This window comes from Danio aesculapii, chromosome 19, assembly GCF_903798145.1.
Source record: "Danio aesculapii chromosome 19, fDanAes4.1, whole genome shotgun sequence".
NCBI lineage: Eukaryota > Metazoa > Chordata > Actinopteri > Cypriniformes > Danionidae > Danio > Danio aesculapii.
The window spans coordinates 24,312,445-24,375,238 of NC_079453.1; the positions used below are offsets into that span (position 1 = coordinate 24,312,445).

The following is a 62,794-nucleotide window of genomic DNA, read 5'->3' on the forward strand; positions in this document are numbered from 1 at the left end:
TTGTCCAGCCTGTCTGGCATCAACAACCATACCATATTTTCAAAGTCACTTAAATCACCTTTCTTCCCCATTCTGATGCTCGGTTTGAAGTGCAGCAGATCGTGACCGTGACCAGAGATTGACCATGTCTACATGCCTAAATGCTTTGAGTTGCATATGTTATTTTGTCTTGTAGCTTGTTTTGTGTGCAGCTTCATGTGTTGCTATTTTGACCGGGTCTCCCTGGAGGAAGAGACTGTGATGTCTGATTAAGACTGATGTTGTCTCACCATTAAAAAATTGTTCACCAAATTACTAGGAACCACATTTTAGACATTTTACGAATCAATCCCAGTTTTAAAATTGTTTGTTTTTATTAAGAGTGCCTAATGCTTTAAAAAAAACTCTTAGTGCACATGTACTATAACCTCAGGCCCAAGCAGTTTTTTACATGCAGTTTTTTATTTCTTTTTGCTATTTGGGCTTATTGGAACCTAATTAAAATAAAATCTAAGCATCATCTTTTGATATGATGTACTTTTAGAGAAAAATTATGTCCATATATGTGGACTGGTGGTCCGAATTTACATAAAACACTTTTTCCTGAATTTTTTTAATGCATATATAACATAGATTTTTTTTTTTTACTTGCTTTGACTATCAGAGAGTAAGAACAAACTTTTTCCCATTTTGAACAGTTAAAAACTGTGTGTTTGGGACATTTCACATGCTGTAAAACAGTTGCAGGATGACACTGTGTGTCTGTAACAAAATATAAAACATTCAAAGTATTTTAAATAGTCACTTAAGAGCTAAAATGTGCTGTCCACGTATGTGGACACTCAAGCCCTAGGAGGCTAGGATAATTTTTTTTATTATTATACGTGTACTTATTTATTTATTATAAAATAAATAAAATAAATGCCACTCAATAAAGAAATGATTTAAAATAAAACACAAAATAATCAAACAGTTGATAATTTATTAAATAAACACACATTAGCATAAAAGAAGGAGATGCAAGGCAGGTCAAGTTTCTTTCTATAGCACATTTCATTTTCAAAACAAATCAAAGTGATTCAAAGTGTTTACTTAAACAAGAACAATCATAAAATAATCACATAAGAGATCAAAATAACTAAAATGATTTAAAAGCAGAATTAAAAATGTGTTAAAACAGGTTTAAAATGAAGAAACAATAAAATTATTAAAATAACCTTTTTATAACATGAATACAAAAATTAATATAGCCAGTTTTGAAGATTGATGGCTTATAAAAACTTCAAACCCCCTGCAATAAAGAACCATTATTTATAAGAATGTTAGCGGTAAAAGCAAGCACATCTGTCTGTTTTATATACGAATAATGCTATACTTGTATGTTTTATTTATGTGCTTATGTAGAGATATTCACTAACAAAGATTGTTTCAATGCGTTGAGGGACAACCAAGCACAAAAGGAACATGTTGCCATCATTGCTGTCAAGGAGGAAGAGGAAACACTGCCTGTCGACACACTAGAGGTCTCAAATGTTTTTGAAGATGACGTGGTGATGCCTTCAGAATCCTGGTTCAGTGCACTGACTCTGGTTTAAGCTGCTTTATGCCCTTCAGATAAACTACTCCATGAAACAGACTTTTTAATCTCCTTAACTTTCTGAAAAGGTAATGTTGACAAATTGATTGATTGATTACATTTGGGCTGCTTACAGATTTGTTTAATTCTTGCTTTTGCTTGGTTCTTGTTTTGTACTTGATATACTTGACTGAAATAAATGTATTATTTCAATAAATTTTTTTTAAAAATGTATAGGTTTTTATGTAATTTTATGTAATTTCTTGTTTACATGTTAGTTTTTGCTTTATGTTCAATATTTGTGTTCAGGCAATAGAACGATTAACGTCAAACAACTGTATAGCTACTCAAATGGTTTGAGGAAACAGATTGCAGCAAACCATTTAAGTTGACTAACTTTATTTATTTGAGTTCAGTCAACTTAAACCATTTGCCGCAATCGGTTTCCTCAAACCGTTATAGTAGCTAAACACTTTGACTTAAATTGTTTAAGTTAACTGAACTCAAACATTTTAAGTTCAGTTATCAAATCTGTATAAGTTACTAATACACTAAATGTTTGACAACATGAACTCAAAAATTATAAGTGTATAAGATTCAATATATATAAGTTGACAGTACTCAAACCATTTGGTTTTAAAACTTAAATGGTTTGCCGCAATCGGTTTCCTCAAACAGTTTGACTTAACTTATCGGTTTTACAGTGTATTTATACCACTTGAATGACCTAAAAAAAACACACTTGCCTAAAATGGAAAATCTCATGGAGGTCTGAGGAAAAATCCTTCTTTTCACTTGGACAAAGGACAGCCTGATATAACTCTCGTGTTGCTATTGAGGGTCTGACACCTGGGAGATTTCCTTTCAGAAAGCCTCAGGCAGCACATCTCCACCCAGCATGCCGAAACCAAGCTAACATTCAAACAAAATTATGATACATTGTGTCCAATGTTAAAATGATCAATACGATAACACAAAACAGCTGCTGATTTAGAAAATTATTTCCTCCCTGTGTTATACCACACATTTGCTAATTTCCCTTCATATTGAATGGTCTTGTACTAAAAAATCTAAAATAATCTGTACAAAAAAAAGAAACATAACACCAATGGCAGGGAAGATTTCTCACATTGATACAGTTTCCCCTGGGAAGAAAAAAAACACATGACGTACACATATGTTTACTAACATGTTGCAGTCGGATAGCCTTAAGCTAGAGAACAACTGTGTTTGCATATTCAGACATGCCATATCACGAAAGCCTTACGAATTTCCTTCTGTTCGCACATCCGCAGAACGCTTTCTTTCTCTGAGCTGGAATTGAGAACTTCATGTTTCACTATTGGTTGGTGCTGATATTTGTTGTTCTCACTTGGCTGGTTTCGGTCTTAGAAAATGTAGAATTTTATGTTATTTTTTCTTACAAATTAAAAAAATGTTTATAAAGTTTTTATTTGAAAGAAAGTTATAACAAATTATACAAACAATTAAAATTGTGCCGTCGTCTACATGCAAACTTTTTCTTTGGAATGTTAACAGAAATGTGCTCTTTTACAATTACAATTGATCATCTGTCAATCAAAGAGGAATCTTCTAGAATTATGTAATATGTGACAGAAAAAGAATAGTTTTTTCATTCATTTCATTTCAGTTTTTTTTTTATTCATAAAAAATAGGGCACAAATACTGTATTACTATTGTCTGTATTAATCTTTTACAGGGGTTTGACCTGTATTTTTAACTTTGCACAACACTTTTTTTACCATTTTCCAAAAAACAACCTGCAGAGGCTTAAGATTTTCTGTTATTAAATATACAGACTATATGATATATAATTATTGCAATACCAACAACAATAATATTTATTTATTTGTTTGTTTGTTATTATTAAATTGGCATATTTGTCTATTTTTTACTATTCCTCTGAAATCTAAATTTAGCATTTGTGTTTTTACTCACCCTTAGGTGTCCAAACCTTTATGAGCTTCTTTCTTTGGTTGAACACAAACGAAAATATTTAGAAGAATGCAGAAAACTTGTAACCTATGACCTCCATAGGATGAACCACGAAGACAATGGTTACCGGTTTCCAACTTCATTTTTTGGCTTAGTCCCTTCATTCATCAGGGGTCGCCACTGCGAAATGAACCGCCAACTTATCCAGCATATGTTTTACACAATGGATTCCCTTCCAACTGCAACCCAGTACTAGGAAACACCCATACACACACATATACTACGGCCAATTATTGATTCAATTGACTATAGTGCATGTCTTTGGACTGTGGAGGAAACCAGAGCACCTGGAAGAAACCCACGTGACTCGGAAAGAACATGCAAACTCCACACAGAAATGCTAACTGACCCAGCCTGGACTCGAACCAGTGACCTTCTTGCTGTGAGGCGACAGTGCTAACCACTGAGCCACCGTGCCGCCAGTTTCCAACTTTTTTCAGAATATCTTCTTTTGTGTTAAACAGACGAAAGAATCTCGTAAAGGTTTGAAACATGAAAACGGTGAGTAAATAATGTCAGAAGAACTGTCCCTATATATATCCTCATGGTTAACCCGGTGAAAGGTGAGAAACGGCGGTTTTTAAAAGATTAACAGTGCCCCCTATTGGTACGGTCTGAAAATACATCCCATGTAGGAAAATTATCTCTCATTAGATCCCACTAGATTTGAACCAGCTTACTTTAGTAAAACTGATGGTTATTGCTTCGCTCTGCTTTACTTTACAAACTTGTATAGTGACAAAAGAAAACTATGTTACAATTAAATAGTAGTAGTAGTATACTGCATTTGAATTTTTATAATTAGACCTTTAATTTTTAAGCATCTGACCTAGTTGCTTTTTTTCTAGTTGGCTCAATAATTATATAAAGAGTGCAGTAAATATTGAGTCCAGTGGCAGCCGACTAATATATGAAACATTTACAAACCATCAAATGTTAATCATTTAAACCATTTTACATTTTCAGGTTTTCAAGTGTGCTATTCCTCCAGGATTTAGTGGCCATCAGTGATATATAGTATTAATTTGCTAAACTTTCCAGCAATAGTTAAGTTTCCATTAAACCAAACCATTAGGCTATGTGAGAGTTTCAAATAATTTCAGCTGATTGATTTGGTGTAATGTGTGCAAATATAATTCTTTTCTCTGAATAATGTGGATTGTTGTAGAGAGAAAAGCTTTAGATTTTTCCACTGCTAAAAATTCAAGCCAAAAAGGATCTTTTTATACTCATATATAAAACTGCATTTGACCACTTGTCTATACTCATATGACAAGTATATTCTTAGTATTTGACCAAAGTATAAAGAGATTTATTTTTAACTTTAAATACTTCTTTAGTATTTTAAAATAAGTGTCTGTTTATAAATGTCTGACAAAATGGTGCTTCCATTTCAATGTTTTGTTCCTAGTTGATGTTTTTTGAAACCAAATAAAAGCATTCTTGGAACAGTCTCTGTAGATTATTTATTTGATTGATTGATTGATTGATTGATTGATTGATTGATTGATTGATTGATTGATTGATTGATTGATTGATTGATTGATTGATTGATTAGGAATTTAAAACCTTTCCAGATTTCCCGGTGTTTTTTGTAACCCAAAAGAGGAAGTTCCAGCACTGTCCTGTTCAAGGGGACCTGTTATGCCCTTTTTTACAAGATTTAAAATAAGTCTCTGATGTCTCTAGAGTGTGTATATAAAGTTTTAGCTCAAAACACCACCCAACAAATAATTATTTAACTCTTTGAAATGTCCCTTTCAGGCTTTGATCCAAATTGTGCTGTTTTGGTGAATGTCACTTTAAATTCAAAATAGATTGTGCTCTTGTTCAAAAGAGGGTGGAGCTACAAACGCCTGTGCATCAGCAAGCATAGCGGCAGATTCTCTGTGGAAAAACTAAATTGTGAAATGTCTCAGAAAAAGGTCGTCAATGAAGACTACAGTGTTCATTGGGGCATCTTAAAACTTTTATAATACCTCTTAGTTGCTGACATTATCTTCAGCAGGTGAAAACTCTAATGGCGGACAACTGCTTCTCAATCAGGGTAAAGTCTAGATTTGATACGCAGCCGACCGGAAGTGCAATATGCGCATCATTTTTTATGACACTGTATAACAATAATTAATATTTTTACAGTACTATGATGGTTGGGTTTAGGGTTGGGGTAGGGGTATGCATTCAAAAATACAATTTATTGGGTAATTTAATAGATAACTGTTTTTACAGTATTGTGATGGTTGGGTTTAGAGTTGGGGTAGACATTAATAAAATACAATAAATGGGAAATGTAGGATATAATATAAAGAATTCTCGTGAACTTTCAGCTGCAACCATATTCGATCTAGCAACAACCCTCAATCAGCGCTATGCTAGGGTTTATGCTAATGAGGGAGAGATGACATGTACAAAGGGAGAATGCCAATCAAAGTGTTTCAGCACACTGTTTTTTTTTGTGTCATTATAATTAAATATATAATTAATTAAGTTTTACAGTTAAAGGCTAGCTATATTCACACACTGCTGCCACACAACCCTTATAAAAGTGATTTTTACATAATAGCTCGCCTTTATACCTACAGTGAGCATTTTATTTATTTAACCAGAACCAGAAACTACTGTGTAAAATGCCCCGACTCCCTCCCAGGTATTGCCACTGTCATTTAGCATTATTTGGAGACAGAGTCTGATCATCGCAGGCTGGAGCTGAATTATCAAACTACTATAGACCCATAAATACACAATCATGACACTAACCTCATTTTAATAGCAGTGCATAGCTAACTCTTGAATAAATATTGGCATAATAAAGAACTACAGTTTAAATTCCACTTGTTTAGAGGGGGAGAGGTTTATGACGTATACTTTATCTAGCCACCAGGGGGTGCTCAAATGTTTTATCTTCACTTTTCAAGATGTGTAACGCACTTAAAAAAACACCACGTTTTTTGTAAATAAATAATATATTTTACAATCCACTCTAAAATTGAAACAATTTTAATGGATCAAAAACTGTGCCTATCTGAAAATGCCCCCACTATTCGATACTGTCCTTGAAACTGCCCCCAATATTCTATATAATGCACAATACTGGACCATATTATATACACCATATCTTGTTATACTTTACCATTTTGTTGACAAACTTAGTGTGCAACTTTTTACCCACAATCCACATTGAATTTGACTGTTCATCCAGACTGTGTTCAGTTCAGAAGAGCCCATGCCTATGCCCCAATACCTTTATACCATATGGAGCAGGGGTCAACCCACACAGTCCTAGAAGGCCGGTGTCATGCAGATTTAAGCTTCAACCCAAATCAATCACACCTGAATAAGCTAACAGTTGTAGACTGTACAAATTGTAGCAAGCAGTTGTCAATGTGGGAAGCGTGAAACATGAATCATGTGAATCAACCTTCTTGGTGTAAAGCAACCGTGCTACCCACTGCACCCCCGTGACCCCTGCTGAAAAATCCAGCTTAAACCAGCCTAGGCTGGTTGGCTGGTTTTAGCTGGTTGACCAGCCTGGTTTTAGAGGGGTTTTGGCCATTTCCAGGCTGGTTTCCAGCTATTTCCAGCCTGGTCTTAGCTGGTCAGGCTGGGAGATGACCAGCTAAAACCAGCTAGACCAGCCTAGGCAGGCTGGGAGCCCAGCCAAAGCCAACTATGTCCAGCTTAAACCAGGCTGGTCAGGCTGGTTTTAGCTGGATTTAGCTGGTCATTTTCCAGCCTGACCAGCTAAGACCAGGCTGGAAATAGCTTGAAACCAGCCTGGAAATGGCCAAAACCCCTCTAAAACCAGGCTGGTCAACCAGCTAAAACCAGCCAACCAGCCTAGGCTGGTTTAAGCTGGATTTTTCAGCAGGGACACCTTAACAGAAATGTATAAATGTTTAATGGTTGGAATATTGCTTGTAAATGAAACAATCAAATTATTTTTAAGCTATAATTGTACTTTTAAAAACTTCCTAAAATGAATTTGATAAATATTACTTTTGCTATTGATTATAAACTCCAGTTTTGATGATGTAAAACAAGTATGTTCTCATGTCACAGTTAGTGTCCAAGTGTGTCGAAAACCAAGCTCATCACTGCCCTGACCAGAGACTGAATTTGATCAACGACCTTGGGAGTTAGAGAGCTGACTGAGATATACCCTATGCATACTTGAAACTTCCAGGCAGGTGTGTTGAGACAAGTTGGACACTGGCCCTCCAGGTCCAAGTTTGGTGACCCCAACTCTGAAGAGACAGTTTTGAATGGATTAAGGCATAGAGATGATCCCGAAGTGTCCGTCAGTTCAAATACCCTTCAAAGTGGCCAGTTTTGAGAAGTTCAGTTTGGAACTACATTTCAATATGGCAGCCATGACTGTTTACACTACGAAGTGCCCATCGTAGGGTAAGCAGTAGTGCACACTCATAGCAACATTAAAGCAGCATTTCTAAAAAGAATATGCAATAAGAAAGCTAAAGGACAGCAAATGTAACCGGTATTCATTTATTCATTTTTTTCGGCTTAGTCCCTTTATTAATATGGGGTAACCACAGCGGAATGAACCTCTAACTTTTCCAGCACATTTTTACACAGCGGATGCCCTTCCAGCAGCAATCCATCACTGGGAAACATCTATTCACACTCACTCACACACATACACTACGGCCAATTTAGCTTACCCAATTCACCTTTACCGCATGTCTTTGGACTTGGAAACCGGAGCACCTGGAGGAAACCCACACAAATGCGGGGAGAATATGCAAACTCCGCACAGAAATGCCAACTGACCCAGCCGAGGATCGAACCAGCGACCTTCTTGCTGTGAGGGGACCCTACTGCGCCACCGCATCGCCCTGTAACAGTAATTTTGCTACGAAAAAAAACCCCAGAACATTTCTTTCTAATTTGGTTCCCAAAAAAAGGGTTAAATGGACAGCAAACCGTAAACCATTTGGGGTTAGTGGAGCATACTGTTTCGGCTGGTTTCTTTAGTTTATCTTTGAGTAAGGTCTGTTGGTAACATAACTTGAAATGTTTGTGCTAAAAATGATTGACAGCCAGAACGAGATTCTGATATGTAGGCTTAAAAGTATGTGTCGCTCACACTTTTTTATTCCTCGCCAGTCTTTTCCGCGATATCACTATGTTGGATAGATTATTCCATGTGTTATCAAAATAAGTTAGACCTGCAGTGCCTTTTAGGCAAGTAGGTTATGCTTTGTACTCGTGCAGAGCGCATGTCGCTCTCTAGCGCTCATTGTCGTTGTGGTCATTACAGGAATTACATGTGAATCGATCTGGGAAGAGCACAGCTGTCACAAGCGTGCGGGACAACATATTACAAGCTCATAGCTGCTTACGGATCTCATCTGTTCGCCAGGTATGATCATAATATTTAGGTGATAATATAAAAGAACAGATAGTCGTACGATAATAACCCGTATAAATGTGGTTTACGTGTAAATTCGTGCGTCTAAAGACCTGCTGGTTTTGTTAGTGTTTAGCATGCTAACGTTTGCTGGCTAACCATATGGTCTTAACTAACGTTAAGCTCAGTATCTTCGCGCACTAACCTACAGGAACTCTTAATGCATCCAAAGATTTATATCAGACATGGATTTTTAACATCTGTGCGTTATTTTAAATTCTGAATTATCGAAGTATAACGATGTGTAATTTGCAATAGTGCTAACGAGCTATCGAGCATTGACAGCTAGCCCACAAAAGCTAATATTGAACGGTAAGACTCGACAAATTCATCATATACATACAATTCCTGATTTTGAAAATGTCAAATACTACAATGCCTGTTTTTGTATTTTACTTTCTAATGTAATAATGAATCTCACCGAGTCTTGTATTCAATGTATTCGGTTATCACTAACTAAAGCACTATATCAGCTGCCTGCCTTTGTTATTATTTTAAACTAAGCCTTAGCAAAACGTGATGTACACTGTGTGTGCTAGTAAAATAGTATATACTGTAAGTGCTTCATGCCGTGCTGGTGGACCTTTATCCAACAGTATTTTATTAGCACTATAAATGATGTGGAATTTGGTTTGCTGCAGGATAGCATGCGCACAAACACTGATAAACATCATCAATATATCTGTTGTTTCTTGTTTGTTCTGTACAGCAGAGTATGTAAATCCACTGACTTGTGACTCATGTGTGTTGTTGACTCAAGTTTGTCATCAATCCAACAGAATGGCTCGTGGACATCAGAAAATCCAGTCTCAGCAGAAAAACGCCAAGAAGCAGGCAGAGATCAAGAAATCCAAAGGCCACGACCAGAAGACCGCAGCGAAAGCGGCACTGGTGTTCACATGTGCTGTCTGCAGGGTCAGTGGCAATTATAGCTGGTTATTTTTACCACAACATATCATCCAGGAGGTTCCTTACAACTCTGTTTTGGTGCCAACTTTTTAAGCTTATTGAATTAAATGCTTTTTAGACATCGATTGAACAAAGCTAAAGGGGGGAACCCATGTTAGCACTTTATAAGTTGTAGAGATAAAGCTGATTTTATGTAAGGGTGTGTGTGAGATGAATGTTGGGAAACTTTGTTCTCATGCTAGAACTTGTTTCTGACAATGAAAGTTATTCAGTGATGGTAACAAATCAGGCTTGTCGGCACACCTTCCACCAATTACAGTAACTTCGAGTCATGCATAAGCATTAAACAGCTTTATGTTACAGTCAAACTGTGTTCGCAGTCACAATCCATTTTACCATATTTTTTTTGTATGGTGTGACGCATGTGGGTCAAATGAGATTACAAACATCATAGTGAATAAAATGTAAATGTATGCTATATATATATATATATATATATATATATATATATATATATATATATATATATATATATATATATATATATATATATATTATTATTATTATTGTTATTTTATTTTTATTTTTTTACCTGTACATTAGGAAGTATCATGTTTAATTTTTTTCTGATGAAAAAATATAATCTTTTTTTTTAAACAATGATTTACAAAAGACTCCCACTTAAATATCATTTAAGTGGAACTATTTTTATATACCAAAGCATCTTGTCAGGCATATTTCGAACATTAATTGTTTGGTGACATATAAAAACCAATTAGTATAGTAAACTAATTATAATATATAATTTGTATACTATAAATAAATACAGTAATTTCCTTTATTTATACTCTTGCTATACTCCACACCACTAGGTTTCACTCATTTGTCTGCAAGAAGTTTAAATAGTTTAAAAGTTTTTACTATGATAATTTTTTATTTCTTGATCATTTTTTATCTTTTATAAAAAAAATTTATTAAGTCAGAATTTTTATTATTTTTTTTACATTTTTTTATATACATTATACAAATGTTTATCTGATATCCAGGAAGATGTAACATTGTTTCTCCCATAGTTAGAGATTTTATTTTTAGGATTGTTATTTGATGTAAATATTAAAATGACCATTAAATAATGCTGTAAAGAATTTAAAGAAATAACAATGACTAGATGACCTAGAAATCAACAGGCAAGCATAATGAGAGAGTTAACTGATTGCCCACGTGGGTGTAACACCAGAGTTTATTGAAAACAAGTCTAAAACCACTTCAAAAGATCATAAAATATTTTTTTTGTGATAAATAAAAAGAAAAATAAACTTACAAAATTTCCATCACTTGTCCCTTGCTATAATTCAAAATGAGGGTGATGGAAATTCAGCAACATTCTACTTCGAAATGTGCTCTCTGTAGACCTGATTTACAGTTAATTTGACTGTGTTTTATAATTGGTGAGCTTTGCATCAGCGATAAAGATTTACAATTAAAAGTTCGATAGAAATTAGGGCTGCACGATATTGGAAAAATCTGCTATTTTATTTTTCTGCTATAAATGTTACGATTATGAGGGGTGGTGCAGTGGGTAGCATGATCACCTCATAGAAAGAAGGTCGCTGGTTTAAGCCTCGGCTGGGTCTGTTGGCATTTCTGTGTGTAGTTTGAATGTTCTCCCCGTGTTCGCATGGGTTTCCTCCGGGTGCTCCGGTTTCCCCCACAAGTCCAAAGACATGCGCTACAGGTGAATAGGGTTAGCTAAATTGTTCGTAGTGTGTGTGTGAAATGAGTGTATGGATGTTTTCCAGTGATGGATTGCAGCTGGAAGGGCATCCACCGCGTAAAACAGATGCTGGGTAAATTTGGTGGTTCATCCCGCTGTGGCGACCCCTGATTAATAAAGAGACTAAGACAAAAAGAAAATGAATGAATGAAATATTGTGATATGAATACAGCTTCACGGGAGAGTTCGTAAATAGTAAATAGCACTATTTGATGGAGTCTAACAGAGTATTCAGGTACAGAAATTGAATAATTACAATGTAAAAAATGCTTTTCTTACTTTTTTGTCTTGTTTCTAATCCAAATATCAAAACATTTGTAGACCAAGTAAAAATATTGTTCTGTTTTCACCAACAGAAGAAATGTCAAAGGTTTTTCAAGAGAAATCAAGAGTTTTTCCTTAAAACAAGTTATTACCTGACAGTGGGGTACGTGAAATAATTTTGTTCTAACTTTGTGGATATTTGCACTAGAAACATAAAATATTGCATAAATCATGTAAATTCTGTATAACTACAGTGACTAAATGCAGTTCTGTAGCTCCTGCTAAACTATAATTCAGACTTAACATTGGATATCTTTGCGTGGAATTGTGGATGCACACATTGCAATACTGATGCTAAAGAGATATATTGTGCGGCCCTAATCTGAGTAATGAAAAGTAATTTTACTGATTTAAATGAAGTACAACAAGGAAACACTGAGCATAAATCAATTTATATGGAAGTTTTCATCTTCATTATATCTTACAGCAGTGTTTCTCTACCACGTTCATAGAGGACCACCAGCTCTGCACATTTCCCACGTCTTCTTACCAAACACACCTGATTCAGATCATCAGCTCATGAGACTGAAAGACTGTATTAGGTGTGACAAAGACGACATCATAAACATGCAGTGCTAGTGGTCCTCCAGGAAGATGGTTGAGAAACACTGTCCTACAGGACTCTTGTTCTTCGAGTCATGATAACATGCAGAAGAAGCAGGACTTTTTAATCATACTAAATGCATACAAGGTTTTAATTCTGCTCTATGCAGTCTATTAAACACAACATAATAAAGTATCTTTTGGTGTTTCTCCGTTTTCTTTAAAACCAAAGGGTGTATGGCATCAATGTCACTAGTTAAAATTGCTTTCTCTTGACTTCAAAACATTTGGTACAATGTAAGTACATAAGTCAACAAAATATATAACCCTGTCTAGTGGTTTTTGGATATTGTGATGAAAATTTTAGAAGGACATCTGGATTATGAACCTGATTTCCTTGAACTAAACCAAGAAACCTCTCTGTTTTGCAGTCACAAATGCCAGATCCCAAGACCTTCAAGCAGCATTTTGAGAGCAAGCACCCCAAGAGTCCTCTTCCCCCAGAGCTGGAGGGTGTGGAGGCATGAGCAGCCCACACACCGGACCGGAGGCTGAGTGTATAAAACACCACACCATAAGAGTCCTGATCTCAGATTTTATTCAGCAGGACACGATCAGCTCTTACCTGAGTTTTATACATGCATCCTCCTCTACGCCGCAGACGTGAATCCCGTGGATCAAAGACTGATGACGTTTGGCTTCCCTCTCAACACTGTTTCAGAGCACTTGCCTTGGCTACGATCAGATCAGTGTATTACCTCAACCTGCACTCACACGCTTTTCTTTTCTCATCTCGCTGGTGTAATTTAACAGATGAAGATGTTAGAAGAACACTACCAGTCAGTTGATCATCGATAATATAAATGTGGTAGTCTCAGACATATTTGTCTGCTTTTTTTTTTTTTTGCTTGTTAAAAAAAGTCATAGGTGAGTGCAAATGGATATGGGAACGATTTCCCTCTACTTGACGTTTAGCCTGGGCTGGGAATTTCTCTCTCTTTTTATATTTTACTTTAATTTTCTTCTTAACTAACTTTGATTTTCACCAAAAAAAAAAAGAAATCTCAATTAGTCCGAATCAAACTTGGTTTTCTGTCCACTGTAGACTGGAATCTAATGCGTTTTCTGTAAAATCACTGGATGTGCCCGAGGTCACTGTATTCTTAATTTAATGTTGCTGCAGATCTTATTTCTCTTTGGAATTGTCTCAAACAACGTCGCCTCAATGTTTGATATTCCTGCTCAAGCCACCTGGTTTCCACACCAATGTAATATATCTCTTTAATAAAATTTAACTTTGTTTAAAAAAAAAAGTTGTGAGGCATGTCTTCGACGAAGCTGCTAAAATCACTGTTGACCATTGTGAAAGTCTAAAAATCTTTGTCTAAATATGAGTCCTCTTAAGCAATGAAAGTAGAGTTGACAGTGGCAACAGGAAAATGGTTTTTAGGACAGTTGCTATGCATCATTACCTTGGCAATAAACAGCAGGTCATTAATCACCGAAGAAGCCAACAGAATCAGGCTTTGTTTGGATTGTATTGCATGCGGGGTCGTGTTAACTGATTTTCAAACACTGTAAAAAGTGCCAAACTGTCATTATTTTCCTAATGAGCTATTTTAGCATAATTTAACCAATAAAATAAAAAAATTACCAAATAAAAAAGATTTAATGGTATAAATTAATGTATGTTGGTTAATTACATGTGCATATTTTACTTGATAAAATCAAGTTTCGTTTTTAGTGCATGAACTCAAAGTTACATAATGATTGTTATGTGCAGTGCTGTCATTAGATTGTTGAAAATCCTTTTCATTAATTGAAATAAAAATATTTTGTGCAAACATGTAAAGGCAGAATTCATAACTGGCAACTTTGTAAGTACTAACGTGTCTAAAACTGAATTGACAAGCTGAATAGAAGTACGTTGAAATAATACAACCAATGAAAACAAAAACTTACTTGAAAAATGAAGCTGAAATAAAATATAGAAATAACTTGTAATGCTAAATATTGATAAATGCTAAAATCCTAAACCTAAAGTGAAGGTATGTTTACTTGAGATGCAAAATGAAGAGGTTAAGTCTTGTTTTCTGGGAAACTGAACAAAACTGAGTTTGCTGTTTCAGCAAACGTCTGTCCATGTGGAATGGAAATGGCTCTTGTGTTATGATCTTTTTAAATCTTTTTTTGCTTCCCAGTTTTATCTGTCATAGGTGCTGTATGTAAGATTTTGACTCTTCTAAAGCATAAAATACCATAATATGTTTGCAGATATTTAAGAAACATACCAAGTGAACATTCTTGTTTAAATGAAAAACAATGCTGAAGTCAGATAATCTGCTTTGAAAATGTATATTACGTGCTGGAAGGTCCGTCTTTGTTTTGGTTATTTTAACCCACCCAATGCCACTTTAGCCAATTATCTTTCAGCAACCCGTGTTGCCTGTTTGGAAAACCACGTATCTGATTCATTCAGTTAAAATGTCTTTCAAATCATGTGTCCGTGACTGAAATGCGACCTCCGGTGTACAGTAGCAGACGCCGAAATGAGAGGCAGATTCATAGTTCCACATAATTATTATTTAGCAAATAATATAAATATTTTGAATGTAAACATTAGATGAGCAGGTTATAATGTGACGAGATTTGCATTGATAAGCAATTTGGCTGTTTGCGCCACGAAACACAACAGAAATTTAAATACAGACATTCGGAATCACAGAATACTACACTGCTCCAGGGAAATGGTAAGGTTTATAATCTAATTAATACATATTAAACCTCTGTAACATAATTAGATGTTGATGCTGAATGACTGATATGTGTTGCTTTTGAGTCACAGTTCTAAAGTTCACTTTCAAACGGTTTATTTCTGGTGAACTTTCTGCTGCTGCTTTCAGTAGTATGGCCATAAATATTATGTCAAATGGCATTCAAATTCACACTGACTACGTTTACATGGACGTCAGTAATCGAATTATTTACCTTAATCTAATTAAGACAATATTAAGATTATGGTGTTTACATGAGTTGCTTTTTGAAGGTTTCTTTCATGATCCCGTTTTACATGTTATAGCACATACTTGGATTAACGTCACTGCGCTATCCACATTTCCTCCGGAGTTTCATGTAATTTCGGGTGTTTCATTATTCATTTGTCGACTTAAACTGCAGTTTGGCACTTTCACTTTCAGTCGGGCATGTCCCCCCTGTGACAAACGAGATATTGGATGCAACTAAAAACTGCTGGAAGTTCATACCGCATGCTGAATGGAATAAAAAAAAAAACCTTGGCATTTCTTGATGCAGGTGTCTGTGGTATGCACTGACTCGGTAGGCGCAAAGAGTGTCAAACAGCCGTATGTGTGGACTATCCTGTCGCAAAACGCGGCGAAAAGCCCTACATGACGGTAATAGTTCGATTAAGGTGTTTACATGTCTGTACTGCAGTTCAATAATGCGACTAAATTCGGCATACTCCACACATCTTAATTCGATTTCTCTTTAGTTCGATTATGACCTTAATCTGATTAAATTAATTAAAAATCGCTGTTTACATGTTAGACTCTTAATCAGAGTATTGTCTTAATCGCATTAAAATCGAATTATTGATGTCCATGTAAACATAGTCATTGTTAGCATTTAACACTGAATAAAGCACATGAGGTGTACCTGAGGTGATCATTGTTTTCTGTTGTTCAGCTGCAAGAAATAGAAGCCTCTTCTAATATATTAATTCGAGGTGTTGGTTAGGACAAAAACTCCTTTTAATATGGAAAATATTCCTACTATCGCATGCCGTTGCTTTTATTTAGAACAATTTAAATCAGCCTTTACGCTCAATCGTCAGAATCACTCCTGTTGGTCTTCAATCTGGCAACCTGTGCTTGCGTTTGTTTTGATCCAGGAATGCAATAACTAGTTCAACCACTGGGTGTCAAACTTATATCCTGCACCTTTAAGATTATTTAGATATTTGCACTGGAAAACAAAACAAAAATACAGAGAAACATCAGGTTTTTTTAAGTTGGAGTTCTTGATATCTGCTTTTAAATGTAAAATTTCAGAACAATGGCGTATTGGGTTCCATTTAACATTTTAATTAGGGATGTCCCAATCAGGTTTGTCTGCCCTCGAGTTCAAGTCATTTGATTTTGAGTATCTGCCGATACCTAAACCCGATCCGATACTTCTATAATACAAAAAAATAAATAAATAAAGAAGTGCAAAGAAACAGATCTAGCATGTTCCTCATTTTTTATTTAATTCACCTTATTTAACATTCAACAACTGTTAACAAACAGAGCACTTCTGTGAGGAAGCTTGAACAATCAAGTAAAAAATAACAGAAATTCTTAACTTTTGGACTTAAAATAAAAAAATCGAATATAAAACAAATAGCACCTCAACTTAAAATACCCAGCATGCAATCCCAAGTTTACATATCTCACAGTTTGCTATGGCAATGTTGTAATCATCAACTTTATAATACCACCAGACCACTGACATACTCACGCTTTCTGCTTCAATAGCGTCTGCAACAAAGTGATGTCATGCTGCACGCGTTGCTGTTTCTGTGTGAAGAAAGAGGTCTACCTCTGTGCCATCGTATAACTATATAGATATGTTAAAAAACAATGTACATATATATTCAAGTCCTGATCGGGAGGTAACATCTGATTCTGATCGAGTCTGAAACCGCATGATCAGGCCCAATTTCCAATCATATGAGCGGATCTGGACATCCCTAATTTTAATTCGACTTTTTAAAAAATGTATTTAAAATGTCTTACATTTACCTTTATAACACTTGCATTAACTGTGGTAAATTAGCACAGCATTTACAATTTAAGCAAGTGATTAATGTGTATAAAGTAAGTGATAATGTGCATCCAGCCAGTTCACAGAATGATGTCTGATAGGCATATCAGCTGTAAGTCCATAAACAACCAGCTGGATGTACATTATCCCACTTATTACACGGCTACTTGTCACAGAACTATCAATTAAACACAAAACATTGGTCTTGTCTGTAACAACTTTCAAGCTCTTTAATTAAACGTAAACAAAGCATTTTGTAAACGGTTAGGTTGAACCAACACGAACCCAAACTTCAAACTTAAGATGGCGCCAAACCGTCAAGATCAGTGAAGTGACGGATCCATAATCAAGAATGCGGTATTCCAGTAAGCCTTGTTATAACACACATAAACATTTACATTTTGTTTTTATTAATCACAGTGTCATGGGAATAATTATTATCAACAGGGGGTGAAAGAATGTTGTTCGGTCACCAAAGGAATTTATTTCGATTTGATGCTTCAGATATAGGCCTGCTTGACATAATTGTTTCCGGTGGAGAACTGGAGACGTTTAACTGCAGGTTGCTTTATTACTATCAGGGAACGGTAATGATACTCTCCCAGAGCCAATCCCTATTATCCCACTCTCGCTCAGGAGAATGCAGGCAGTCGATGAACATGTAGACGAACAGGAAGTTGCCCTGCAGGTTGAGACGAGTCGAGACTACTCTTCTCAAAGCAGGACACACCTTCCAATAAAGCTGTCTGGTGGAGAGAGTTACAACCACAGGACATCCCTCATTAGAAATCACTGGTACACTCTGAAAAATACTGACTTTTAACCAAAGTTAGCGTTAAAATATGGACAAACACTGCTGTTGGGATATGCGTTTACATTAAAAGTTTAACAACGATGTTCAGTTTGTCCAAATTTACCCCAAATTGGGTTAAAACAGCCTATAGTGTTTAAAACGTTTGGAGTGATACAGATTTTCCAGAAATAATAAAAAGAGTTAGTTCAGCCAAAAATGGAAATTCTGTCATCATCTGCTGACTCTCATGTTTTTCCAAACCTACAAATAATATTTGTCTTTAAAACACAAATTAATTTAATTTTTAACGCTTTGAAACTTCAGAGATTTGGATGAATTGACTTTAAATGAGGAACAGAAATTTCATAGATTTGATTAATGCTTTAAGAGATAGTTCACCTAAAAATTTAAATGTATTTGCTCATTCTCCACTTGTTTCAAACCTGTTTCAGTTTCTTTCTTCTGTTGAACACAAAGGAAGATATACTCAATGCAACTGACTTCCATAGGATTTTTTTGTTCTTACTATGGATGTAAGTTTGTGTTCAACATAAGTAAATTCATGAAAATTTAGAACCAATGGTCTTAAATGACCACTATATATATATATATATATATATATATATATATATATATATATATATATATATATATATATATATATCAAAGTACAGAGGATCTCTAACTGCTGCAATGGCAAAACATTCCTGATTGTTACATAACAACTACAAAATAATCATATAAAGTATATTTTGTTAACATTTGGAATCTGGAAATGTTCAGTATGTGCAGATGATTTTACCATCACTGTCATCATCAGAGGTCATTTTCCAACTACATTCAGCATCTGGTAAATAATCCTGAAAAGATCCATATCCTCAAAACTATTGTTTGTTATACGTCTTCAAAATATATACGTCTTAATATTCACCAAATCCACCAAGTGACAGAATCACTGATATTTGACTGTGTTCCAGTACATTCATTCAAGCCATTCATTAATTTATTAGTCCCTTAGTCCCTTTATTCATCAGGGGTGGCCACAGCGGAATGAACCACCAATGGAAGGATGCCCTTACAGGCCCAACCCAGTACTCTGAAACATCCATACACACTCACTCACACACATACACTATGGCCAATTTAATTTATTTAATTCACCTATAGCGCAAGTCTTTGGACTGTGGGGGAAACCGGAGCTAAAACAGTGCTAGCCACTGTGCCGCCCAGCCATTTGCATATTTTTACATTTTTAAAGTACATTGTGGCGACGCAGTGGCGCAGTGGGTGGCACGTTCACCTCACAGCAAGAAGGTCGCTGGTTTGAGCCTCGGCTGGGTCAGTTGGCATTTCTGTGTTGAGTTTGCATGTTCTCCCTGTGTTCACGTGGGTTTCATCCGGGTGCTCCAGTTTCCCCAAGTCCAAAGACATGCGATACAGGTGAATTGGGTAGGCTAAATTGTCCATAGTGTATGTAAATAAGTGTGTGTGGATGTTTAACAGTGATGGATTGCAGCTGGAAGGACATCCGCTGACGTAAAATAAGGATAAGTTGGCGGTTCATTCCGCTGTGGTAACCCCAATTTAATAATGCAGCGATCCTAATTTTTTTATTTTAGCCAATAACAAATAACACTTACTTCAGAATAAAAAAAAACTTTGAACATGTTCTTGCTCTCTTAAACATGACTTGAGAAATATTTGAAAAAATATTTTCATTTTGAATAATTGTCTACTTCAACTACATTTGACGAGAACCAGAAAATCAGAGCGCATCACACCTGCCCTTTACAAGGGTTCCCAGTTACATTCAGTATAGATTTTAAAGTATTATTGCTTGTCTGTAAATTAATAAATGGCATAGGACCTCAATACATTACAGATATGCTTAATGAATACAAACCTAACAGATCACTCAGATCTTTAGGATCAAGTAAATTAGAAATTCCAAGAGTTCAGTCAAAGCAGGGTGAATCCACCTTCAGATACACACCACTCGCTGCTGGTATCAGCTTCCAGAAATGATCAGATGTGCATCTGTTTAGTTGTGCCTTTACTGAATGTGCATGGTGCTATGTCCCACAGATCCCACTATTATGTGTTTTTTTTTCTTTTTCATTCTTTTATAACCTGTTTCAGCACATTTTAATGTGTTTTTATCTGTTTTAATAATTTTTAATACTTTTAATTATTTTTATTTTCTTGTTTCTTTTGTTCTTGTTTATGTAAAGCACTTTGAATTACCATTGTGTCTGAAATGTGCTATATAAACAAATTTGCCTTGCCTACACTGTAAAAAAAATCAGTTATTTTACTTTTTTTTTCGGCAGCTGGGGTGCCAAAAAAAAAACCTTAAATAACTGCCATTAAATTACAGAAATTTATCGTAAAATAACATACTGGAAATTACAGAAATTTCTGTAATTTAACGTCCGTTATTTTATTGTAAATGTCTGTAATTTAACGTCCGTTATTTTACTGTAAATTACTTTAATTTAACGTCCCCTATTTTACGGTAAATGTCTGTAATTTAACGTCCGTTATTTTATGGTTAACGTCTGTAATTTAACGTCTGTTATTTTACTGTAAATGACTGTTATTTTAACGTCCGTTATTTTACGGTAAATGTCTGTAATTTAACGTCCGTTATTTTACGGTAAACGTCTGTAATTTAACGTCCGTTATTTTACTGTAAATGTCTGTAATTTAACGTCCGTTATTTTACGGTAAACGTCTGTAATTTAACGTCCGTTATTTTACTGTAAATGACTGTTATTTAACGTCCGTTATTTTACGGTAAATGTCTGTAATTTAACATTCGTTATTTTATGGTAAACGTCTGTAATTTAACGTCCATTATTTTACTGTAAATGTCTGTAATTTAACAGCTGTAATTTAATGGCTGTTATTTTACGGTTAATTTTCGGCACCCCAGCTATTTTTTCTGTGTTTAAATCAAACGGCTTTCATGCTTGGCTAATTTATGCCAAGTATTAGTTTATAAAACATATAGACGTCACAGCATACAATCCAGGATTTGTGCCTGCACTTCATAATCATAAAAAGTGGCAGATTAGCTTTTTCTAATCATTTACTAAGCTTCTCAAACTCCGTCTTTTCCATGTCCTTGTTGTAAATGCTAAACTGTGCATTATAACTTATTGTCTGTGAGTCTGTGTCATTAATGACTCACCAATGACAATGATGGTTTATCAGAGCTGAGCCTGCTGAAGTAGGTGTGTCTGCAGGTGGGGTAAAAATCACTCTTTATGACTCAAAACCTTACATTTGAGAAAGGAAAAATTAAGCAACAACAATTATCCCTGGGTGCTCACATTATAAAAATTACAGCGCGATTTAACATTGAAAAGCATGCCAACAGGACTGAGATCTTAGAATTCTGGTGTGACTGTACTCATAAAGTGGGTTGTAACATTTTGCCGTTCCGACGAGAAAATGTGACCCTGTTAAGAAATTAGAACATGTTCTCTTTATGGACCTCAATGGGAGATAATTGAGACTCTGCTTTTATTAGTATCTCGTTCCTCTGCTCCAGTTTAGAGGCCGAGCGGCTCTGACAGTGTGTTCAGAGCTGATCAGACAATTTTGTCTTCTGTTCTCTGTGCTTAATGTTTTTTCATGTGTGTATGACAACATCTATAGTGTACTAAAGGCACGAAGCATGAAGTACAACACACTGATGTCTCACTGTTTTCTGGGTCAACTATTGCACTACATTATGACACAATTACCACAAAACAGAAGGGTGTAAATGCCAGGCAATTAATACATGTAAGCCAAACAGATCTAAAGAGAACAATGAGTTTTGAGGCATGACATACACTAAAGTGGACAGAAGGGAATGTTTTATGTAAACAACCAGTGTGAGATTTCAAACCAAAAAATATGTATTGAACGATAACTTACAAATATTTGAAAGTAAAATTGATTTAATTTCAGCTACAGTTGCCATGCCACAGCAACTTTTCTCTGTTAAGGGCAAAATAAAAGAAAAAATGGGTTCAAATCAAGGACACGGTCATGACATGAATAGATTTTTTTGTAATACTTGCTCCTTGAAGTTTATTTATATTCCTTGCACACCAAAAAATGTTTTACAAAAGCAGAAAATACTAGTAATAATTTTTTGTATTAGTATTATTATTCATTCATTCATTCATTCATTTTCCTTCGGCTTAGTCCCTTTATTCATCAGGGGCCACCACAGTGAAATAAACTGCCAGCTTATTCAACATATGTTTCACAGAGCAGACGCCCTTTCAGCTGCAACTTAGAACTGTGAAACACCCATACACTCTCATATTTACACACATACACTACGGTCAATTTAATTTATCCAGTTCATTTTTAGTACATGTCACCTGGAGGAAACCCAAACGAACATGGGGAGAACATGCAAATTCCACACAGAAATGCCGACTGACCCAGCTGCGACTCGAACCAGCAACCTTCTTGCTGTGAGGCGACAGAGCTCTTATTATTATTATTATTATTATTATTATTATTATTATTATTATTATTTTATTATTATTATTTATTTATTATTATTTATTTTTTTTATTAAGGACTATTTTCAAATGTTACTTTGACCCTCCTTCCTAAATGATACATTTTGAAGGGCATGTTCCTATAAGGCTTGTCAGTCTAAATGGCCATTTTTTTGACTGGCCACTGTCATTGCGTAGAAATCCCATTGCACAAGAAAAAGTGTTTAGTACGATGACCGAAAGAGCTAAATGTGGTGCAGTTTAAGAAAACAAGTGCAATTACAAAAAGCGCCAACAAATTAAGAAAAGATCTTCCTCTGTTTGACTGCACGCATGCTGCAAATCCTCACAACGCAAACATATTTTTAAAAAACGAGCTGCATTTTCTCACAACACAAACAAATTGATCAAACGCACTGCATTTTCTCAAAACACTGCAAAAAGAACAGAACACAATGGAAATGTTTTAAGGGGACCCAAAAAGTCATGGACGCGCCGCTGTGCCATGACTATTGCTTAGTGGAATTTTAGGTGATCTTTGAAAGGGGAGCTTTTTTGTTTGTTTATTTTAACATCCTGATTTCTTTGTCTTTCTTATTTTATTAGTCTAAATGACCATAACCTAAATAGCCGGTCTGTCATGTTTTGGGGTCTCCTTGAAACATTTCTATTGTGTTTCGTGCTGTTTGAAAATGTTGTGAGAACCTGCAGTGCGTTTTCGTAAATTGTTTGTGTTGTAAGCAAATGCAGCACGTTTTTAAAAATGTGTTTGCGTTGTGATCTTTTCTTAAGTTGCTGGTGCTATTTGTAATTGCACTTGTTTTCTTAAATGGCAGCACCTTAAGTTCTCTCGGCCACCATTGTTTTGATAACACACAACATCCATAAAACAAATACATAATTCACAGACAAATCATTATCATAAATTATTTACTTGTGGTTTATGATGAAGCTATTATCAAATGCTTCATCTCATAACAAAAGATTCATTTGTTATGAGGAGTTTTCATATTGTGTGATGTTTTTAATGTGTACAAGATAATGAAGTTGAAACAAGAGGCAGGTGAACATAATCGGTAACCAAGACAACAAAGCGTTTTGTGTACAAGCAACAGCAATTTTAAAACAAACTACTGTATTATGCTTTATTCCATCATTTTTCTTCTACTTAGTCTCTGATTTATTTGAACCTCCAACTATTCCAGCACATGTTATATGCAGCGGATGCCTTCCAACTGCAACCCAGTACCAGGAAACACCCATACACACTCACACACTAAAGCCTATTTTAGTTTTACATATAATTTACTTATAGTGCATGTCTTTGGATTGTCGGGGAAACCGGAGCACCTTAAGGAAACCCACAAGAACACAGGAAGAACATGCAAACTCCAGACAGAAATGCCAACTGGCCCAGTCGGTACTCGAACCAGCAACCTTCTTGCTGTTAGGCGACGTATTATGCTTTATATTTTCTTTATTCACCATGCAGCTATGTACATACAGTCCAGGCATTGTTGTTTTGTTATCATGCAAGCCTATAGATTGAACACATACAGTGATGTCATGGAAATTGTATATATATATTTATATAGACCTATATAAATTTGTGTGCGTGTGTTTCTTTTACTTTTTATGTGTCCGTTTTATTTTCAGGCCCCTAAAACACAGTTGTCATGTAAATAAATGGTGAAAACACAGACACAAAATTAGTTGAATCCACTGTTGTGTAAATGTCACTTGAAATTCCATGGAAAATAGACTGACGCTGCATTTTTATTTACACATTCCATATAGAACAAAATCACTATAAAATCCCTAAAACTGAAATACGATCATTACAAAAAGTATATAGGCCTACATATGTTTTATGTTTACATATATATATATATATATAAAACCGCAAATAAATGAATGACAAAATGACATTACATGGTCAAAGTCTTCCAGGTTTTAAATATTTTTTACAATACAAATTTAGTGAATGCCATTAGATACAAAGCAGTATTTCAGATCTTCAGTATATGTCATAATATAAGATCATTGGGTGACCATTTTTCGCAGAGACGAATATGGACCCCTGCACCACCAAAATAATTTATTTTTCTTTCTACTCCAATTCCAATTACCTACTCTTGAAATATACAATACATATAAGTCAGGTTTTGAAAAGAATGCCAGGCTATTTTTGTATAAACCTAGCAATTAGCCACAAAAATTTTTTTCTTAAAGTTGGACCCTAAAAACTGCTGAAATACAGGACTGTCCCAGAATCCTTGAAAAGAAAAGGACTGGCCACACTTTTGGTCATAATCAATAAAATATAGAGGTTGAATAATTATTTATACAACAGTTCTGTCGGGTTCTCGTATCTGATTGGCTGTAGCCGTGTAATACTCTGCAATATCAGAAATCATACAGCCTCCTTACCCTTCTGTATTACACTGCCCACATAGAGGAGAAGGGTCTGGTTGACATAGAGTGTCAGCAGATGAATAAACTCACTGCAGTTTGACAAATATTGCAGTTGTTGGACAACATTATGTGCTTTTGAGGCTTTTTGGGCAGGAATGTAGTTGTTTAGATTTCAAATATGCAGTTTAATTATAAGGATAGTGCCTATTTTAAATATTTATCATTTCAGAGGCCGTCGGCATCCATCTGCCAGTCATACTGAGCAGAGCAAAGACGGTTGACGTTGTCCATCCACAAGATAGCGACCGCATAGTAAGCCCTTAGAGGTGAAAAACCCTGTGTAATTTCAACCTACAGCTGATCAAATCCTTTTAAAACAGGTAAGTGACTTTCTAAGTCGATCTCTCTCTCTTTTCTATGTTGTAGTGCTGTATTTATTGACCTTATTCTACAACGTGGAAGTGCACTCGTTTTTGCAATTGTTTTAGGACTTACGATTCAGTTGCTAGAAATAATAAACAGTCAAACTACTTACTCTACAAACAAGTGTTTTCATGACTATGCATAAAAAGTAGAATAATATAATAAGAAAAGATCAGTTTGCAACGTAACGCAGCATTACGAGCTGTTTTTAACCTCTAAAAATGAATGGACGTGAATGAGACTGGAAGTTTCGAGCCAAAAAGATTCAAATGGCTGCGCCCGCTCGTACGCGGAGAATAAGGTGAATACCATAGTCTGGAAGTGTTTCTGACAGGCTTTGCTTTGGCATTTTTGTGGTTAATTATTGTGATGTCCCGATTGCAATAGAGAAATACTGGGAAATGTCTCTAGACTGATGGCATTTCATGTCGTTCAGCCTTATAATCTTAAAATGTGAGCAAAAATTACCTGTTTTGTCATTACTCTAGACATTAAGCTAGAGAATCATTCAAACACTAGCTCTAAAGTGACGTTTGTGAATCAGTAATGATTTCTGCTGTTCTGGCAGATGTGAATGAAGGCCATGCACACCTCCCACCAGTGCTACCCGTGTGATAGTGCTCATATATCTAGTTTGATATATATATATATATTTATTCATTTTCTTTTCAGCTTAGTCCCTTTATTTTTTATTATTTTTTAGGGGTTTTCTTTTCACCTTTATTGACAGGACAGTGGCGATTAACAGACAGGAAAGTATGGGGAGCATCGGCAAAGGACCTTGAGCCGGGAATCGAACTCGGGTCGCCGCAAGCACCTGGGTGCTATATGTCGACAAATATGTGACAAACTTAGTCCCTTTATTATTCCAGGGTCGCCACAGAGGAATGAACCTCCAACTTATCCAGCACATGTTTTACGCAGCGGATGCCCTTCCAGCCGCAACCCATCTCTGGGAAACATCCATTCACACTCACTCACACTCATACACTACGGACAATTTAGCCTACCAAATTCACCTGTACTGCATGTCTTTGGACTGTGGGGGAAACCAGAGCACCCTGAGGAAACCCACGCGAACGCAGGGAGAACATGCAAACTCCACACAGAAACCCCAACTGACCCAGCCGAGGTTCGAACCATATATATATAAATTCCGATGGATTATTACAGCTACTTCTAGTCTTCTAGCCTTTGTTCCAACTCGGCAAATGATTTGCAATTGATTCAGAAGAACCGAATTAGAAGAATAAACAGCCTGTGACATATGAAATGCGAATCTTTGTAAAGATGAGCAGAATATGTATACATTTACTCTTCATCTTTAGGAAGATTCACATTTCATTTGTCAGGCAGTGCATTCTTCTCATTCGGTTCTTCCGAATCAAATGCGCTCCAGGTTATCCTTGCAGCGCACGCCAATCAAAAAGCCGGTTGCCTAGGCAGCGGTTGACGTCACGGCCCCTGCCCAGTCCCTGCTCCAGCAGAGGGTGAGTGGGAGGGAAACCCCGTGGATCGACGGGAACGCTGAGCGGCGCGGCTACAGTCACAGAGTGGCAGCTGATCAGTGCAGACGGAGACCGAGCGACCACTCTCACTCACAGGTTGGCTTACTTTCGTTTCATTCAACTCTATAGTTTAGCCTTATATATTTAAGAACTATAGTTTTTGCTCTGACTCTGGTCATTTAAAATGAACTATATATGGCATTAAACGCGTTGTAACAGCAACTTGCCACAGGGATGCTTCAAAGCTTTTACTTGAGAAAGGATTCATTGGTGGTTCGGTTCAGCACTGATGATACCAAAATAAAAAGTTTGCCGTGAACGACTTAAGAAACGAAGCTGAAGCTTTCATGTCACTCAATCAACGCTATTTTCTTCGTTTTGGCTCATCTTAGCACTTCAAAACGCTTCAGATTTCCAGATAACGGAAGGATGAGTCCTCCGCACAGAAATATCACTTCAACTGTTATTATTCATGTCATGAGCTCCGATTATACGCGTAAAACTGTGATTTATCGTACCCATGCGTAGTCCTGGAAGATTTTTGGCAAGCCAGATCATGTCGTGCTCATTAAGCAAAAAGTAGGGCGTTTACCTCACTGCTTTACTACAGTGGAGTTCCTGTCAGTTGAAGGTATCGACAGTGAGCGTCTGCGAAATTGCTTATTGAAATGAATGGCTGTTTTGGTCTTTTTTTCTGCACACTTCAATACAGTCTCATTGCTTGAAGGGATATTGTTAATGAAACGGGTTTGAACAAGCCGCCCAGTTTAGTACTGGTTTCGTATTGAGACAAAAGCGGACACTAGGAAGGGAAGGTAACATCAGGTAAAGGGTTGGACGGGAGCAGGGCGGGAGCAATTCACGGATAAATTCCCGGATGACTGTGATCAGACAGTACAGATATACATGTGTTGTTTAAACATTGTTAACTGCTTGTTGTTGGGCTGCTGTGTGGACTTCGTGGTCGGCTAGGTCATTTCCGCATTTTTGGACGTTTTTTTTCCACTCCTTTTCTCACACATCACATGCAAAATGAATGGGGGTTGTTTAGGCTGAAACAAAGTCCTCATTTTAGATGAGAGGGTGTTGTTAAACCTGGCATCAAAATATATTTCTGATATGGATTAATGATAAAGACTAATAATTCAAATAAAAAATAGCATTGACATAAAATAGTGTCTGCTTCAATTCACTACAATCACTTTTGCAATTCAGTGACTCTCATGACCCTTGTCAATGAGTAATGTCATTTTCTGTTTCCAAATACTTGATTCAGCGTTTTGTTAACATATATATGTGAACAGTGTATTTGTAATGATTATTAACATAATATATTAGCCTGTCACACCAATGTAGTAAGCAGACATTTTTAACAGTAAATAATAAACTACTGAGCTGCCTCTGGTTGCATTAATTCATTCTTTTTAAACAAATGTGTTGTCAGATGACAAAAATGGAGGAGAACTGAAAAACCAATAAGGCTTTATGGAAAATTCCACCAATCAAAGATTTTTAAAATTAATTTCAAGAAAATGTATAATACAGTTTAGAATAAAGTAAAAGAGAACAGTTCTTTTACACAGTGTTAACATCAGATAAACAGGATACAGAGCAAAACCCAAAAAAGTACATAAAATAAATAATAATGCAATAAAAAGATAGATAAAATTTCAAGTAGCATGAAAGATCTCATCACATTTACCCAAAAAGAAGCACATTTCTTATTATCAGTTAATCGAAGTGAGTTAATGAAATGTTCTATTTCACATAAGAAGTCTATAAAAATTGACCAATCAAACAGTTGCAGTGTGCAAAGCATATCAAAATAGGTTCAGCTCCACCCACTCACTTGAAGCATCATAAAATACTGTTGGTGAAATTATTTAGCTTTTATAGTACCTTTTATTATATTTGCACAATAAATAATTGAAACACAATTTACCCTAATAAATAGTTTTTTTGTGTGTGTACAGGATGCATTATGATGCATAATGGGATTGTAGTCATTTCTCTCAATAAAGCTGTTAAATACAGTCTTTTACTCTTGTGTTTTATTCAGCCATTTTCATTAGTATGAAGATTTTTAAAGGGAGAAATGCCCCCAAACCCCATCCCTAAATCTACCCCTTATTTTGGGATGAGCAGATTACACAAAATGTGTGAATATATTCATACAAATTATCCACCAAATGAAAAAGTTACAAACTGACTTGAGATTGCATTGGTTTTGTCCAAATCTCAAATATTACTTTGTTTGAAATTAAAGATTGTATGTTTCTGATAGTAGTGCTGTTATTTACAGATCAATCGATTTAAATTTTAAGTAGTAATTTATATCATAAAATTATTAGCAGCTGATTTGTCTACTTTTGCTTCTTGAATTGATGGTGCTTAATTCAAGGATGCGGTGTGGGAATTAAGGGTGCGCAAACTCAGATGCGCACCCGTGAACCATACTCAAGTCCGCCTGAAAGAGGTAGTCTGGGATACAGTTTTCTCAAAGTTATGTTTGGTTCACTTCTGATATGAATGCAATCGCACCAAATAACAGAAGTGAACTGCCAACTGTACAACAAGCTTAAGTTTTTGTAGCATTTAATCACGTGTGTATGTCTGTGTGTCACCTAACTTTATCTTGGCGACATATGGGACTGACGCAGTGCAAACATAGTGATAATGTCTTCTTGTCTCGTCCAAAAGCGACTTCTGCTGACATCTTATGTTCTGAACGTCTTTTAATATTTTTTGCAGCAGATAGACGCAAATCGCTCTCTGTATGTTACCAAGACCATAAGATTCAGTAAAAGCAGAATGACCGTGATGTTTGTACGTCTTTCCATGTTAGCGCTTTGGCTTTCGTGGCTGTCACCTAGCAACCGCTGTACACAGAACAGCAGTTTGATGGCGCAAGCGTATCTGGGTTCAGAAGGAAAAAGGAAAGTGTAAACGCAAACCAGTCGATAAGGTTGCAAGGGGGGACAATCAAACTTGGTTTTGGACTAGGCAATTGAAACAAGTGTGAAAGCACCCTAAAGGCTGATTTATACTTCTGCATCGATCGTACGCGTATGCTACGCCGCGGCCTACGCATGGACACATAGCCCTCGCCGTGGCTGTCGCTGTCGCTTACGCGCACCTCTCCAAAAATGTAACTACAGGTCGCAACGATGCGTAGCGCAAGCTCTGTGATTGGTTGGCTTGGTAGCGCTGACGAGTGTGGGTGGGACAGAGAGCTGCGCAAGCCCGATGGAGTGATTGTTTACAAGTGTGGAGTGCCGTGAGGGAGCTCCAGATGGAAAGTTTTGTTTTGTGTTTACCTTTTGGTTAAAGTTGTTGCACGTCCGCCGGTTCCTGTCTTAAAATGAGCGAGTTTGATCCACTTGTACATTAAGGAAGCGTTCAGAAAAAACAAAACACCAGCGTAAAAACTCAACACACAGGAACATAGACACCTCACTGCCAACTAGCGTTTTGAAAGTGTTTTTGCAGAACAACAGAAACAGCGCACAGAAGTATAAATGCACAACTACATGCGTTTAATGCGCCGTGAGTCACGCCAGTCACTTGACACAGAAGTATAAACCAGGCATAAGTCGCAGTCACACAGGAGTTGGAGCACGCAAAGTTCTGTCATACGGGGCTGGGAAAAGGCGTGGTACAAAACAAGATTGTGGCATCTTGTTAAAATGAGTGGTTGCTACATATTTTAAATTTCTGTACTGATTTTTTGGCCTCATTTTGATCTTTAATTGGTCTCAAACATTCATATGATGCAAGTTGTGTCGCTTGTGTTTCTAGTCTGGTCCATTCACATGCGTATGAATGGAAGTCTATAGGGGAAAAAGTGCTGTGTGACCTCGGCTTTAGTTAAAAAAGAAGCCACACAAAATTCACCCAATCAGATGCAAGCACTAAAACTTTTAAATAGTAAAATATAACTATACTCTCTAAAATAAATGTTTTAATAATCATTGGTATTCAATGAGGCTAGTAAATTTCACACTACAACTGTAACAATTAAAAAAACTGGAAGAATATCATTGGAACTTTTTTTTAGCTGGTGAACTACTCCTAAAGGCTGATTTATACTTCATCAGATGCACGCATATGCTCCGGTGCAGCCATCGCGCAGTCACATAGCCCTCACCATGGCTGATGCTGACGCACGCCTTTCAAAAAAATGTAACTACACGTCGCAACGACACGTAGCGCAAGCTCTAATTGGTCGGCTTTGTAGCTTTGACCAATGTGGGTGGGACCGAGAGCCACACTAATCCATTGGAGTAAGTGTTTACAAGTGTCGAGTGCCGTGAAGGAGTTCTAGATGGAAACTGTTGTTTTGTGTTTACCTTATGATCGTTGTTGCACGTCTGCCGTTACTAGCTACTTGTACATTAGGTAGTATTCAGAAAAAACTAAACACCCATGAATAAACACAAAACAAAGAAACATAATCTACTGCCAGCTAGCGTTTCAGAAGTGTTATTGCAGAGCAACACAAACAGCATGCAGAAGTATAAATGCATCACTACACCTAAGGCAGGTACCGTGGTACACGCCGATCACTCGACGCAGAAGTATAAGTCAGCCTTAACATTCATAATGGATTGGATTCTAATTGAGCATTAAAGTTATTCTTACAGTTATCACTCTTGGAAGGGATGTTTCTTTAATGTGGGCAAAAAAGGTTTTATTTCTTGCATTAAACGTCATACATTTATATTATGTGTATTATTGTTGAGTTAAAATTATGATTTATTAAAATAATTTTTGAGCTAACATAATTTTTTTTTATATAAATCAAACATATATAATTTATTATTATAATTATTATTACCATTATTTGTAAATGACTGAATATTCTCAAAGTAGACAAACATTTATTTTATCTTCATTCCCCACTCTTCACAATGAGTGACGTAGGTTGCAAGTGCAAGTGTGTTTTCAAATATAAATTCATGTGTGGCACCATGAGTAATGCTGGTGATGTAATAAAGGCGATCAGACCTTTATGCAAATTAGCAGTAAAACCTTGTGGTTACAGTCAATAGAATTTAAATAGTGGAGGCATTTCCCTACATTTAAGTCTATTCATATCAAATGAGAAATAAACATCGCTTTCCTCTTGCAGTTCAATAATGATTACATATACAGCATGATTGTTTATTCGCAAATATTTGTGTTCTCCTTTTTTAATGTCAAATTAACATTTCCAATTATAGTGTGCTACCACTAATTATAAGCATATTTATAACTGATCATTCAGACTTAAATTGTGTTTCTCCTACAGAACCAAGCAGCCATGGACAAGAGCCAACATGTGCAGAGGGCCAAACTGGCAGAGCAGGCCGAACGCTATGACGACATGGCCGACTCCATGAAGAAAGTGACTGAACTGGGAGAGGAACTGACCGATGAGGAGAGAAACCTGCTCTCAGTGGCCTACAAGAATGTGGTGGGAGCTCGCCGGTCTGCCTGGAGGGTGGTGTCCAGCATCGAGCAGAAGACCGAAGGCAGTGACAAACAGCAGATGGCTAAAGAGTACCGTGAGAAGATCGAAACCGAGCTGAAGGCCATCTGCAAAGACGTTCTGGTGAGCTTTGAAAAGGAAGCAGCCAATGATAGGGATCATAACTGCTACAGAGCTTGACATTTTAAATGGGATATTGCAAATAATGTCAGCACAGTGTTTAATTTTAGTGTTAAGCAGAACTGGGGTTGAAGATAAACAAGTGGGGACAGATTAACTGAGCTTCCTGTGGAATCAATTTCTTCTTCTTTAAAGTTGTCACATTTGAGGTCTACGGTGGGTTAATCATTGAGTTGATCAGCAAAACTGCATGCAGAATCTAATGTGTTTATCTGTGATTAGAGCTCAAAATTATACACAATTAGGCAAAGGTTATATAAATAAATGAAAAGTAGTACAAGATTTATTCAAACTTTATATCTAAGAAATAATCACTGAAGAAAAACATTGAAGTTTGAGAATTATGTTTCATTGTTATTGTAATTTTATGTTGTGCAGCACCAAGTTTGACAAAGAAATTATTTAATTTGTAGTTGATTTAAGGAATTCATTTTAAAAAAGTTGTTTACATGAATTCAGTTGCACAAACAGGTTTTTAATAATTTAAATGTCATTCTATTCAGAATAAAACAGAAAACAATAAATTTACTAATAATAAAAAATGCATGGAATTTGAGAATGTAACACTTTTTCTTAGAATCCCAAAAACACTTTTTTTTGTTCTAAATTTATTGAATTATTAAACTGTATGTTCATCATTAACGTGCTTTTAGATTTCTACATTTTATAAGATGCATTAAAACATAGTCCAAATAAATTCTAATGAAAATATTGAAAAAAATAAAATGACTTTTAGAAAAAAATGGCAAGACACCAAGAGTGCACTTGATAACATTTTTGTTTTATGGAAATTTGTTGAAAATTGTATACAATTTTTGGAATTTCAGAAATGTCTTCTATTTTAAGATTTTAATGATCCTGGCCCTGATTCGGATTCAAAACTAATTCCATTTTGTTTAATTTCTTAAACTCTATTGTAAATTATTATTCGAGGTCTTCAGCCTCTCATTGGTCACTGGTTTTGCCCAAACTGCAACCAGATAAGAAAAACCTCAACCTACCTTCATTGAAAATAAACAGTTGAAGCGGTCAGTAAAATGTTTTTCATTTATTATCATTATTGTTATTTACAGTGAATAGAATAAATAATATACATTAGGAAAAGCTGCAAATAAATTAGCAAACAGTTTAGCCTATTAAAATTTATAGCTATTATAAAGAAATTTATAAAGAAATCAAGCGATCAAATTTCACTAACCTTTTCTTCAGTGTCTAATTGAAACATTCTGATTAAAGAGCTGCAAATGAATCTCTCATTTAGATTTTTTTTTTGTTTACATTAAATAACAGAGGTTTCACTTTAAAAATGCACAGATCTATAATGAAAGCATCCGATTGCTTTTCTAACTTTTTATGATAATTTAAGACAAAATTTGTTGCGTTTAAAAGAAAACCCACCAAGGTCGAAATGTTTTAGATGTTGTTATTATTATTGTGTGTACATGTCTGTGTCAAATGCACACCTAAAACTCTGTCCACTTTCGCTTCAAATTGTGTGTACAGAATCCGTTGAGGAAACAGCATTGATTTATCATTATCGAGCTCGTCTGACAGTCACGAACCGCTACATAAACTGACTATTTTGGGGATTGCATAGGAGAGGCAACGGTGCCTGTAATGGAAAGGAAGAAAATGCCACCATTTTATATTTATTTCAAAGTGTTTTCATGCCTAAATAAAATCGACAGAACAGAACAAATTCACATTTAAGAGTCAGGGGCGTCCCCTAGTGGTTCGTCAGTTGTGCATAGGAAAGATCGGCTCTTTGGTGTTTATTTCCACCTTTCATAGAAAGATTAAAAATACTGGAGAAATACAGGAAAATATCTTTACGGGATGATGGCAATTGTAATATACTGGGAATCCCGGGAAAATGGGAGGGTTAACAGGTATGGTTTGAATGGTCACCTTTTCCTGTAGAGCAGGGGTTCTCAACCTTTTTTACTTCGGAACCCACTTCTTTCTCCGATAAATTTTTGAAGGCCCACCTGTCTGACATTTTCAAATCCGCGTCTGAAGCTCATATGCAGGTTTATTTTACATTCTATGGCAGAAACATCATCGAGACTTGCTAGATCCTCCTGTGTGGGCACGCGTCCGTTATAAAACACTCACAAGACATTAATTTGGACAATTATGCAGATATATTAAATAGTTTAGGCAAAAATACACAAAGAGAGACTTTCACTTCACGCATTGTTTGTGAATGAACAGGTGTGTGTATTATTGCAGACGTGATCATGAGGCTGTTTTTTGCTCTGAGTTTGAAGTAAACAATCAGAGAACAGGAGAAAGTGCATTACTTCGATCATTTTAATATAGCATATTAATAAAATAATAAAATTATAGTATAATACTGAGAGTTAATTTTATGCTATTTCGCGGCCCAGCTGCAGGATTGCTGAGGCCCACTAATGGGCCGCGGCCCACCAGTTGAGAATCCCTGCTCTAGAGTGGTCCTGGATACATCCACAGAAAAGTAAGAAGTGAGACTGAGGCAACTGTATAAGGCTTTAATGAATCAGACAGGACCATGGCCTCTCTGGGTATTGGGCCATTTTAGTTGGACTGCTGCCTAGGGCGTCTTAAACGGTGGCACGTGGAATGTTATGCTTTGCCTTTATGACATTCCTTTCATTTTCCAGATGTTATTTAGACTGCATGCACAAGAATGCGCTGTTTAATTTGGCATTAGAAGGGTAATAGGTTGAAGTTGGCTTCTTCAATGAACAACCTGCTGCTGGAACGTCTTACATGCTCTGAAAAGCTTTACATCTTTGATTCTGCTAAACCTATCAAACCTTAGTGAATAATGAGATGAAGTGCTGTGTTGAATTCTGCAGGTGTGAGGTTCTTGCGCTTTTGCTGCTGGCCCTGATGTTCACTGGAAAATTATGCTGGCAAGAAAGAATGATCTAAAATGATGATTCACATCAAGAATAGCAAGGGGAAAAAAACAAGTGATTTTGCTAAAAGTGTGAAAATAGCAGTTGGGACGAGTGTTGCTGAAAGTACTGTGGTGATTCACCATTTGCAAAGAAGATGTATAATTTAGTAGAATTGTAAACGGCCATAAAGCGAGGACAAAGGACAAGTGGGTGAAGCTGTAAGTAAATGTTTATGTACCAGTTTGAAAATACAAAAGGTTTCTGTAAAAAATTTTACAATACTACAAATGCAATAAAAGGTACATGAAGAAGTGTAAATAACTTGACCAATACACTTCAGATTTCCAATCAAGGCTTTCCAGTAACTATGAAGTTTAATGCATTTCCATAAATTGTTAAAAATAAAAACATTGGCCAGAAAGTGTAGGAACTAGGGATGCTCCGATCAGGATTTTTGCAGCCGATACAGAGTACTGATTCCTTGTCATTGTGATTGGCCAATACCAAGTACCGATTCCTTGTCATTGTGATTGGTCAATACCAAGTACCGATTCCTTGTCATTGGGATTGGTCAATACCAAGTACAAATTCCTTGTCATTGTGATTGGCCAATACCGAGTACCGATTCCTTGTCATTGTGATTGGCCAATACTGATTCCTTGTCATTGTGATTGGTCAATACCAAGTACAAATTCCTTGTCATTGTGATTGGCCAATACCGAGTACCGATTCCTTGTCATTGTGATTGGCCAATACTGAGTACTGATTCCTTGTCATTGTGATTGGCCAATACCGAGTGCCGATTCTGATGCTTCAAGCTTTATAATTCATTAAGCACATTTTCCCTCTAAGTTGACTTAAGTGAAGTTTGCTCCTTACCTAAGAGAATAAATATAGGATGCTGCAAATAATCCCTTCTCTTATAACCATTTAGTGTGGACATGTCATGGTCAGAAGGAGCTTTACAGAAAATAATAGCTAAACTGAAAAAAAAAATGGTAAGAAATTATTAACAATGCAATTTAGAAACCTTGCAAATGATGGAAGGTTTGGGGGGCATATTTGATGCATAAGAAGGTAAAATGTACACCTATAAATCTATTACTTCTTTAGTGCAAGAAAAAGACCTATGATCTACTGTTTGATGCTGTTTGACGTGTGTCTTTGTTTGCTTGTAAACTCATAAACAAACATTTATGATCAGTTCATGAGATCGGCCACGTTGGCAAGTACTGATTGAGTCATGAAATGTGATTATCGGCCGATACGAATCTCCGGCCGATCCATCGGTGCATCCCTGGTGGGAAACCTGACATTTGTTTGTGAACAAGTAGCATATGAGTTCATCCATCTTAGAACTGCTGTTTTATAACCTCAATCTTACATTGTTACTATTTTACTGTGACATACTACTGATATGTGATGTAGTTTGTAGCATCTCTCTGACCTGTTTTCCAGTTTTCTTCAATAGTTAGTCTGTGAAAACTGTTGTCATACGTTTAGGTTCTGAAACATTGTTTTCAGTTTGGTCTCAGCTACAACAACCTTGTTTTTGAAATGACAATGTTCTGATGTCGAATGATATCAAAATACTAGGCTTCAGGGGTCCTGTATGAAAGTGAGCTGATTTCTGAGCGGACTCATTTTTTTGGTATTTAGCCCATTGTGTTTTTGACTTTGCTGCTAGAAGTAGACCATTAGAAAGGTTACCGCCTTGTGTGGTGGATTCACATTTATGTGTTTTTTTTTTCCACAGCATCTGCTGGACAAGTTTCTGATCCGCAGCACATCTCCGGCAGAGAGCCAGGTATTCTACCTGAAGATGAAGGGTGACTATTACCGCTACCTGGCAGAAGTTGCTACAGGAGACGAGAAAACCAGTGAGTTTGACACAGACACTGATTAAATGAGATTAATATAAGATGCACATTTGCCTTTCTTTAATATACCTTATTTTTATTTGAGAAGCAGATCTGGTTTTTGATGTTCAGCATGGCGTCTTTGAGTTTGAGACTTTGCCAACTTGTATATCACTTCTTGCCAGCTGTGCAGCCACACCTCCATCACACATTAGTTTTTCTCATAGGTGACAGTGGAACATGTCTTTACTTGTGCATCCACACCCTTAATGGCTGATTATTGAGGGAATGTTGTACAAAATCTCTTTTAAAACCAAATTGGTTTATGGTATTTTGAAATCATGCATCTTTTTTATGAATTGAATATGTTAATGCTTATTTTTAAGGTGTATGAACCGGTATCATCAAGGGCATGCCTTTGTGTCTTAAAGTGATTGTTCACCCTAAAAAGTAGTGATTGGTCATTCATTTTGAACGAATCTTTTATGTGACTCGAATCTTTTAAGTCCTCTCAGGGAGTGATTCGTTCATTTTTGCATACACTCATTTGTTCAGGTGGTGTAGAAGATTACTTTCTTTTTCGAGTCTTTTATCTAGTTTGAGTCGTTTGTTCATCACGTGAAAGACAGAAGCCAATTATATGCAGTAGAGTTGGAAAAAGATTTGATCTGTTCATCTCTCAAGTCCTCCGAGTCGTCCGTTCTTCACGTGAAAGACAGAAGCCAATGCAGTCAGAGCCGGAAAAAGATTTGATCTGTTCATTTCTTGAGTCCTTGGTTTTGAATCATCTGTTTACATCCTGTCACATGAATAAGGAACGACTCAAAAAACATGAAGACTTGAAAGGTGAACTAATCATGGGTCCTTTCAGCTTAGACTGTGTGCATCAGTTAAGTTTATATGGGACTATCAGTGAAACATGGACTAACGGCTGTAATTTAAAGACATTTCAGAAGAGGCGAGCTGAGCTAACTGTAGACAAAAGACCAGGTAAACAATGAATGATTATTTTCTCTTTTATAAATTGAATTCTATTCTAGACTTGTTTGTAGTGTAATCAGTGTTTGAGCTAGTTTGTAGATGTGTTTGGAAGCAACTCGTAACATTTTTAATTATATCTTTGCAAATTAAACAAAATGACTGAAAAAGATTTGTTCATCTAAATGAACAAGGCTTAAAGGTCAGAATCAGTAAAAAGATCTGAATTTTCGTCACTAAAAAAAAAAAAACCTGTTATTACCCACCCACATGTCCTTCTAAACCAATAAGACGTTCACACGTTCGTAATGCGAATTAAGATATTTTGGATGAAATCCAAGAGCTCTCTGACCCTCCACAGACAGCAAAGTTTATGAAACGTTCGAAGCACAGAAAGGTATTAAGAACATGGCCAAGACAGTCTACATGTGTCATCAGTGCTTCAACTGTTATTTTGTTAAGCTGCGAGAATACTTGTGTGCACAAAAACCAAAAAAGAATCAATTCATTCAACAGCTTCTTCTCTTAAGCATCAGTTCAGGACTCTATGTGTGTTGTTGCTGATGTTTAATTAGTGATAGAATTTTCAACCTGAGTTGAACTATTCCTTTAAAAGGATCCTATTATGCTCTCTTTTTCCAAAATTTAGTCTCAAATTTGTTTGGAATTTTCAGCTCCATATATTTTGCTGACATTTTATTATTATAAAACTTATGTCAAAAGCACACAAAATATACAAGTTAAAAATAGTTTATGTCTGTGAATGTAAAAGTTGTGCAAGAAATTTCATATCTATCAGTATATAAGATCTGTTTGACAGTCCATCTTGGGGTTGGGCCAATAAACGATATTATATCAAATTTCGATAGAATTTATGTCAATAACAATGATAATCTCTGGAATTTTTTTTACTCCATATTGATCTAAGAGTCAATCACACAGCAGAAATGTACAACAAAAGTGTGTCGACGTTAGAGATGTATTAAATTTTCAGCCACCTTTTAATTGACCCTCTAATTGTTGTGGCTTCAGTCATTGTTGGGGTAATCTTTTAAATCTGGAAGCTTTAAGAACTTATATTGAAATATATATCGTTATCGTTCAATGTGAGAAATAATTATTGAGATTGCATTTTTGCCATATCGTCCATCCCTAGTCTATCTAGAATTTTTTTGCGAGTTTAATGGCTCTTGAAATGGAAAAAAAAAATTGAAGATTTTGTATTTTCAGAGCAAAACAAAGAAGCAGATAGTACCACAAGTTTTAAGAAAAGCTGTAACAAAATCAGTCATTTAAAATAAATCCCTGCTAAACACTGGAGGGACTGGTTAGACATGATGGCAACACATTACTACAGCAAAACTCAAGCAAACATCTCCCCTTGGGCATTTCTTAAGTGTTTATTTAAATTGCATATATTCTGACTATTCTGTACATGTCTGGGAGAAACCTCTGGACTACAAATTGAAGTGTCTGAGGGCGAATTAACATTGTAGAACAACATTACTTACTAAAAAAATTTAGAAGTGTGAAAAACATAATAGGATTAGTTAACTTTAGAATGAAGAGTCATTTACTGAACATACTGATGTTCTAAACACACAAGACTAATATTTAAACAAGCTTCATGAAATGCATCCATATTAATCAAGCATTCAAGCATTTAATCAGAGTCTTGTGAAGAGATACAGTTTCTTGATATCATGAACAGATTTCTAAAGGAATCAGTCAGATTCTTTACATATTCAGATACAGACATGTGTACAGGCAGATTATGTGTGAAGCTGAAACATGCGACAGAAACCTCTCAATTTCATTATAAGTATCTTCAGATTTTTGTAGAAAATTAACCAAAAGCTTGTGTGTTTGGAACAACATGAAGGCGAGTAATAGACTGAATTTTCACTTGCAAACGCTGTCCAGTTTGACAGCCCACTAGGTTTTGAAACAGGCCATAATGTTCACATAAGTAGTGTTACATAACTGCCAGTATTACTCTTGAAGTGGCTTTAATATCTTGTTTTACTCAGTTGTTTGTCCTTGAGCGAATATACTGGCTCTGCTCCAAACGCTCTAGCTGCCTACCTTGAGGCTTCACATGCACGCCAACAAGAGGACTGTTGCAAGCCATGTGCAGCCAAATTGTGCTGCTTATACCTTGTTTTAGCCAACAGCATGTCATGAAAAAGACAATTTCGTAATGCATCGCCATAAGCTAAGCATTGGGACATCTCATTATATACTTTATTATACATTACACTTTAATTGAAAGTACAATTCCCGCAATTAACAAACCATTAACCATTATCTCAATAAACTACTAATTTACTGCTTATTTAAGGTCCTGTGAAATTAATGTTTTTTACCTTTATTTTTATTTAGTTTATTTTTTAACAATACAGAACAATAAATTAACAGAAAAAAACATGCTAACATGTATTATTACTTGCATATTAATTTGCACATACATAATAAACCTATAAGTACACCACATAAACCTGAATGTAAAGTGTTATAAAAGTGATAAAGGAAAAAAGCCAAATGCATAAGATTGCTATATCATTTCCAATAACCATTCACCTAAATGGGGATGTCTTTATATTCCCTATATATCAACTATTTTTCCCAACCCTTACTGAAAATTACTGAAAATATCCATTTTCATCCTCAAGATAAATGTCAGGTTTTTTCCATTACATAATTTTTTTTAATAATCATAAACCACTGCTTAAGTTTCAACATTAAGGGCCCTATCATACACCCAGCGCAAGGAGCAACGCAATTGTTGTTTGCTAGTTTCAGCTTGACGCAAGAGTCGTTTTGACGTTTTGCGCGGAGCTGTATTTTTGCAAATGCAGTTGCGCTCATTTGTGCGCCCATAGGCGTTCTGATCTAAAAAAGGAGGTGTGTTGAGGCGCATTGCTGGCGCGTTGCTATTTTGAGGAACTTAAATAGACTGTTCAACAGACCAGAACAAAGCTGGTCTATTGTCCAGCGCAGAGCGCGTTAGTTGTGCGCCTCGCTTACACATTGCTTAATACACACAGGATGTACAGCAATACGTAAATCTTTACTAGCCTACATAAATATAAAAACCATACTTTCATGCCTTCATCTCGGGGGGGCTTTTACAGTTTATTCGTAACAATTTGCTTTTGTATAATGTTATCATTTAGCAGTATTATTCATTTTATGTATATTTATGTTTGTTTTATAAAAAACAAGCTTAGATTTGTCAGGTTTTAGACCATATGGCGCACAGCATGTGTATTTGGAAATAAATATTTGGAAATATTTTTGTTCATTTATTCGTTTGCTGGAAATTAGAACTGAATTTAGAAATAGTTTTGAAACAAATCTTTGCGCTTAACAAACTAAATTAATTATGTAGGCTAATGGATATCTGTGTGTACAAGACGGAGATGAGACTCTGATTGGTTTATTCTCAAAACACACCTATAACTCATTAAGAGAAAAAGCTCAACCCTGTTAGACTATGCGCCACGGCACAAAGTGGATTTTTCCATCCTTAAAATAGCAAAAGTGGATTCTGACACGCCCTTAATGCGTTTGCGCCCTGCGCTTTGCACTTTGCCCATGGATCATCAAAATAGAGCCCTAAGTCTTTAAGTTCCTTGTTATAGTCTTTTTGCATGCCACAAGAAGAATCTTACACAAATATTAGTCGCCTATGGAGTGTCCTTAATATCTCCCATAAACAAAAATAGTACAGTCCTAGGAACACTGTATAAAAAATAGTTTTTTGTTAATTTATGTTAGTCTTTAGGATTTCTTTAAGCTAGTGTGCTCCAAAACAGTGACAATATTCACAATTGGAAGTTAAACATACAGCTACTATACGTCCCGCCTTGTCTTCGCGTTTCGGTTGAGATTACGGCAAATTTTGAATAAAAATGTCTTTGTCAAATAGCACATTATTTCGTTTTAGCATCGATATCGCAGTGTGATCATTCACAATAATCACATCGCAGGATATGCAACATTGAGTTTGTATTATAATTTATCATTTTCTTCAGTGTGAGTACCTGTAATTGCAAAATGACTTTAAATTCAAGTAGAAGAAATTGTACTTTTTTTGGGACCATAACTACGATTAATTTTATTTCGTTTTTATCACTCAGTTGCTGTACTTGAATACTGTTAGACTCTGGAAATAATAAACACTTTATTTCAATTTGATCATTTTCTTGATTATATTTATATATTGTTATGCATGAAAATATTCACAACACATGCACACACAGAAATGCACTGCAAATAGCACAGGCCACAATGAAAGTTTATAGATTATTTATTAGATTTTATGGAGATGCGTTCCCACTGCAGAATCATCCCAATCAATCTAACATTATACATATTTTTTCCAAATAGAGATAATAAATCATCTGGTGAGATTGTATTCACATCGCAATGTATATCGCAAAGTAAAAAAATATCGCAATGTTAGTTTTTTCCAATATTGTGGAGCCCTAATTCCAAAGCACTTCACGGGACTTTTAGTAGTTAGTAAGGTAGTCATTGGGTTTAGTTGTTGGGCAGGATTAGGAATGTCAAATAAGATCATACGTACTAATAAACAGCCAGTGTCTTATTGATAGGCTGGTTATAACTTTGCAGTTAATGCTGGTACTTAAAGTGTTACCGTTTTACTGTGCTTCACGTTTAAAAAAAAAAATGCTTTTACTAGGCCACCAAAATGCCATTTTTTAAAAACTCTTCAGCAACATTACTAGGGTGTGGAAGAGAGTGAGAGGTTTCCCAAAACCACCACCTGATGGTGTTTGATGCTTTTGAACTCAAGAGGTCAATCAATTAAACCCTCTTAATAGAGTTCGAAATCAAATAAAGTAGCCACAGACTCTGAGTTCATTAATTATATATCTGGAAATGGAGGCTGTAGGATGGAGGTTTAGATCTGAAGGTCTCGTGTCCTAGTTCATAAAGCTCTGGAGACACAAGCTGCTTGCAGATTAATTTGAGAACGTCCACTATGACGTTTTATGCCTCCTGTGCCTTGAACCCACACGCAATATCCTCGCTGTAGCTAATATATCTACTTCAGTGTATGTTAGAGTTATGTTTGTGAATTAGACAAGAATTAGCAAGACATTGTATTTTTAAGGTTCATCCACTGAGTTCTAGTTGTTTTAAAGAGTGTGCATTTGGTCTTAAAGCGATAGTTCACCCAGAAATAAAAATTTTGCCATTTACTTGGCATTAACTTGTTTTTATTTTTGTCATCATCATCATTGACATCCATGTTATTTGTTTTTCCATCCATTGAAGTCAATGGTTACAGGTTTCCATTAGCAATGATTCCACAATGAAGATTCATTTTTGTGAATCTATTTTAAGGATGTTGAAACATTAATTTAATTTTTTTCTATAAATGAGGCAAAAAAATAAACAAAGTGTGCGATTCCTCACATTTACTTACTAAATATTATATATATATATAGTGTTGAAGTAACGCATTACAAGAAACGCGAGTTGTGTAATTATTACTTTTCTGTGTAACGAGTAACGCATTATCTAGAAGTAATTTTTATAAGTAATAATATTCGAGTCACTTGTAATGCGAGTTAAACATTTTAACTTTCAACATTTTAAACATTAAGCATTTTAGTTTAATTCGCTTTAATAAGCTTAAATTTAATTGCTGAATTAAAATGAACATAGTCATGTTAAATCACTCACTCAATGAGAGTTTGTTGGAACAGACATAAACCAAGATGGCAGATCCTTAGATTTCTGCGACGGAAGTTTGCTCATCATTTTGAACGTATTGAAGTACAGGAAAAGGTGATTGTCTCAATGGACAGTTTTACTTCACTAATAAGACAAAAAGTACAAAAGTAGCAAGCACATTGCTTTAAACTTCCATTAATCTGTATATATGGCATGTAAAGCTCTGGGGTCGTGAATTTCTCAGGAGAAAACATCATCCTAAATTATAATTTTTGATACGTAGTTTTTTTTTTTTTAAGGTTAGGCAAGGTGTAGGTTATATTGTGTATTGTTAATTGCGGAGCTCCTCTATAAAAAAAAGTTCTGAAAGAGGTCAAGCCTCATGCCCGGTAAGAAAAAGTAACTCAAAAGTAACTTAACACTTTACTTAGCAAAAAAAGTAACTAAGTAACAGCTCAATAATGTAATGCATTACTTTAAAAAGTACCTTTCCCCAACACTGATTCTGTATGCATCGTCATTCAAAGATTTTGAATCCGTTTTGTTCGCCATGGTGTGCATTTGCTCTTAAAGCGATAGTTCACCCAGAAATGAAAATTCTGCCATTTACTTAACATTAACTTTATTTTTGTTCAGTTCATAAGATATTCTGTAGAATCTTGGATACTTGTAACCATTGACATTCATGGTATTTGTCTTTCCTACCATTGAAGTCAATGGTTACAGCTTTCCAATGTTCTTTAAAACATCTTCTGTGTTTAGCTGAACAAAAAATCTCAAACAGCTTTGGAACAAGTCAAATGATGGCAGAATTTAACATTTTTAATGAACTATCTACTTGAGCCTCAAATAGTTAAACATTTCAGACTGTATATTTTAGGCCTTAAAGTATCAATTCACTTAAGTATTCTATTCTGTTCATTTCAATCATTTTAAATGGGTCTTATTTTTAGCTTCAGAATGATTTTTTTGTTCATAGTACAGACTCTGCTTCAGATGTAGGTCTTAAATTTCAATCATAATTGGCTTAAAGTGTTTGCGAGACCTCCAGAAACTCTTTTTCTATGTTGCACAGTTCAATCTTCCTCTCACTTCCAATGCTGACATCTCTGCTGCAGATTGAGAAGCGCCACCGCTCCAGTCCTTTTGCAGAAAACACTGCAGCACATAGTTCAGGCCATCCTGCTCCACCATCTTTCATTTCATTAATGAGGCTAATGAGTGATTTCCCTCCACATGTGGTCTTTGGCTGATTTTGTGCATGGAAGTAATAATTCACCCTTTCCGATAGATGCATGAGGTTATTAGGGCTGCCTCTTCTCCCCGCAGGGTTTGATGAATTTTTAAGAGCCTGGTGTGTTTCTATGGCAGCACAGGAGCGAATGATCTGACTGGAGCTGCCATCTGTGGGATCGACAGGACCGGGGCTCTACAGCAGATCCTAGATCAGTCTGTGTTTACGCAGTATTACACTTAAGCTGCAGGTTTTTTCTCGATTCTTGCAAGAGAGGAAAGAATATCACTGGTCTGTTAGAGCCGAAGCAGTCGCTGACCTACTACTGTCAGTGTGATGGGCTGCGTGATCATCGCCATGGCAACAGCATCTGGCTTATGCGTGTTGTCCAGCTGGGTGTCGGCAGTAGGCAGAAGCTCCTGCGGGTGCGTTTAATATATGCACCGTTTGTCCATCGTGTCCTCGAGCTCTTCAAGTGAACAATTACTAGTGCTCATCAGGCACAAAGTGTGAAACGCTCGTTACAGATCTGCCTGTCTTTTTCAAATATTTATGAATTTCTCTCCAAGCGTGGATCAATACAGGCAGCCTCTAGCCCTTCGTGCACAAAGATATTGACTTACTAAGAGCTTCTCAGTGTGTGGAGGAGAATAAAATTGTCTTATTTTTAGCAGTTTGAGGAGAAAAAATAAAATGCTCATGTTTCCCTTTACACTAAATGTAATTTGGCATGGATTCAGCCTGAATCTATGGGGGTAAAACAAGGATAAACATTTATTATCATTAATTATTATAAAACCCATATGCAATATTAACTTTTATGCATGGTAGCTGTCATATAAAACCATTCTTTCAATTTTTAAAACTTAACATGCTGAGTTTGTGCTTTGATTTCTTAAAATAGATTCATAAAAATGAATTTTCGTTATGGATGTTGAAACATTCATTTTATTTATTTATTTTTTTATAAATGAGGCAAAAATAATGCAAAAATGGAATCAAACATATAATATATCCAAGCCTAAAGAATAAAATGTCTCATGTAAAAAGAAAAGATAAGTAAAAGAAGAAATAAGTTTAAGTAACAGACGAATGATGTGTGTGGTAATTGGGTGGGAAAATAATAAACTTGTGCTTCATCCCGATTTTTGACCACGTTGAAATGTATTTTTTGTTAAAGATATTTTATGTACGATATTTCTGTTTGAAAGTAAATAAGTCAAATCAAAGTGTGATTCCTCCCAGATTAATAAAGGGACTAAGCCGAAAAGAAAATGAATGAATGGATCACATTATTGTAAATATTCTATTCAGTGTTGGGAGAAGTGTTGTGCAAGTTACTTCCAAACTGTAATACATAACAGATTACTTATTACTGTAGTTTAAAAGTAACCCCTTACATTACAATATTACTGTCTCAAAATTGTAATATGTTACATTACTCTTATATTACTTTTTAGTTACTTTCACCAAAATAACTACAGAATTAGAACTTCAAATTCTAAAATGGCGAAATGTACTGCACTACATTTTACATTCAGTAGAAAGCGATATGATGTAGCAGAATGACTGTGACCTATCCAGGCTACTAGCAATGTAGTATATATTTGGCAGCGTGAAGGCTTAAGACAATGCAAGAAAGGATAAGAGCCAGAATCACAAATGATCCAAGTCTGTTAAAAGTATGGTAAAACTGATTATCTGGCAATATCTCTGAATAGCTTGACTGTATTCATATCAGACACAACAGGCCTATATGTAAACTCCAATGCCATGACAAGATGCAGATTTGTTTCTTTTCTTAATGTTGCCATTATTCACTTTAAATTCAGGTTCACAACACAAAACTGTCATGCACAAAGTGAGCTTGATGAACATTGCTTTCTCAATATAATACTTGTGCACCGATTTCCTCTGTTTGTGGACAAAACTGCTTGCGAGCTCTCAGATATACGCTGCTTGCGTGCAAATTTTCTCAGGCCCTCTCAAAAATGCACTGCTCAGGCACAAATTTTCTTGCGCGCTCACAGTACACTACTCGCTCAGTGAGATTATATTCAGACTCACAATTTGTGTCTTGTTCCCTCTTATATTCATGCTTTTTGATATGATTTATGTTAGTACACTATTTATTAACAATAACCAAAATAGACTTGCATATGACATTTTTTATCTAATAAAACAACGTTTTTGGTTGTATGGTATATGATGAAATAATTCCAGTTTCAAACACAGACATAAAGAATAGACGTTGGATGTAAAGAATACATTTTATTTTAAAAACATTTATTAAACATCCAAAAGGTGCCCCATACTAATCAAATAAAAAACATTTTAACAAAAATGTAACTAACACAAGCAGAAAAATAACTGTGATAGAAAATTTGATAATGTATTATAGCCTACTGTAATATTCACTCTTCAAATAAATGTCAAGATCAATCTCATTTCATCATGGCAACTAAAATAAAGTGAACTAGTCTCTGTTGTCTTCCACATTGTTGATGAGATTGTGGAGGACATTTTCCCTGTCATGTACAGTGTTTTGAACAGTACTACAGTAAAGTACTTTAATTAATCAGTTGTGGCAATACTATAGTTGCTATGGTAACACAAGTGTAATATAAACAAATTACCCAGTGCTGTAGTTTTTTTTTACAATATAAGTTATATTATACTACAATTCACCACACTTTACTGTAGTAAAACTACACTGTATGTCACTTTATCAGTTCACTATTCTTAATACTACAGTATGCTGAAGCATTCATTATCAACAACTTGTAAATAATACTAGCCTAAAACATAGGCAGTATACCTAACACTCAAAAGCACTAGTATTATTATAGAATTTACCGTAACTTTTTTTTAGTGTTTCGTGTTTTGTTTATAAATAGTGTGGCAATATATAAACCATATCAACATTCTTGGTGTAACCAATTGAACAGGAGGATCTCCGGAGAGCAAAAGCACGAAAGGAAGGGGAAACATGTGGCACAAATTGTGAGTCTGCATCATCTGACTGAGCGAGAGCAGATCATTCGCACGTGAGCAGCCGTGTTTTGTGCGTGCGACTGCGAGAAGTTTTGTGGTCGAGCAGCTTTGTCCACAAACAGAGGATTACATGAATGCGCTCTCGACTTGTAAAACTGTTCTTATGATATTTGTCAGTGAAATAACGCCATATGCACTTACGTCCATCTCGCAAATGTACTGTCTTTTGCTATTTTCATCTACTTGCTGCTCTTCTCTGCACGTCAGGGCTTAACGTTACTGTGAACCAGGCTGAGCCAATAGCCTCGGAGTCGGACCTCGAGCTCAGAGGCTAAAATCATTCCGCATTCAAAGTAAAAAAGTTCCAATAGCCTGAGGGAGATGATGACAACACGCGCATATATTCACTACCACGAACAGGAAATAAAACTTACTTGCGGTATTTTTATTTGTTAATGTCTTGCGGGCGAAAAGTTGTACCGACTAAAATATAACTGAAAATGTATTAGTAATGCCTTACACTACTGCGTTACAGGAAAATGTAATACATTACTGTAATACATTACTTTTGTAACGCATTACTCCCAACACTGGTTGGGAGTAACTCATTGCAAGTAATGTGAGTTACGTAATAATAAGGGTGACACAGTCACAGCCCTATCATCCTGCAGCCCAAGACCTGTTACTGAAGCTAAGCAGGGATGAGCCTGATCAGTGCCTGTATGGGAGACCACATGGGAAAACTTGGTTACTGTTGGAAGTGGTGTTAGTGAGGCCAGCAGGGAGTGCTCAGCCTGGGGTCTGTGTGAATCCTATTCCCCCAGTATAGTGAAGAGGACACCATACCATCAGTTAGCGTTGTCTTTTGGATGAGATGTTAAACTGAGGTCCTGATTCTCCGTGGTCATTAAAAATGCTATAGCACTTCTAGTAAAGAGTAGGGGTGAAACCCCATTGTCCTGGCTAAATTTCCATTATTGACCCTTACTGATCATGGCCTCCCAATCATCCACTAAATTGGCTCTATCACTGTCTTTCCACTCCACCAATAGCTGGTATGTGGTGAGCTGCCATCACATCATTCAAGTGGATGCTGCACACTGGTGGTGGTGTGGAGGGACCCCATCATGTTTGTGAAGCACTATGGGTGTATTGCCATATAAATGCACATTACTTTACATTACATTACGTTACATATTAATTTTCTAAGTAACGAGTCAAGTAACGCATTCGTAACAATTTAAGTAATAATATTTGAGTTAATTTTTAAAAAATGTTTCACTTTAGTTTATTTAATTAGCTTTAAAAATTAATTGCTGAATTAAAATTAACGTAGTCATGTTGAATCACACATTCAATGAGAGATGGCGGGAACGGACTGAAACCAAGATGGCAGAGACTTATGCAGAGTTCAGACTGCACGATTTTCAAAGTAGTCATGTCTGATGTTTTCACACTGCATGATTATCTGGGGTAGTGTTCTGTTGGTGCTATGTTTACACTGCAAGATGGATGGGCAAAAGGGGTTTTCACACTGCATGACATTACAATTGGATGAATCGCTGACAACTTTATTTCGGTACACAAACTACGTCTCAAAACCAAACACGTGACATGGAAACAACGTAGTCACTTTTGATATTAACTACATTTTGCTCACCTGGTCTTTGATGGGAATTATCAATTTTTCCTAAACTTTTTTTATTTATTTTCTTTTTTGACTTAGTTGAGGTAATGCTCAGATGACACATCAAACAGACGCAGGTGCTCATGCCTAATTTCCACTAGTTTTTTCTTAATTTCTTGGTTCCATATAGACAGAAAATTAGAGCTTTTAACTTCTCCCTCAACTTCCCGCTGGCCTGCAGATATCCATACTAGTGGATCCTGCTCTCTCATTGGCTGTAGGTAATTGCCAATGTTATTGTAAGACAAAACACATTTCACACAGGATGATTTGAATCGCAGACAGCTGACAAGGGTGTCGGGGACTCATCTGTGATTTTTATCTGATTGCGTCTTTGATAGTTAACACTGTGTGATTATTACTCATGTGATCGAGCACCGATTTGCATTTGTCTGCGACTTCTCAACCTGGCGGCGAGTCAAAATTTGGGCTAAAATCATGCAGTCTGAACTCAACATTAGATTTCTGTGATGGAAGTTTTCTAGTTATTTTGAATGCATTAAAGTACAGTGATTGTGATTGTCTCAATGGACAGTGATTTTAGTTCAATAATAAGACAACAAGTACAAAAGTAGCAAACACATTGCTTTAAACTTCCATTAATCTGTATATACAGCATGTAAAGTTCTGGGGTCAGGAAGTTCTCAGACGATAACTATCCTATATTATTATTTTTAATGTTTTTTTTTTAAAGTAAGGCAAGGTGTAGGTTATAACGTGCATTGTTAATTACAGAGCTCCTCTACAAAAAAAAGAAGAAAAAGTCTTATGCCCGGTTGGTAAAAGTAACTCAAGAGAAACTTAACAGATTATGAAATTCACATGAACTTTCAATAAGGACTCAAACATACTCTGATTTGCTGCTCTGAAAATATTTTAAAACGAATGTTAAAATCAGTTGTGCTGCTTAATATTTTAGTGAAACCCCCGTGACATTTCTTGCAGGAGTCCTAACTGTTGGTTTTGTTCATTATGATCCATTCTTGCTGAATGTAAAACACGTTAAAGGAGGACTGCTTCCGGATGGAGGTGTATTGTGTTGGTCTTAATCTGTTCTCTGTAAAACTGTTCAATGATTGTTGCCTAAATAATGTTCTTTATTTTATATACAGATATCATCCAGAAGTCTCAGGAAGGTTACCAGGCCGCTTTTGACATCAGCAAAGACAACATGCAGCCCACTCATCCCATCCGCCTGGGCCTGGCTCTCAATTTCTCAGTCTTTTACTATGAGATCCTGAACTCTCCAGAGCAGGCCTGTGATCTGGCCAAGAAGGTAAGAATGTGTACTCATACATATATGCAGTACACATAAAAATGTCTTATAGGATTTGTTTTGGTGAAATGTAATACTTGATGTTTACTTATTTATGTGCCTTTTTCTATGTAGGCATTTGATGATGCCATTTCTGAGCTGGACCAGTTAACTGAAGATTCGTATAAAGACAGCACACTCATCATGCAGCTACTAAGAGACAATCTGACAGTGAGTTCTTGTCTTTAGGTTCTTTTAACCCAGAATTAATATGATATAGAATTGCAGATTTTACTTTTCTTAAATACGAATGAGTAAACATCACATATTGATGCGACATGCAAACACATTGATGACTGATTTTGGTTGAGTGCCTGATATACTCAGTTCTTGTGTACATTTTTTTTAGTGGTAAAAAGACATTTGAAATAGCTGGTCAGTGATATGCTGATGGTGAATATTTTAGATTCTTGCACAACACCTTGCTTCATTCTCAATAATAAAAAACACACCCAAAAATGACAGCAGTAAGAGCATGGCAGGTTTTATTCAGGTATTGATCATTCATCATTCAAGCATCTGATAAATGTGGATATGTTTGCACAAGCTCTGCAATTCAGAGCTCTAGTCAAGTCATATCTTGTCAAATTTGTTTATATAGGCATTTATTTTTGTGTAGTTTCTTTGGCAGTAGTTTACTTAAAAACAAGCAAGAGTAATAATCGTGAAAAGCGCTAGAGTAAACTAGAAAGCTTCATTTAGAGTTATGTCAACGTTTTTACTGTAAAGTAGATTTCCAGTATGCTGAAGATTAAGAGCTGAACTAAGGACATTAACTGGAGAAGATCTTTGTGAAAGAAGGCAGAGCCTCAAGGACACAACCAGTATTGCATAATCACCACAGACCAATCGTAGTTTGAAGGTGTTTGTTTCCTGAAAAGTGTGCTTTTCAAGCTCTAGAATGAAACGACCTCCAAATAGACTTAGTTTGGCCCGATTAGGTCATTTTAAATGATCAGCTGTAATTTCAATCTATTAAGTTAAATTTTTGTTTTCAGCAAATAGAATATAAAACCCTGAACTTGGTACCTGAATCGGTACTTAAAATAGACACTCAAACAATGTTGGATTAAATATCAGCTTTTGTATTTAAAAATAAATCTTTAAATTAAACAGTATATGTCCGTGTGGGTTTCCTCCGGGTGCTCCGGTTTCCCCTACAAGTCCAAAGATGTGCTATAGGTGAATTGGGTAGACTAAATTGTCCGTAGTGTATGTTTGTGAAATGAGTGTGTGTGGATGTTTCTCAGTGATTGGTTGCAACTAGAAAGGCATCTGTGGCTCTAGGTTCCGCCCACACTCGTCAGCGCTACCAAGCCGACCAATCACAGAGCTTGCGCTACGCGTCCTTGCAACGTGTGCATTCAAACGGGGCTTCAGCGTCAGTGCTTGACCGAGGGCATGTTTGAAGTCATACCATCGCCGCCTATGAAATTAATCCGCAATCGCCTACTGTCTGAGCTGGAGAATTTACATAATTACATTGGTGCTTGAAAAGCTGACAAATCTCCAACTTCTGTAGTAAGCAACGCCGCTGAAGTCACAATTCAGTTCGGCAGTGCTTAAGTTACTCAATGGGGCATGTGAATGGGGTGTTTTTGAGAGGTGCGCATCAGCCACAGCAAGGGCTATGCGACCGCAGAAAGGCTGCGCTGGAGCATATGTGTGCGCTTGATGCAGAAATATAAATCAGACTTAATGTGGCGCGAATGTCCACTGAAGTTCAGATTTTCCAACTCGAACGATTTGCGCATCAAATGTGCAAAACTACGGTGGCCGGGAAGTGCAAAACAATATTATAGTGTGAAACACTTTTACAAAGCTCGAGACAAATTTACATTTTGAAAAACATTTTTACCTATCATAAGACACAATTACATAGGAAAAACTATTTTACCAAGGACAAAACAAATTTACATTTCAGAAAAAAATTACCAAAACGCAAAACACTTTTACAAGTCCCGAAACAAATTTACAATTACAGATTCCTTACGGAAAGGGAATTCACCACACACCGGAAGTGACGTAGTATGTACCACACACTGGAAAATATCAGGTCGTGTGTGACTTTCTAGACACAGGTTAACACGTCTACAACATTAAAAATCATGGTTTTATCAACTGCAATAAAACATCGTTTTGTCATTTAGAGCTATTCTGAGAAAATATCAGCATGAGAGAATGTAGAAACATGTGAACGCAAGTACATGGAAACAATCACAGAACGACATATGTTGACTGATAAAGATATTGAAACCGACCTCACCATGCAGACCTGGATAGCTCAGTTAGATAGGTCGGTTGATACCTGCTCTGAACCTTTTGACCTGGGTTCGAATCCCGTTGATGACATGTCAATTATAATAATTTATTTACATTAATTTTGGTTATATACTGTTCTGCTACAAAAATAATAAAATCAATAATGTTTCCACTGACACCCAGTAATAAGAATCTTTATTTGGTATGGGCATGTTTTGTTGCTGTAAAAAAGTGACGAATCTGCAAACGTGAATAGTTTACATCACCAGTTAACACAGACACCAGTTAAACCGCAACACCGGCTTCATTTAGTTTACTGTAAAGAGTCCTCAAGCAGATGTTTACACTGTGTAGACTTGACATCATGTCCACGATTACAGCATACGAGTGGCCCTCTGTAAAATATTGAACACATTGATGGAGTGATGCACTATGTCTGGTGTTTCCTTCTGGTCCGCGTCCTTTATAAACTCCAAGGACCGACCACACGTAAAGCAAAACCGCGTTAAGCTGCTTATGTGTTTGCCGCAAAACATCCCTCGACCGCAGTCTATGTTCGGTCACCATAAACTTTATTTATGCCATGCACTTCACAGTACGAATTTACCGCACTCACTACCAACAACAACACTTTTCCCCGCGTCACTCCCGGTTTGGGGTACTTTCCACGTCACTTCCGGTGTGTGGTGAATTCCCTTTCCGTAAGGAATCTGTAATTGTAAATTTGTTTCGGGACTTGTAAAAGTGTTTTGCGTTTTGTTAATTTTTTTCTAAAATGTAACATTGTTTTGTCCTTGGTAAAATAGTTTTTCCTATGTAATTGTGTCTTATGATAGGTAAAAATGTTTTTCAAAGTGTAAATTTGTCTCGAGCTTTGTAAAAGGGTTTCACACTTCTATTCGCATCTTTGCATTGACTTAACATGTAAATCACTTCCTCGTGACGCTTTATCCGCGTCTGGTGTGAATGCAGCATCAGAGAGGCGTTTGCGAACAGACCTACCGCGTGCACTTAAGTCTGATTTGAAAAATGGCTATGTAAGACTGCAACAATCCATTAAAAATAATTGCCTTTAACATGTATCCTGTGAATTTTTTTCTCTTTCTTTCTCTCCCTCTCAGCTGTGGACCTCTGACACTCAGGCAGACGGTGATGAGACAGAGGAGGGCCGGGACAACTAAAGCCAACTCTACAAAGAAGCTTTTCAGTCAGCACAGCGAGAGACAACGCTGACGCTTTTACAGTTCCAGCTTCATACTCACCAGCCCGTCATTTGTGTGTGTGTGTGTTTGGATTTGAGAGTGCAAAGGAAAGACCGTGTTTGTGTACGTGTGTTTGTTTGAGAGGGGGCAAACCTGCAGTTTGTCTTTCAAATTTGTTAACTGTGGATTGGAGATGATGTGTGTTCATGCATGTGCTGATGCGTGTCTCCATGAAGCCAACAGTCGGTGCGTATGTGAGAGCGAGAGAGAGAGAGCGAGAGTTTGCATCCTTTTCCGAGTTCGCTAGGGGAGCATTTAGTGATGGGTTTCTTGTGGCTTAGACTGAATTCTTCATTTTCCTAAAGAATCATGGGAAACAAACCAAAAGTCAGTATGAACGAGTACTTGTGACACATTGGGCTTGTGCAAGACATTCTACTTCAGCTGTCATGTGCGTTTTCTCATTGGTGAATATCGCATACAATCTCTCTTTGTCAAACACAGACCTAAGATCAAAAAACAAAACAAAAAAAAAGACTTGACACATGGCTTATACTGTAACTTTGATATAAGAGTCTTGTTACCGAAGCAGTAAGTAATGCTTTTAATGTGCTTCTCTGATTAATACCGTTTTCTATTAGGATTTTTGGTTTCGTTTTATTTCTACTACTACTACTTGCTAAATCTCGTTTTTAGTTTGTTTTGTTTACTCCTTTTGATACTTGGCTAAACTGCATGTGGCTTTAGTTAATCAGGGTGACTGGAGTTGGCTGATTGGGCTGCCTGTCTTTGGATTTTCATACAGAAACACTCAGCATTATTGTTATTTGTTATGGAGGGTGGGCGGAGGGATCTGGATTTCATGTTAGTGGAATTAAAACAGATAAAACACAAACCACGTGATCTGCTCTTCTTTTCGTCTTGCGTTCTGTTTGTGGTGTTTTTTTTTTTTAAAGCTTGCTGTGCCAGAAAGATTCTGGCTTTCAATTATTAAATTAGGTTTGTCCTAATGGAAATGCTGGAGAAATGAAAGTCATCATCAACTTGTGTCTTCAAAACATTTTTGAAAAGCAAATTAAGGTAGGCAGAACAAATAGCAAATTTAAAGGTCCCATGAAATTAAAATAGTTTTTTATATGTTAGTATCAGTATTACTATCTATTCTATCTATCTATCTATCTATCTATCTATCTATCTATCTATCTATCTATCTATCTATCTATCTATCTATCTATCTATCTATCTATCTAGGGAGCAGAGCAACATTGGGAGCAGAGAGAGGGGAAGGTTTGGCAAAGGACCTCGAGTTGGGAATGGAACTTGGGCCGCCATGAGCACGTCGGTGCTATATGTCGGCGCACAGTACTATTATGCTATTGGTGCTGACGGTATTATTCATTCATTCATTTTATATATATATATATATATATATATATATATATATATATATATATATATATATATATATATATATATATATATATATATATATATATATATATATATATATATATATATATATATATATATATATATATATAAGCTAGTGTGCCCCAAATCAATGACACAATTTGTGTTTAGTAGATATAAAACTGATATAAACTTGTAAAGCTTGTAGTTTGTCACTTCTGCCCAAATGGATCAATGGTTTTATTCACGTCAGCACAAACTACAATTTACCATCACATCATAACCAATCAAATGTAGGTCCCACTCTCAACCACTCTGACTGGCACAGCTGTGATAAAACACTATTTTTTTTAAAATAGAGAGGAGCTGCATTGTCCCACCCTCTCCTTGTTTCGGTTTAGATTGTCACATCGAATAAAACTGCACATTTCAAGGCACTTTACGAGGTCTTCAATAATTTCTCTTTAAATGTAATGAGTAAAAATATATAACAATTGGAGTTGTGGTTGTTTTAATTATTCTTTCTGATTGACAAGCAGGACCTAATGTTCAAAAGAATTTAATACGCCAAATGAGGCAAATTTATACCCCATTTCGAAAGTAAAACATACTCTAATACAGTGTTTCTCAACCACATTCCTGGAGGACCATCGGCTTTGCATATTTTTCATGTCTCTTTAACCAAACACACCCGATTCTGGTCATCAGCTTATTAGCAGAGACTGAGAGACCTGTAATGGGTGTGACAAAGGAGACATCCAAAACATGCAGTGTTGGTGGTCCTCCAGGAACGTGGTTGAGAAACACTAATAGGTAGTGTAATCTGGGGGGAGTGGGGCGCAGTGTTTTGATGTGATCTGGTTATGTTGTGGTTCTTTGACTGCTGGTGTTAGATGCTGTATAGTTTTAAAAAATATGACCGTTAAAGTAACTAGGTTAATTTCTATTTAAATAAACTAAAATAAATAAAATAATAATTTCTTTGGGCGGGTTTTGGACAGCTTTTGGGCTCGAAAAAAATTCTATATCTGGCACACTGGTTGCACTGCTGACAAGGGCTGCATTCGAAACCGCATTTTGAAATTGGGTACCTACTCATTGAGTAAGTACTTAATTAATGAGGACTAAAAGAGTAGGTACTCAACAGCCAAATCTCCTTAAGTGTGAATGGGATTGAATGTCATCTGCCATGTTTACATTATCATGTGACTGACGTTACAACCACAACAACTTTAAAGAAATTACAGGTTTAATGAATCTTAATTTAAATTAATATTTTTACTTTAAAACATGAATATTTTGTTGTCTGTATTGTGTATATAACATTTTTTATCTATTCAATTCAATTCACCTTTATTTGTATAGCGCTTTTACAATGTAGATTGTGTCAAAGCAGCTTCACATAAAAGGTCATAGTAAATTGGAACAGTGTAGTTCAGTTTGTAGTGTTTAAGTTCAGTTCAGTTTAGCTCAGTTCAATGTGGTTTAAAAATCACTACTGAGAGTCCAAATACTGAAGAGCAAATCCAACGATGCGCAGCTCTATAGATCCCGAACAATGCAAGCCAGTGGCGACAGCGGAGAGGGAAAAAAACTTCACTAATTGGCGAAAGTGAAGAAAAAAACCTTGAGAGAAACCAGACTCAGTTGGGAACGACCATTTTATTTTCTCCGCTGGCCAAACATCTTGTGCAGAGCTGCAGTCTCAGCGGCGGAGGCTGGAGCATCTATCTGCAGCATCTTTTTGGTTTCCAATAACTTGCATTTCAAAACGTCTGCATCCCGTTTTTCCACAATAATATGATGTATCCTCTTCTACTTCTCCTTCGTGCTGAATGCTTTCCCATGACCTCTTGGGATTGATAAGTAACCATCTGATGAATACTCCAGAATCTGGACAGAAGCAGAAGGGTATTTGGGGATTTCTTGCCTACACATGATTACTGAAGTTTTGCACGTAGCCTACTTCTTTCTTCATGTACTGTTTTCTCCTATTATCTTGTGAGTATATATGCAAATATCTACGCAAATTAAATATATATATACGGCCGAATCCCACGAGGATTAAGGTAATTCTCGCCTATTCTTGTTATTCAATATACTGGTTTTTGCATACCCAATAGTAGGGAAGTACTCCGTTTCGAACGCAGCCCAGTAGTAGTAAACGCACACTTTAAACTGTCAGGGAAAAGAGTTTTTTGCTTTGTTTTTTGGTGAACAAAAATGTTTTAGGAATTTTGTATGATTATAGTTAAATTACTGAAGCCTCGTGTTTTGACCATGTTTTTTGGGGGGTTCCTTTTCTGGAATTCGATCATCTTGTGACTGTTGCTGTCTATGGAGGATGAGAGAGCTCTCGGATTTCATCTAAAATACCATAGTTTGTGTTTCAAAGATGAACGAATGTCTCAGGAGATTGTAACAACAGGAGGGTGGGTAATTAATAACCAAATTTTCATTTAAACTAACCTTAACCCTGATCTGACAACATAACATTAGTGGTTCTAAAAACAGCTTCGATTCTATCACTATGTCAGACTTAATTCAATTCAATTCACCTTTATTTGTATAGCGCTTATACAATGTAGATTGTCATTGTACTTATCAGTACTTTTTACAATACATATTGAATGTTTATTCGATATGTACTCGTTTATGAATTTCTGAATGTACATTAATATAAACAAGAATTAAGAGCTAGAGCAGATGATGTCTCACAAGATCGATATTTTCCTGTCCTCGTTATTTTTGGAGCTTTTTAAAGGAGCCAACTGCGATCTGATTAACTCTACAGAAGAACAACATGAGGTTCGATAAACATTCCTTTATCCTTTTAACTTCGTTTTAATTTAGAATAGTGCTTTCAGAGAAAACCCTTGAGCAGTGTTGTTGGTCAAGTGCTCGTCTTCAAAGAGTTTTTTTTTCTCGTGGAGCAGGAAATAGGTCATATACTCTCGGTGGAAGCTGCAGTCATTTGAGTCCTGCGCCAGATTCACTGGGCCGAGGAGAGGTGACTTTCAGGACAGGTGACTGAGGTAAACGCTGACTAACTTACATGACCTGATCTCACCGGTGCTTGCTTACCCTGAGCAGTGATGAATAAATGCCATCTTGCTATAGAGAGAGATAAGAGCATTTGGAAATTGTGATTGTGTGAAAATGGATTTATATATTTGTTAAGTCATGAAAATTACATATCTCAGCGACTATACATTGCTCTTTGATACTAAAATTATGTCATTTTGTATTTATTTGTTATTTTAATAATTAATATACACATTTTTAATTTGTGTACAATATAATATGTAAATATTGCAATGTTTTCTTTTTTTTTAAAATTGGATTTAAATGTAATTTCTTTTCCATAAACCGTACAATTATTTAATTTATTTGAAGTTTTTAGCTCCTGTACTCTCAAAATCATTCAGAACAATTTATATATATATTTTTATGTAACATGTTTAAGGTTGTCAAAATGAATGTACAATATGTGTTTTTATAGACATAATCAAAGTTTTTCAAACAATGTCCAATTGGTTATAGAAATTAAAGTAATTGTTAAAAATAAGTAAATAAATCAACAGATGGAGTTAACGAAAAAAGAAGAAAAAAGAGAAACATCCCATCTATGAGTACTAATATTGGTGACTAAATAGTCACAAAGTCTCTGGAAAGGCACATAAAATAAAATAAGAAATATTTTTCACACCACAGCGTATACCTATAATATAGACATGTCATTTGAGCAACATTAGAACAAAAAATAGTAATAACAAAAAGATAACAAACAAACAACAAGAGACCATACCATGTGAGTTTCCTGACTACCCTCCTCCAAAAAAAAAATTAAATAAAAAGGAATTGCAGGTGACAATAATTATTTTTGATCAATTTTTTCTTACAAATTTCTGCACAGAAATGGCAAAAAAAAGTCTGCAAGACCCTGCACTGTAAAAAATGCAGGGTTCCACACAGTTCATTCATGTTGTCCCAACACAAATAAATTAAGTTAACCTCACAAATAACAAACTAAGTGGATTGAACATAAAACAATTAAGTTGTCTCCAAAAAACTCAAGAATTGCAGCGTTTCAGCTCATTTTAAATAAGTAGTTTGAACAAGCAGCAAAATCTTTTTTTTTTTAGTGTCTTTCCCTATAATCCTGAAGCTTAACCTGTATAACTTATACGTCCAATACTTTCTTAGGTAAGTACAAGTTTATTGCACATACTGTAAAATAAAGTACATCCAAATCAAGTTGTGTTGCATATTTTTGGCTGAATGTGATTTTTTTTTTTAAACAATAAATTATTTAAACAATTTATGCAAAAAAGTCTTGATGTAATAATATAGTGATGTAATAAGATATAAGCTCTGGTTTCCCCCACAGTCCAAAGACATGCACGATAAGTGAATTGGGTAAACAAAATTGGGCGGAGTGTGTGAGTGTGAGAGTGTATGGGTGTTTCCTAGTACTAGGTTGCAGCTGGAAGGGCATCCGCTGTGTAAAACAAATGCTGGAATAGTTAGTGGATAATTCCGCTGTAACGACCTCTAATAAATAAGGGTCTAAGCCAAAGGAAAATTAATGAATAACCTGAGGAAAGAATTATTTCTAGTCCTTCAAATGAATAAAAATCATAAAAATAATAGTTCCACACAATCAATTTGTGTTGGGAAAACATGAAGGAATTAAGTTAATTTGTTAGTTTTTACAAATTGCAACTGCAATTTTTACAAGTGGATTTAACATAAAACAATTAAGTTGCCCCCCCAAAAACAAGAATCGTGCTGTTTCAGCTCATTTTAAGTTTGAACAAACAGCAAACATCATTTTTTGAATGGACTGGAATACATTTTTTACCCTGGTGTTAACTGGAATATAGTTAGTTAATTGCCCTTTGAAATGGGAATAATTCACTTAAAGTCCTGATCTAAAATACAAAAAATAGAAATTCACTAAATTAAAACAATGCGATTTCCAAGCCTGTTTTTTTTGTAATGTTCAAAAAGCAATATTTGTTTGTCTGTCCATTACTTGGTGCAGCAGATGAACTCCAGCGCCCCTGTCTTCAGTGTGTGTGTGTGTGGGTCTGAGATAGAGAGAGTCTGCTAGGAAAGGCTGTGCTGATCTCAGTCTGGGTGTGTCAGTGAAGAGCCTCAGGCTGTGGGATGGGCTGGTGTTTCCATTGAGACGAACAACACTGCTTCTGTGGAAAAGAGCATGAGTAATCAGCAGGAAGAAACTTCTCTGAGAAATGACAAAGCGCACTGTCAGGCCAGATAATATTAAACACCATTAGTGCCTTCAGCAGTGAACAAGAAGCTCGCCATGTTTTAAAAAGACAAAGAATGTGATTCAGATTCATATGGAAGGAAATGATGGATTTTCTAATTAATCTGCTACAAACATGCATATGTTGAAGTGAATAAATGCATAATTTAGTTTTTAAGAGAAAACACTGAAGACTAAACATTTTTATTCACTAATGTGAGATTGATTTTTTATGTTTTCCTTCTGTTTTCCTTCTCTCTGTTTTGAAGAAAACGTTCAAATTTGCTTTTAATAGTTTTTTTTTTATTGCACTTTATCAATTTATGTCAGATTTCTATTGCAATTCTTATTTTTAAAGGTGGTTTTCTCTAATAGATTTTTTTTTCTTTTGCATTGAGCCATAAACTAATTTTGAACTTGACATCCGATGTTCATATTCTTGTGCTAGAAATTAGTGCATGTTTAATTTAATAATGCATCATTTTCATTTAAACAATATTTCAGAAAACTTGTAATACAAAAAAAGTTTGCAATCTGACTAAACACTCAACTAGGGAAGTACGGCAATAATGATTAGCAGTTTTTTCTAACTCTATTCGCCAACTGTCTTGCCACTGGACAAGATGTAGACAACTTTATGTTAACACATACCAATTGAATAAGTCACTGACAGGGACTTTGATGTTACAAAATGAATTTAGAATTATGGGAGAACAGGTTTGTCATCAGATATGGGAGCGCTGTTATGTTATTGGTGTCACTGATGTTTCTTTAGTTCATTATTCAATGATAAGATCACAACCTGAATGGTGATCTATGGCTTACAAACCCCTCTGTTCCACTACTCTTCATATATATATATATATATATATATATATATATATATATATATATATATATATATATATATATATATATATATATATATATATATATACACACACACACATATATATATATATAATATAAATTTTATTCTCATATTATATTATTTTTCTAATATTATTCTTTATGTAGAGCCATTAAATTCAGCTTTTGATGGTTTGGCACAAGTTCTGACCTCTGATGCTCAAAAGCCATGATGTTCTTAAGACAAAAGTAAATATCAGTTTGTATTTCTAAAAACATATTCTTAAGATTGTTCTTTAAGAATCTAATTCTTGAAAATAATATTCTTAAAATCCTCTTTTGAAGGTTTTCCATCCAGTTTTTAAAATAAATCTGTGCAGTGTCATTTGCTTACATAAAAAGTAACAACGTTTGTTGAGTAATTACAATTTTCAGTCATGTTTATTTTGCAGTTTTTTTAAA

The 62,794-nt window shown here is 35.8% G+C and overlaps 2 protein-coding genes across 3 annotated transcripts; both read left to right on the top strand.

Annotated features, from left to right (window-relative positions):
• The first annotated feature begins 8,844 nt into the window (after positions 1-8,844).
• Positions 8,845-14,401, top strand: znf706 (zinc finger protein 706). 2 transcript variants are annotated; one of them, XM_056480150.1, is made up of 3 exons: positions 8,845-8,951; positions 9,779-9,914; positions 12,981-14,401. In XM_056480150.1, the coding sequence occupies exons 2-3, from the start codon at positions 9,780-9,782 to the stop codon at positions 13,074-13,076; spliced, it is 231 nt and encodes a 76-aa protein (XP_056336125.1). In that variant the 5' UTR covers positions 8,845-8,951; position 9,779; the 3' UTR covers positions 13,077-14,401. The 2 variants fall into 2 exon arrangements, with proteins under 2 accessions (XP_056336125.1, XP_056336126.1); XM_056480151.1 differs by having other exon boundaries at positions 8,849-8,951; positions 9,760-9,914.
• Positions 14,402-27,007: 12,606 nt separating this feature from the next.
• On the top strand, positions 27,008-55,693 carry ywhaz (tyrosine 3-monooxygenase/tryptophan 5-monooxygenase activation protein, zeta polypeptide). The gene is made up of 6 exons (XM_056479369.1): positions 27,008-27,116; positions 32,311-32,613; positions 37,315-37,438; positions 51,132-51,295; positions 51,410-51,505; positions 54,718-55,693. The coding sequence occupies exons 2-6, from the start codon at positions 32,323-32,325 to the stop codon at positions 54,775-54,777; spliced, it is 735 nt and encodes a 244-aa protein (XP_056335344.1). The 5' UTR covers positions 27,008-27,116; positions 32,311-32,322; the 3' UTR covers positions 54,778-55,693.
• Positions 55,694-62,794: the final 7,101 nt, after the last annotated feature.

Coding starts and splice junctions, on each gene's coding strand:
- znf706 (XM_056480150.1), top strand. CDS start 9,780: ATGGCTCGTGGACATCAGAAAATCCAGTCTCAGCAGAAAAACGCCAAG. Junction 9,915..12,980: donor TCACATGTGCTGTCTGCAGG/GTCAGTGGCAAT, acceptor TCTGTTTTGCAG/TCACAAATGCCAGATCCCAA.
- ywhaz (XM_056479369.1), top strand. CDS start 32,323: ATGGACAAGAGCCAACATGTGCAGAGGGCCAAACTGGCAGAGCAGGCC. Junction 32,614..37,314: donor CCATCTGCAAAGACGTTCTG/GTGAGCTTTGAA, acceptor TTTTTTCCACAG/CATCTGCTGGACAAGTTTCT. Junction 51,506..54,717: donor TACTAAGAGACAATCTGACA/GTGAGTTCTTGT, acceptor TCTCCCTCTCAG/CTGTGGACCTCTGACACTCA.